This window comes from Aegilops tauschii, chromosome 6 (assembly GCF_002575655.3).
Source record: "Aegilops tauschii subsp. strangulata cultivar AL8/78 chromosome 6, Aet v6.0, whole genome shotgun sequence".
NCBI classification, from domain to species: domain Eukaryota; kingdom Viridiplantae; phylum Streptophyta; class Magnoliopsida; order Poales; family Poaceae; genus Aegilops; species Aegilops tauschii.
In genome coordinates, this window is record NC_053040.3 from 432,260,904 (window position 1) to 432,332,992 (window position 72,089).

At 43.8% G+C, this 72,089-nt stretch overlaps 3 protein-coding genes across 22 annotated transcripts; 1 reads left to right on the forward strand and 2 right to left on the reverse strand.

Annotated features, from left to right (window-relative positions):
* Window positions 1–38,597: 38,597 nt before the first annotated feature.
* LOC109740295 (uncharacterized) lies at window positions 38,598–46,216 on the reverse strand. 3 transcript variants are annotated; one of them, XM_020299331.3, is made up of 16 exons: window positions 45,782–46,178; window positions 45,302–45,481; window positions 43,773–43,940; window positions 42,901–42,983; window positions 42,632–42,793; window positions 42,407–42,546; window positions 42,040–42,309; window positions 41,720–41,859; window positions 40,527–40,591; window positions 40,356–40,424; window positions 40,092–40,265; window positions 39,874–40,004; window positions 39,504–39,782; window positions 39,158–39,300; window positions 38,994–39,047; window positions 38,598–38,913 (listed from the first exon to the last, which is right to left on the reverse strand). In XM_020299331.3, the coding sequence occupies exons 3-16, from the start codon at window positions 43,928–43,930 to the stop codon at window positions 38,829–38,831; spliced, it is 1,953 nt and encodes a 650-aa protein (XP_020154920.1). In that variant the 5' UTR covers window positions 43,931–43,940; window positions 45,302–45,481; window positions 45,782–46,178; the 3' UTR covers window positions 38,598–38,828. The 3 variants fall into 3 exon arrangements, with proteins under 3 accessions (XP_020154920.1, XP_020154919.1, XP_020154922.1); XM_020299330.3 differs by lacking the exon at window positions 45,302–45,481 and having other exon boundaries at window positions 45,782–46,216; XM_020299333.3 differs by lacking the exon at window positions 45,302–45,481 and having other exon boundaries at window positions 43,807–43,940; window positions 45,782–46,213.
* A 17,383-nt stretch (window positions 46,217–63,599) lies between these two features.
* Window positions 63,600–68,010, reverse strand: LOC109740293 (uncharacterized). 14 transcript variants are annotated; one of them, XR_012188084.1, is made up of 8 exons: window positions 67,552–67,946; window positions 67,039–67,147; window positions 66,752–66,863; window positions 66,552–66,632; window positions 65,768–65,835; window positions 65,175–65,224; window positions 64,383–64,635; window positions 63,600–64,147 (listed from the first exon to the last, which is right to left on the reverse strand). XR_012188084.1 is itself a non-coding variant. In XM_073502370.1 (7 exons), the coding sequence occupies exons 4-7, from the start codon at window positions 66,616–66,618 to the stop codon at window positions 64,509–64,511; spliced, it is 312 nt and encodes a 103-aa protein (XP_073358471.1). In that variant the 5' UTR covers window positions 66,619–66,632; window positions 66,752–66,863; window positions 67,064–67,147; window positions 67,552–68,010; the 3' UTR covers window positions 63,600–64,508. The 14 variants fall into 14 exon arrangements, 5 of the variants coding, with proteins under 5 accessions (XP_073358471.1, XP_073358469.1, XP_073358470.1 ...); XR_012188082.1 differs by having other exon boundaries at window positions 66,752–66,868; window positions 67,552–67,939; XR_002227284.4 differs by having other exon boundaries at window positions 63,600–63,902; window positions 66,752–66,868; window positions 67,003–67,147; window positions 67,552–67,939.
* A 21-nt stretch (window positions 68,011–68,031) lies between these two features.
* Window positions 68,032–70,881, forward strand: LOC109740301 (uncharacterized). 5 transcript variants are annotated; one of them, XM_020299339.4, is made up of 4 exons: window positions 68,032–69,364; window positions 70,033–70,248; window positions 70,321–70,394; window positions 70,474–70,881. In XM_020299339.4, the coding sequence occupies exons 1-4, from the start codon at window positions 69,313–69,315 to the stop codon at window positions 70,591–70,593; spliced, it is 462 nt and encodes a 153-aa protein (XP_020154928.1). In that variant the 5' UTR covers window positions 68,032–69,312; the 3' UTR covers window positions 70,594–70,881. The 5 variants fall into 5 exon arrangements, 2 of the variants coding, with proteins under 2 accessions (XP_020154928.1, XP_020154926.1); XR_012188079.1 differs by having other exon boundaries at window positions 68,123–69,364; window positions 69,596–70,248; XR_012188080.1 differs by having other exon boundaries at window positions 68,159–69,120.
* The last annotated feature ends 1,208 nt before the right edge of the window (window positions 70,882–72,089 follow it).

Below are 72,089 nucleotides of genomic sequence, written 5' to 3' on the forward strand. Positions count from 1 at the left end.
GAATACCAACAACTTTGGCAAACACATTGCCAACTGATGTCTACTACGCAACCTTCTTCTTGTAGACGTTGTTGGGCCTCCAAGTGCAGAGGTTTGTAGGACAGTAGCAAATTTCCCTCAAGTGGATGACCTAAGGTTTATCAATCCGTGGGAGGCGTAGGATGAAGGTGGTCTCTCTCAAACAACCCTGCAACCAAATAACAAAGAGTCTCTTGTGTCCCCAACACACCCAATACAATGGTAAATTGTATAGGTGCACTAGTTCGGCGAAGAGATGGTGATACAAGTGCAATATGGATGGTAGATATAGGTTTTTGTAATCTGAAAATATAAAAACATTAAGGTAACTAATGATAAAAGTGAGCACAAACGGTATTGCAATGATAGGAAACAAGGCCTAGGGTTCATACTTTCACTAGTGCAAGTTCTCTCAACAATAATAACATAATTGGATCATAAACTATCCCTCAACATGCAACAAAGAGTCACTCCAAAGTCACTAATAGCGGGGAACAAACGAAGAGATTATGGTAGGGTACGAAACCACCTCAAAGTTATTCTTTCCGATCAATCCATTGGGCTATTCCTATAAGTGTCACAAACAACCCTAGAGTTCGTAGTAAAATAACACCTTAAGACACACATCAACCAAAACCCTAATGTCACCTAGATACTCCAATGTCACCTCAAGTATCCGTGGGTATGATTATACGATATGCATCACACAATCTCAGATTCATCTATTCAACCAACACATAGAACCTCAAAGAGTGCCCCAAAGTTTCTATCGGAGAGTCAAGACGAAAACGTGTGCCAACCCCTATGCATAGGTTCATGGGCGGAACCCGCAAGTTGATCACCAAAACATACATCAAGTGAATCAATAGAATAACCCATTGTCACCACGGTTATCCCACGCAAGACATACATCAAGTGTTCTCAAATCATTAAAGACTCAATCCGATAAGATAACTTCAAAGGGAAAACTCAATCCATTACAAGAGAGTAGAGGGGGAGAAACATCATAAGATCCAACTATAATAGCAAAGCTCGCGATACATCAAGATCGTATCACCTCAAGAACACGAGAGAGAGATCAAACACATAGCTACTGGTACATACCCTCAGCCCCGAGGGTGAACTACTCCCTCCTCGTCATGGAGAGCGCCGGGATGATGAAGATGGCCACCGGTGAGGGTTCCCCCCTCCGGCAGGGTGCCGGAACAGGGCCCCGATTGGTTTTTGGTGGCTACAGAGGCTTGCGGCGGCGGAACTCCCGATCTATTCTGTTCCCCGAAGGTTTTAGGGTATATCGGTATATATAGGAGGAAGAAATACGCCAGGGGAGCCACGAGGGGCCCACGAGGGTGGAGGGCGCGCCCAGGGGGTGGGCGCGCCCCCCTGCCTCGTGCCTTCCTCGTTGATCGCCTGACGTGCACTCCAAGTCTCCCGTATTGCTTTCTTTCCAAAAATAACTTTTCCGAAGGTTTCATTCCGTTTGGACTCCGTTTGATATTCCTTTTCTGCGAAACACTGAAACAAGGGAAAAAACAGAAACTGGCACTGGGCTTTGGGTCAATAGGTTAGTCCCAAAAGTAATATAAAAGTGCATAGTAAAGCCCATAAAACATCCAAGATGGATAATATAATATCATGAATACTTCATAAATTATAGATACGTTGGAGACGTATCAGCATCCCCATGCTTAATTCCTGCTCATCCTCGAGTAGGTAAATGATAAAAGAAATAATTTATGAAGTGTGAATGCTAGCAGGTGCATAAGTTTAATCAATGATAATTTCAATCACCTTTTCTAGCATCATTATATGTCATAACAGTAGTTCAACTCATAGAACTTTGCATGATCAAGTAACAAGCTATTCACATGTTAAAGTATAGATCATAAACTTTCTTGAAAACTAACAAACCGTGTTATTAGTCATCAAACAATTACAATTCATCTTATTTTCAGGAAGAGTCTATGTCAGAGCTTTGATTTACCAAATCCCACATACTCAACTATCATATAGTCTTCCATGATTGCTACCACTCAAAGCATATTTTTAGAACAAATATCATCCATTGAACATAGAGAAAGATAGGGGCTTAATGTTTCGCCTCCCAACTCATTTATCATATAGATAATTGTCAACAATAATAATTCATGATCAAATATATTTGAATGGCCATATATGCTCAGATCTTTCCATCACATGATGCTTGCCAACTAAAGAGTAGGTTGGAATGAGAAGGAATACTACTGACTCTTGCATAAAAGTAAAAGATAGGCCCTTCGCAGAGGGATGCAGGGATTTGCAGAGGTGCCAGAGCTCTGAGCAAAAACAGAGATGAAAATAATTTTGAGAGGTATGCTTTCATTGTCAACATAACGACCAAGAGTTCCCAATATCTTCCATACTACATACATTATAGGCGGTTCCCAAACAGAAAGGTAAAGATTTTTACTCCCCTCCACCAACAATCATCAATCCATGGCTTGCCCGAAACAACGGGTGCCTCCAACTAACATCAATCCTGGGGGAGTTTTGTTTGCAATTATTTTTTATTTGATTTCGATCTTTTGATCATGGGACTGGGCATCCCAGTTACCAGCCATTTTCTCGTAAATGATGAGCGGAGTCCACTCATCGTGAGAATAACCCACCTAGCATGGAAGATACTGCTAGCCCCTAGTCGCTACATGAGCGATTCGGGCATACAAAACAGATTATTATTTGAAGGTTTAGAGTTTGGCACATGCAAATTTACTTGGAACGGCAGGTAAATACCGCATATAGGTAGATATGGTGGACACTCATGGAAGAAACTTGGTTCAAGGAATTTGGATGCACAAGCAGTATTCCCGCTTAGTACAGATATTTTGGCTAGCAAAGGATTCTAAATAGCAAGCACCACATGTTAGAGGATCCATAACAATATAACTTCTATACAAATATACCTAAGCATAACTCATTATGTTGTCTTCCTTGTCCAACTTCAACTAATTTGCTCAGGTTTGAAAATAATTAATGGGGCTCACAATCATAGAAGATGTCCAAGATAGTATATTTATATGTGAAATCTCTCTTCCTTCAATATTCTTTCATGAATTGTTCAAGTGACCAATACAATGTTTGCTAACCTTCAAAAAATTTACCACCTCTACTTCTTATATGTGAAGGCATTACTCCCCATGGGAAAGGCATATGAAACATATATAATTTCAGATTTATAACATTCAAATCATTCAACCATTTACTCATAGGATATAAGTGAAGCACACGAGTGAATGACAAACTACTCCAAAAAGATATGAGTGAAGATCAATGAGTAGTTAAATAATTATGTAGCTTTGTGAAGACTCTCTCTCATTTAAGAATTTCAGATCTTGGTATTCATTCAAACAGCAAGAAAAACAAAATAAAACGACATTTGAAGGATATCACTCATCATGTGAAGAAGCATAAACTTAGGCTCAACCGATACTAACCGATAATTGTTGAAGAAGAAAGGTGGGATGCCTACCGGGGCATCCCCAAGCTTAGATGCTTGAGACTTCTTGAAATATTATCTTGGGGTGCCTTGGGCATCCCCAAGCTTGAGCTTTTGTGTCTCCTTAATTCCTTTCATATCACGGTTTCCTAAATCTCAAAAGCTTCATCCACACAAAACTCAACAAAGACTCGTGAGATAAGTTAGTATAAACCAATGCAAAAACCTTATCATACTATACTGTAGTAAATCACTAAAAATATTATTCAAAATTTCATACTAAATGCCTCTGCATATTTAATACTCCTATCATCAAATAGAATCATTAAACAAGCAAACATATGCAAACAATGCAAACATAACAGCAATCTGCCAAAACAGTACAGTCTGTAAAGAATGCAAGATTCATCATACATACCTAAATCCAAAAATTATGAAAGAAAATTCCCACTGTATTAAATTTATCAGAGCTTATTATTCAAAAGGTTTCAACATTGTATCACATTCTTAATTTTCTAGAGAATTTTTGCAACAGCGGTAAACTTTCTGTTTTGAAACAGCAACATGTATACTTGCAAAATAAGCATGGTAAAGGCTATCCTTGACAATTTTATTGAAAATAAAGATGCAAAACATTATTCTAGATAACAGCAAGCAAATACTAACAAAATAAAATGACGCTCCAAGCAAAACACATATCATGTGGTGAATAAAAATATTGCTCCAAGTAAAGTTACCGATGAACGAAGACGAAAGAGGGGATGCCATCCGGGGCATCCCCAAGCTTAGGCTCTTGGTTGTCCTTGAATATTACCTTGGGGTGCCTTGGGCATCCCCAAGCTTAGGATCTTGCCACTCCTTATTCCATAGTCCATCGAATCTTTACCCAAAACTTGAAAACTTCACAACACAAAACTTAACAGAAAATCTCGTGAGCTCCGTTAGCGAAAGAAAACAAAACACCACTTCATGGTACTGTAATGAACTCATTCTTTATTTATATTGTTATTAAACCTACTGTATTCCAACTTCTCCATGGTTTATAAACTATTTTACTAGCCATAGATTCATCAAAATAAGCAAACAACACACGAAAAACAGAATCTGTCAAAAACAGAACAGTCTGTAGTAATCTGTAACTAACGCAAACTTCTGGAACTCAAACAATTCTAATATAAATTGGTGGACCTGAGGAATTTGTCTAGTAATCATCTTCAAAAAGAATCAACTAAATATCACTCTCCAGTAAAAAGTTTTAGCTAATCTCGTGAGCGCTAAGGTTTCTGTTTTTTACAGCATGATCATAAAGACTTCACCCAAGTCTTCCCAAAGGTCCTACTTGGCACAAACACTAATTAAAACACAAAACCACATCTAAACAGAAGCTAGATGGATTATTTATTCCTAAACAGAACCAAAAAGCAAGAAACTAAAATAAAATTGCCTCCCAACAAGCGCTAACGTTTAACGCCCCTAGCTAGGCATGATGATTTCAATGATGCTCACATAAAAGATAAGAATTGAAACATAAAGAGAGCATCATGAAGAATATGACTAGCACATTTAAGTCTAACCCACTTCCTATGCATAAGGATTTTGTGAGCAAAAAACTTATGGGAACAATAATCAACTAGCATAGGAAGGCAAAACAAGCATAACTTCAAAACTTTAAGCACATAGAGAGGAAACTTGATATTATTGCAATTCCTACAAGCATAAATTCCTCCCTCATAACAATTTTCAGTAGCATCATGAATGAATTCAACAATATAACCAGCACCTAAAGCATTATTTTCATGATCTACTTGCATAGAAATTTTACTACTCTCCACATAAGCAAATTTCTTCTCATGAATAGTAGTGGGAGCAAACTCAACAAAATAACTATCATGTGAGGCATAATCCAATTGAAAATTAAAATCATGATGACAAGTTTCATGGTTATCTTTATTCTTCATAGCATACGTGTCATCACAATAATCATCATAGATAGGAGGCATGCTTTCATCATAATATATTTTCTCATCAAAACTTGGGGGAAAAAAAATATCATCTTCATCAAACATAGCATCCCCAAGCTTGTGGCTTTGCATATCATTAGCATCATGGATATTCATAGAATTCATACTAACAACATTGCAATCATGCTCATCATACAAAGATTTAGTGCCAAACATTTTAATGCATTCTTCTTCTAGCAATTGAGCACAATTATCGGAATCCTTATTCTCATGAAAAATACTAAAAAGATGAAGCATATGAGGCACCCTCAATTCCATTTTTTTGTAGTTTTCTTTTATAGACTAAACTAGTGCTAAAACAAGAAACAAAAAGATTCGATTGCAAGATCTAAAGATATACCTTCAAGCACTCACCTCCCCGGCAACGGCGCCAGAAACTGCTTGATGTCTACTACGCAACCTTCTTCTTGTAGACGTTGTTGGGCCTCCAAGTGCAGAGGTTTGTAGGACAGTAGCAAATTTCCCTCAAGTGGATGACCTAAGGTTTATCAATCCGTGGGAGGCGTAGGATGAAGGTGGTCTCTCTCAAACAACCCTGCAACCAAATAACAAAGAGTCTCTTGTGTCCCCAACACACCCAATACAATGGTAAATTGTATAGGTGCACTAGTTCGGCGAAGAGATGGTGATACAAGTGCAATATGGATGGTAGATATAGGTTTTTGTAATCTGAAAATATAAAAACATTAAGGTAACTAATGATAAAAGTGAGCACAAACGGTATTGCAATGATAGGAAACAAGGCCTAGGGTTCATACTTTCACTAGTGCAAGTTCTCTCAACAATAATAACATAATTGGATCATAAACTATCCCTCAACATGCAACAAAGAGTCACTCCAAAGTCACTAATAGCGGGGAACAAACGAAGAGATTATGGTAGGGTACGAAACCACCTCAAAGTTATTCTTTCCGATCAATCCATTGGGCTATTCCTATAAGTGTCACAAACAACCCTAGAGTTCGTAGTAAAATAACACCTTAAGACACACATCAACCAAAACCCTAATGTCACCTAGATACTCCAATGTCACCTCAAGTATCCGTGGGTATGATTATACGATATGCATCACACAATCTCAGATTCATCTATTCAACCAACACATAGAACCTCAAAGAGTGCCCCAAAGTTTCTATCGGAGAGTCAAGACGAAAACGTGTGCCAACCCCTATGCATAGGTTCATGGGCGGAACCCGCAAGTTGATCACCAAAACATACATCAAGTGAATCAATAGAATAACCCATTGTCACCACGGTTATCCCACGCAAGACATACATCAAGTGTTCTCAAATCATTAAAGACTCAATCCGATAAGATAACTTCAAAGGGAAAACTCAATCCATTACAAGAGAGTAGAGGGGGAGAAACATCATAAGATCCAACTATAATAGCAAAGCTCGCGATACATCAAGATCGTATCACCTCAAGAACACGAGAGAGAGATCAAACACATAGCTACTGGTACATACCCTCAGCCCCGAGGGTGAACTACTCCCTCCTCGTCATGGAGAGCGCCGGGATGATGAAGATGGCCACCGGTGAGGGTCCCCCCCTCCGGCAGGGTGCCGGAACAGGGTCCCGATTGGTTTTTGGTGGCTACAGAGGCTTGCGGCGGTGGAACTCCCGATCTATTCTGTTCCCCCGAAGGTTTTATGGTATATTGGTATATATAGGAGGAAGAAATACGTCAAGGGAGGCACGAGGGGCCCACGAGGGTGGAGGGCGCGCCCAGGGGGATGGGCGCGCCCCCCTGCCTCGTGCCTTCCTCGTTGATCCCCTGACGTGCACTCCAAGTCTCCCGTATTGCTTTCTTTCCAAAAATAACTTTCCGAAGGTTTCATTCCGTTTGGACTCCGTTTGATATTCCTTTTCTGCGAAACACTGAAACAAGGGAAAAACAGAAACTGGCACTGGGCTCTGGGTCAATAGGTTAGTCCCAAAAGTAATATAAAAGTGCATAGTAAAGCCCATAAAACATCCAAGATGGATAATATAATAGCATGAATACTTCATAAATTATAGATACGTTGGAGACATATCACCAACCTTATCCTTCCCAAGAGAATAGATATCATCAATAATAATTGGGTTGGATAAGTTACCACTAGTGCATGAAGAAACGAGGTGACCTTTCTCACGACATAGGTAGCAACGTCTACTCTTCACTTTCTTCTCACTTGATTTCTCAACTTGAGAAGCATTAGCTTGAGTTTTCTTGGGAAGAGGCCTTTATTCAACTTGAGGTTGAGCATGAGAGTGAACTTGTGGCCACTTCCCTTGTTGCTTGTCACTAATGGGCTTCTTCTTCAATGGGCAAGATCTAACATGATGCCCTTCTACTTTGCTCTTGAAGCAAACAATCTTGGCCGAATTCTTGACTTGTTCTTGGCCCTTCTTTTTGTTCATCTTGGACTTCTTCTTCTTATTGGAGTTGAATCCAAGTCCACCTTTGTCATTGGGGGATTTTTGCACGCTCAAGATGTTGTTGAGTGTAAATTTCCCTTCATGACACTTTTCCAAGTCTTTCTTCAAAGAAGTGACTTGGGCCTTGAGCTCTTTGATTTCCTCTACATGGTTAGTCTCAACACAAGTACTAGAGGAAGTATAAGCTTCATCGTTAGAGCAACAAGGCAAGGAAAGCAATTCATCACAAGATGTACCAACATTGTGAGTAGATGAATTACAAGGACTAGCACATGGCAATATAGCATTTTGACTAGAAGTAGTGCTAGTATCCACATGAGGCTCACTAGATGTTACCTTAGCAATCATGGCCTCATGAGCTATCTTTAGCACATTACGGGATACTAGAATATCATCATGAGAGCTTGAGAGCTTTTCATGGCTTTCTTCCAATTTCTCATAATTGCTAGATAGCAACTCAAGTTGAGCCCGAAGCTCAACATTCTCCTTAAAAATGGATGCTTCACAAGTAATAGAATTAGTAGCACAAGCATTATCAATAATAGCAAGAGGAGAAGGCAACTTTACAAGCTCTTTTGAATATGAAGCTTTAAGTTGTGCATGAGACTCGGTGAGTTTGATGAGCTCACCCTTGATGACCCTTGAGCCATTTTCGAGGTGCTCAAAATCCTCAAGGAGTCTAGCATGAGCAACTTCAAGCTTAGCATTTTTAGTTTCAAAAACATTCGCCTCCTCAAGAGCTCTATCATGAGATTCCTTCACTCTAGATAATTCTAGAGCAAAAGTCTCCTCAAGAGATTCCTTGGTGGTTTGTTCAAGTTCAAGAGCTTGAGAGAGGTCCACAATCTCATTAGCGTAATCACTCTCATGACCTTCCATTTTATCAATGGTGACCTCATGCTCCTCAAGACGAGATTCCAACTCATCAATATATTTCTTGCCCTCAATAGCAATAGACATGATTTTCATGAAGTTGGAACGAGCAATTTTATTCTTAAGAAGAGCTTTAAAAATCATTTCCCCCTTAATTTTTAAGGAGGCAACATCATCATTCTCTTCATCATAATCGACATCATCATCACAAGATATATTGGTATTCAAGGTGGGAGATACCTTTGAAGCCTTGGCCATAAGGCAAAAAGCACTAGATGATGATGTAGGATCCCTTGAAGCAACGTTCAAGACCACATCTTGCTCCATGGACTGTTGGGTTTCCTCTAGATTGTTAGCACAACAACTCGAGGAGATACATGCATTTTTATCATGGCAACAAGATATAGCAAGCATATCATCATGAGATTTAGTCAAGCAATTTCTACATGATATGCAAGGACTATCAACACAAACATGTGAAACATTTGGAGTGCTCGAAGTGCTAAAGTCCAAAGATGAAGCATTGCAATAAGAAAGTGATGAAGGATTATCAACAATAAGCCCACTATCATCATTGCAATGAACACCACTAGTCACATGCTAGGCTCGTCAAGTCAACCTAAGTGTTACGCATGTGTAAATCTGGCTTACACCCGTTGTATGTGAATGTTAGAATCTATCACACCCGATCATCACGTGGTGCTTCGAAACAACGAACCTTTGCAATGGTGCACAGTTAGGGGGAACACATTTCTTGAAATTTTTAGTGAGGGATCATCTTATTTATGCTGTCATCATTCTAAGCAAATAAGATGTACACATGATAAACATCACATGCAAATCATAAAGTGACATGATATGGCCAATATCATCTTGCACCTTTGATCTCCATCTTTGAGGCGCGACATGATCACCATTGTCACCGGCATGACACCATGATCTCCATCATCGTGTCTTCATGAAGTTGTCTCGCCAACTATTACTTCTACTACTATGGCTAACGGTTAGCAATAAAGTAAAGTAATTACATGGCGTTTATATTGACTCGCAGGTCATAAATAAATTAAGACAACTCCTATGGCTCCTGCCGGTTGTCATACTCATCGACATGCAAGTCGTGATTCCTATTACAAGAACATGATCAATCTCATACATCACATATATAATTCATCACATCCTTTTGGCCATATCACATCACATAGCATACCCTGCAAAACAAGTTAGACGTCCTCTAATTGTTGTTGCATGTTTTACGTGGCTGTTATGGGTTCTAGCAAGAACATTTCTTACCTACGCAAAAGCCACACCGGTGATATGCCAATTGCTATTTACCCTTCATAAGGACCCTCTTCATCGAATCCGATCCGACTAAAGTGGGAGAGACAGACACCCGCTAGCCACCTTATGCAACAAGTGCATGTCAGTCGGTGGAACCTGTCTCACGTAAGCGTACGTGAAGGTCGGTCCGGGCCGCTTCATCCCACAATGCCGCCGAATCAAGATAAGACTAGTTACGGTAAGCAAATTGAACAAATCATCGCCCACAACTACTTGTGTTCTACTCGTGCATAGAATCTACGCATAGACCTAGCTCATGATGCCACTGTTGGGGAACGTAGTAATAATTCAAAAATTTCCTACGTATCACCAAGATCAATCTAGGAGATGCTAGCAACGAGAGAGAGGGAGTGCATCTTCATACCCTTGAAGATCGCTAAGCGGAAGCGTTACAAGAACGCGGTTGATGGAGTCATACTCGCGGTGATTCAAATCGCGGAAGATCCGATCCAAGCGCCGAACGGACGGCGCCTCCGCGTTCAACACACGTACAGCCCGGGTACGTCTCCTCCTTCTTGATCCAGCAAGGGGAGAGGAGAAGTTGAGGGAGAGCACCGGCAGCACGACGGCGTGGTAGTGGAGCTTGCGGTTCTCCGACAGGGCTTCGCCAAGCACTACGGAGGTGGAGGTGTTGGTGAGGGGGAGGGTTGCGCCAGGGGAAGGCTAGCGGCTGCCCTCTCTCTCCCTCACTATATATAGGGGGAAGGGGGGAGGAGGAGGCACCCTAGGGTTTCCCTAGGGGAGGGGCGGCGGCCACAGGGGAAACCCTACATGGGTTTGGGCGCCCCCACCCCTAGGAAACTTGCCCCCCAAGCCGGGAGGGGCGGCTGCCCTAGGGGAGGCGCCCCCACCTCTCCAGGTTACATGAGATGGGGTGGGAGGAGTGCACAACCCCTTAGTGGGCTGATGTGCCCCCTCCCCTTGGCCCATAAGGCCCCCCAACGCTTGTCGGGGCCTCCGAAACCCCTTTCGGACACGCTGGTCGTCACCCAGTACCCCCGGAACAATTCCGGACTCCAATACCCTTCATCCAATATATCGATCTTCACCTCCAGACCATTCCGGAGTTCCTCGTCACGCCTGGGATCTCATTCGGGACTTCGAACAACCTTCGGTAACCACATACTATTCCCATTACAACTCTAGCGTCACCGAACCTTAAGTGTGTAGACCCTATGGGTTCGGGAACCATGCAGACATGACCGAGACACCTCTCCGGCCAATAACCAATAGAGGGATCTGGATACCCATATTGGCTCCCACATGTTCCACGATGATCTCATCGGATGAACCACGATGTCGCGGATTCAATCAATCCCGTATACAATTCCCTTTGTCTATCGGTATGTTACTTGCCCAAGATTCGATCGTCGGTATCCCTATACCTTGTTCAATCTCATTACCGGCAAGTCTCTTTACTCGTTCCGTAACACATGATCCCGTGACTAACTCCTTAGTCACATTGAGCTCATTATGATGATGCGTTACGGAGTGGGCCCAGAGATACCTCTCCATCACACGGAGTGACAAATCCCAGTCTCGATTCGTGCCAACCCAACAGACACTTTCGGAGATACCTGTAGTGCACCTTTATAGTCACCCAGTTACGTTGTGACGTTTGATACACCCAAAGCATTCCTACGGTATCCGGGAGTTGCCCAATCTCATGGTCTAAGGAAACGATACTTGACATTAGAAAAGCTCTAGCGAACGAACTACACGATCTTGTGCTATGCTTAGGATTGGGTCTTGTCCATCATATCATTCTCCTAATGATGTGATCCCGTTATCAACGACATCTATTGTCCATGGTCAGGAAACCACAACCATCTATTGATCAACGAGCTAGTCAACTAGAGGCTCACTAGGGACATATTGTGGTCTATGTATTCACACATGTATTACGGTTTCCGGTTAATACAATTATAGCATGAATAATAGACAATTATCATGAACAACAAAATATAATAATAACCAGTTTATTATTGCCTCCGGGGCATATTTCCAACACCACCAACCCAGGTCATAGTGCACACAATGTTCGGGACATCAGAATACCTGACTCAACCGCATTGGAAATCGCGAACAGTCCCCATGGGTAACGATATTTCCATCAACTATATATACATATGTAAATTCTGGAGAAACATATAACCAGAAGTCTACAATTGTCGACATACATTTCTCAACTAGATTGCAAAAACCTTTAAAATGATTCAAAGCCAAAGATCATGGCCATGGCAAAGTGTGAACAACACTTGGATTGAACTCAAGCAAAGGGTATAATCTAGGTAGAAATAATCTTGCTCAATTAAGGGAAGGTATTCACACAAGCAATACCTACACCAGTTTTCTTCCAGAAACGGAATGAGAACCACGAGGTGGTGATACATAGAGCAAGTATTGTAGCAGAAGGGTTCATGCAGATACCCAGCTATTCTCCAGATGTGGAATCTCTTTCCGGTAACTTATATAATTGGCAGTACAAAATCATCTATCCATGCAGTTGATAGATGTAGTGATTACATATCCATGTGGATCACTAGATTCAGGCACAGATGGTTCCCAATGGAATCTTAATTTTGAATCGAAATGCAAACGCAACATACATTGTGTAAAAATCAGTAAGTCATCATACGGCTTATTGCTGTCGGTACATCTTGGTACAACCGACGTAGTGAGTTCCTTACATACAAGGATTACTCCTACAACGATGATTAACTATCATGTTTGTCATACACAGGGATTACTCATGCAATGACGAAGCACATGATCATCTTAATGACCGATTTTGAGATGAAGGATTGGGTAAACCTCGAGCACCTTCACTCATACATTATGGTGAAGTAACCAGAGGGGGCCACCCAGAGGCCACAAGCCCTGGGGCGCCCCCCCTAGGGCGCGCTCCATGGCTTGTGGGCCCCTGGAGCTCCTCTGACCCTAACTCCAACTCTATATATTCACTTTCAGGGAGAAAAAAATAGAGGAGAAGGATTCATCGCGTTTTACGATACGGAGCCGCCGTCACTCCCTGATCTTCATCGGGAGGGCTGACTTGGAGTCCATTTGGGGCTCTGGAGAGTGGAATCCGTCGTTGTCGTTATCATCAACCTTCCTCCATCACCAATTTCATGATGCTCACCACCGTGCGTGAGTAATTCCATCTAGGCTTGATGGACGGTGATGGGTTGGATGAGATTTATCATGTAATCGAGTTAGTTTTGCCAGGGTTTGATCCCTAGTATCCACTATGTTCTGAGATTGATGTTGCTATGACTTTGCTATGCTTAATGCTTGTCACCAGGGCCCGAGTGCCATGAATTCAGATCTGAACCCTTTATGTTTCCATGAATATATATATGTGTTCTTGATCCGATCTTGCAAGTTGTAGACACCTACTATGTGTTATGATCCGCATACCCCAAGGTGACAATAATTGGGATTCTTTCCGGTGATTGTCGTACTTTGAGGAGTTCATGTATTCACTAAGTGCTAATGCTTTGTTCCGGTTCTCTATTAAAAGGAGGCCTTAATATCCCTTAGTTTCCATTAGGACCCCGCTGCTGATACGTCTCCATCGTATCTATAATTTTTTATTGTTACATGCCAATATTATACAACTTTCACATATTTTTGGCAACTTTTTATATGATTTATCGGACTAACCTATTGATCTAGTGCCAGTTACTGTTTGTTGCATGTTTTTGCTTCGCAGATAATCCATATCAAAAGAAGTCCAAACGCGATAAAAAATTACGGTGAATTATTTGAATATATGTGATTTTTGGGGGGTGGAATCAACGCAAACGGGGGCCCACAGGCCCCAAGATACACCAGGGTGGACCCCATGCCCCAAGCGCGCCGAGGTGTCTTATGCCCACCTCGTATGTCGGTTGGGTCTCTAGTTCGGGCGCAAGGAAGCTTATATCGGGAAAAAATCGTGTTAAATTTTAAGCGCAATCGGAGTTATGGATCACCCGAAATATAAGAAACGGTTTTTGTCCAGATCTGGGGAACGCGAAACAGAAGAGAACAGAGAGGGAGATCCAATCTCGGAGGGGCTCCCGCCCCTCCGCCGCCATGGAGGCCATGGACCAGAGGGGGAACCCTCCTCCCATCTAGGGGGGAGGCCAAGGAAGAAGAAGAAGAAGAAGAAGAAGGGAGGCTCTCTCCCCCTCTCTCCCGGTGGCTCCGGAGTGCCGCCGGGGCTAGGATCGTGATGGCGATCTACATCAACAATCTTGCTACTATCAACACCAACTTTCTCCCCCTCTATGCAGTGGTGTAACCTCTCTTCTCCCCGCTGTAATCTCTACTTAAACATGGTGCTCAACTCCATATATTATTTCCCAATGACCTATGGTTATCCTATGATGTTTGAGTAGATCCGTTTTGTCTTGTGGGTTAATCGTGATCTTGGTTGGTATTATTGTATATTTTATTTATGGTGTTGTCCTACGGTGCCCTCCGTCTCACGCAAACATGAGGGGTCCCCATTGTAGGGTGTTGCAATATGTTCATGATTTGCTTATGGTGGGTTGCGAGAGTGACAGAAGCTTAAACCCGAGTAGGTGGGTTGTTGTGTATGGGAGTAAAGAGGACTTGATACTTAATGCTATGGTTGGGTTTCACGACCTTAATGATCTTTAGTAGTTGCGGATGCTTGCTAGGGGTCCAATCATAAGTGCATATGATCCAAGTAGAGAAAGTATGTTAGCTCATGCCTCTCCCTCATATAAAATTACAAGAATGATTATCTGTACTTGTTATCGATTGCCTAGGGACAAATGACTTTCTTGTTGACAAAAGCTATCCAATTTTATTATCTTGCAATTTATTCAAAGTTTTATTCTTGCAAAGTACTCGTAGTTTTATTCCTACAAAATAGTTTCATACTTGTTCTAGGTAAAGCAAACGTCAAGTGTGCGTAGAGTTGTATCGGTGGTTGATAGAACTTGAGGGAATATTTGTTCTACCTTTAGCTCCTTGTTGGGTTCGATGCTCTTATTTATCGAAGAAGGCTACAAACGATCCCCTATACTTGTGGGTTATCCAGACCTTTTTGTGGCGCCGTCGCCGGGGAGCAATAGCGTGGGGTGAATATTCTCGTGTGTGCTTGTTTGCTTTATCACTAAGTAGTTTTGATTTCCGGTCCTAAGTTTTTCTCTATCTTTAGTGATGGATATGGAACACGGAATACCAAAAAAATTAGTGGTACTTGCTACTCATGGAGATGGGGAACCTCCTAAAACCCTCGATGCTCGTTATGTGAAAAATATTATGCACTACTTTGATAATCCTGAGAAAACCCCATTCAACTTGATAATGGGAGTAACGTTGGATCAACGTGAATACTTTAGGGATTATTGCTTGACACAAAAGGGGAAATTATTATGGGATCAAATTGATATGTTGCATTGGTATGCTTGGAATTTATGCCAGAGATATGATTATACTTGTTGCTCTAGGGTGAATGCTCCACACCTTCCCTTTTCATGCAAATTTAATGATAATGAAACCTTAGCTTCTTATGCTAATGGTAGATATGATTACTATGATGTGGAAAGAATAGAAGAATTTGTTGCTTTTAAGGGTGCTTATGAAATTGAATCTTTGTTTGAAAAGTATGAATCTTTTGATGATGATGTTTATAGGCCTGAAAATCTTGCTATACTCAAATATTGCTATGATAATTATAAATACAATTTCAGTATTGATGCATTTATTGAGAAATTCTTCGCTGTCCAAGAAGAGACTAATATTTTGCAGGAGTCTATGGAAGAAGGAATTGATGAAACTGTGAGCTCATTGGATGAAAAAGATGAGGAGGAGAGCGAAGAACAAAAGGAGGAAGAGCGGATTAGCTACCCGTGGCACCTTTTAATGAGAGTAACCCTCCAACTCATACATTGTTTAATGTCCCTTCGTTCTTACCGAAGGATGAATGCTATGATAATTGCTATGATCCCGTTGATTCATTTGAAATATCCCTTTTTATGAACTTGATGCTTGCTATGCTTGTGGCCATGATGCCAATATGAATTATGCTTATGGAGATGAACTTGCTATTGTTCCTTATGTTAAGAATGAAATTGTTGCTATTGCACCCACACATGATAGTCCTATTATCTTTTTGAATTCTCCAAACTACACTATTTCGGAGAATTTTGCACTTATTAAAGATTACATTGATGGGTTGCCTTTTACCGTTGCACCTGATGATTTTGATGAATATAATATGCATGTGCTTGCTTCTCCTACTTGCAATTATTATGAGAGAGGAACTATATCTCCACCTCTCTATGTTTCCAACACGATAAAATTGCAAGAAACTGCTTATGCTATGTATTGGTCTTTACTTGATGTGCATGAATTGTTCTTTTATGACATGCCGATTCATAGGAAGAGAGTTAGACTTCGTCATTGCATGATATATGTTGCCTTGTTCTCACTGCTAAATGCCAAATTATTGTTAATTAAAATTGGCTTTGATATACCTTGGGATCTGGGTGGATCCATTACTTGAGCACTTTATGCCTAGCTTAATGGCTTTAAAGAAAGCGCTGCCAGGGAGTCAACCCGAAAGTTTTAGAGAGTCATTTTATTTCTGTTGAGTGCTTTTATAAAGTTTTAAAACAAAAAATAATATAGAGGGCGAGGGAGTCCTGGATTAGGGGGTCCTCGAATGGCCGGGCTATGTAACATGGGTCGGATTGATGGGTCGTGAAGATATAAGGTGGAAGGCCTTCCCCCGTGTTCGGATGGGACTCTCCTTTGCGTGGATGGCAAGATTGGCGTCCAGACGTGTAGTTTCCTTCCTCTGTAAACCGACTTTGTACAACCGTAGCCCCCTCCGGTGTCTATAAAAAGTGGAGGGTTTAGTCCGTAGAGCCTATCACAAATCATACAGGCTAGACATCTAGGGTTTAGCCATTACGATCTCGAGGTAGATCAACTCTTGTAACCCCTATACTCATCAAAGTCAATCAAGCAAGAAGTAGGGTATTACCTCCATTAAGAGGGCCCGGACCAGGGTAAACATCGTGTCCCCCGTCTCCTGTTACCTTTGATCCTCAGACGCACAGTTCGGGACCCCCTACCCGAGATCGGCCGGTTTTGACACCGACATTGGTGGTTTCATTGAGAGCTCCTCTGTGACGTCAATAGAAGGATCGATGGCTCGCCTTGTTGTCAATGAAAAAATCACCTCTGGAAGGGCCCTAGCTCCTGGGCAGATCCTCCAGCTCGGCAGTTTTACCATGGGCGCCCGCTCGGCCGTTAAGCCAAAAGCGGTCCCCCAAATCGCCGAAAATCGTCTCCGCATCGGCCTCGAACACTCTGATAAGATGGATCCGGCAGATGTCTCGTCTTTGAATGAACTGCTAGATCGCATCGCAGCCCTGGGGGTCAAAACAGACTATGATCTGATCGGGCTTAAACCCGATCAGAGGGAAATCAGGTCCCCGCCGATCACTCATCTGGTAGCGGTTGTGGAGGAACAAGCCGAAGATACCTCTCCCCCTATGCTGGGAACAAGCTATGTTCGGATCTCCGAACCCTGCGAGCCGGGAACCCGTCTTCAGAAAGAGACCCTCTGTCCTCCGAACATAGAACCAGGCGTTGAACCTGAAAACCCCCGGGACACTCCGGATCCTGGGCAGTGACCTCAAAAATTCTTCAAACTCCGGATCCCACAGTGGGTCAGGGTTCGGATTCAAGCCCGCCCACCCACCACAAACAATACTCCCCAAGCAATTCCGGTCCTCCGGACATATGCGACTTAATGTATGTGCGGCAACAACCTCAGGAAATAGTCCATCACTTTTGGGCCAGATTCCTCCTTGTTAAAAACAAGATCAAAGATTGCTGCGACAACGATGCGGTTTCAGTATTTTGCCGCAACTGTACGAACGAGGGGATCCTCAATGCCCTCAACCGACGCCGCATACTACACTTTGCAGATTTGGCACACATAGTACAGAAGTATTGCACAATGGAAAGCGCCTGGAAAGCCCAGACAGCCCGGTGGGAACCGCCTGCCTTTAAGCCACCCATCGGACGGGCAAAAAGGATGCACCCTCACAGGGCACCTGATCATCATCCCACGGACAAAAAAATCAAGCCCTTAATGGGACATAGAACTGTCCTTGATGAATGGCTCGACAAGCCCTGTCAGATACACACGACGCCGAATTCTGAACCAACACACAGCCTTCGGGCATGTTGGATACTCCGGCAGGTGGCTAAGAGCGGTGAGGCTATCCTCACCAATACGACCTCAGAGAAATACTCTTCGGAAGACGACAACCTCAATGTCTTTACGGTCTTCGAGACCTTTCCTTCAAATAATCAGCATAAAATGGTGCTCCGCGACCTCGCTAAAGTCAACCAAGTAGCCGCAGTAAATCCTTGGAACGATACGGTGATAACTTTCACGGCCAACGATGAACCACGGGCTCGATCAGTCCGCTCACCAGCCGCTTTGGTCTTAAACCCAATTGTGGACGGCTTTCGGCTCAATAAAGTGCTCATGGACGGCGGCGGCGGACTGAACCTCATCTACGAGGACACGCTCGACAAAACGCAAATGGACAAGAGCCGCATCGAGCAGAGCAGTACAACCTTTCGAGGCATTATCCCCAGTCGAGAAGCGCGATGTTCGGGGAAAATTAAACTTGATGTGGTATTCGGCATGCCGCAGAACTACATGTCCGAAGAGTTAATCTTCCATGTGGCACCTTTCAACAACGGATATCACGCCCTGTTGGGGCGAGACGCATTCACACGCTTTCAAGCCATACCCCATTACAGGTACATGAAGCTCAAAATGCCCAGGCCCAATGGAGTTATCACCATCACCAGTGATTCGGACATAGCACTCTGCGCCGAAAACAGAACCGCATCCCTGGCCCTCGAGGCATTATCTGAGGCCCTTGCGGCCGAGGAGCTCACTGCTCTGCGTTCCACAGTGGACAAAGACGACGTAATCCTCGATAAGAGGCCTAAGTCCACTTCTTTCAAGCCAGCAGACGAAATAGTCAAATTTCAAGTTCACCCGACGGATCCTAATAAAATAGCAGTCATTGGAGCACAGCTGGATCCGTGTAGCGACCAGACCTCAAATGGCCTGTGTTGCTGTGCACCAGTATCGAAAAGAACAGTTGCAGTAAATGACTTAACCAAAAACTTACCTATTACTGCATCAGGCTGAGCTTCAACCTCCTCCATGCTCACGTGGTTCACATGTCCTTTGTTGAACGGGTTCAGCTTCTTCTCAGAGCTTCCATTGCCATTTCCATTTTGGGCTTCAGGACAATCAGTTGCATAGGCACTTGAAACAAGTAATGTGACTTAGATCCCTCTTGGTTGGGGTAGATGGGTTGGTACGGTTCTGTCCATTGCTTCCTCCATTCCCATTACCATTCTTGGAGCCATTATGGTTGTGCGAACTACCTCCTCCATGGGTATGCTGAAACTGTCCTCCCGGTTTTGGGGCAAATCGTGGCTTCTGCTGGGCTCCAGAATTGTACTTCCCTTGTCCATACTTCCTCTTGTGGTTTTCAATCTGCTGTTGCTTCCCTTCAATCATGAGAGCTCTATCTACCAGCTCCTGGTAGTTGTTGAAAGTTGCTACCATCAACTGCATACTCAGTTCATCATTCAGCCCTTCCAAAAATTTCTCCTGCTTGGCAGCATCTGTAGCAACGTCATCTGGTGCATAACGTGCTAACTTACTGAAATCCTCCACATACTGGCCTACGGTGCGTCCTCCTTGGCGTAGGTTACGAAACTCACGCTTCTTCATAGCCATAGCTCCTGCTGAAACATGAGCTGTACGGAAAGCTTGCTGAAACTGGTCCCATGTGACAGTGTCAAAAGGGTGCGTGGCTGTATAATTCTCCCACCATGATGCTGCGGGTCCATCAAGTTGATGTGCGGCAAAACGCACTCTTTCCGCATCTGTGCATCCTGCAGTGGTCAACTCCCTTCCAACTTTGCGGAGCCAATCATCTGCAACAATCGGCTCGGTGCTACTAGAAAACACCGGCGGGTTTAGCCTTAAGAAACGAGCTAAGTGATCAACAGGTGGTGGTGGCGGTGGGTTGTTGTTGTTGTTGTTGCCTTGGTTCTGCACTAACACTTGCATCAGGGCATTCTGTTGCTGAATCAACTGGGTGATCTCTGGCGGGAAAACAAATCCGGTGTCGCGTCTCGGAGGCATCTGATAGGTTTAGAAAAGATGAGAGTTAAGAATAGAATGAGGTCTAGAGGGAAAACACTACCCATATGCTCATGAGACAAATCAATCAATATCACTCAATCAATTGAAACAAGGCAAAACAATCGATCTAACGAGCGTTACAAAGTGCTTGAACTATACTATTAAATGGGGGAAAACTACTACTGATATGGTGGTCTACTAGAAATTCTGATCCGTTGAAGACTCCATGATGTCTGCTCCAGCTTCATCAACCCAGTCGTCTTCACTTGGTTCCGAGTCGGTGTCGTCGATGATGATGTAGTTATCCGGACAAGTGCATTCGTCGACTTCTGCTTTTGGCACTGGATTTCCCATGAATACTCCAATCTTGTTCTCCAGGTCGTCATTCTTCCCTACTAGTGCGATGATTTCCTCCAAATAATCTTCGCGTGTAGCTTTGAGTTCTTCTTGGAGCTCCTTGATCTTGGTTAATGCCTTCTTCAGTTCTTCCTTGTCCGTGCACATCTGGTTCTCCTGGCGACGAATGTGTTGGTTCTGCTCCTGGATGAAAGCTGCGATTGATCCATCCTTCTTGGTTCTAATCATCTCCCATTGCGCGTCTCGGCGTCCACAAATTTGGTAAATTGTATCCTTAAGCTCCTGGTGATAGACTTCTCCAATGCGTCCCATGGCGATGTGTGCGGCCATGCTCTTCCCTAAACTCCAGGTTGGTGCTTCAAAAACCAATCTTATGGCACTAAACATCCTTCCTGGAATGATAACTTGAATCTTCCAGCTCTCCTCTTCGGGTAATGTGGCGTTGTAGGTTCCGGTGATGCTTGGTATTCCTATGTTCAAATACTTAGTGACTTCTTTCAAGTGTCGACCAAAAGGCGTGTCTTCATCTGGTTGCATGAACTTGCTCCTTGCATCCGCCATTCCTAAAAGAGTAGAAAGTGGAGAGGGGTCAGAAATGAGAAGAGAGAAGCTTTCTAGGGCTTAAGCTTAGTGGTCGTGTCCTACAGTCAGCGTGTGCTCTGATACCAACTTTGTAGCGACCAGACCTCAAATGGCCTGTGCTGTTGTGCACCAGTGTCATCCCTGGATCAGTAATGCTGACACGCACAGTACAAATAGAGGATTTATAACAGAGTAGCAATCACACACTTATTACATCGAATATCTCCAAAGAGATTAAGTATGATAAACATGGCTTAAGGCCATCTAAAAACGATAACAGCGGAAGACTTGGAAGATAAGTGAGTCCATCAACTCCAGCGGCATCACTGAGTATAAGACCACGACCTAAGGCACCTTACTCGTCGTCTGAAAAGTCTGCAACATGAAACGTTGCAGCCCGAAAACGGGTCAGCACATAGAATATGCTGGCAAAGTAACACATAGAGAGTAATGAACAATAATAATGCTATACTACATGCATATTTGGCTGGTGGAAAGCTCTATGGTTAAAGTTTATGCGAAAAGCCAATTTTTCCCTACTACAAAGGAATAAATTTTATTTAACTATCATGGTGGTTGTTAAACATTGAGAAGGTGCCTCCAAATCAATCCCAATTAAGTGTCATCATTAACCCAACAAAATTAATTAAAAGTAACATGGTGATGAGATTCAAATGATAATCTAGGTACTAGATACTCAAGTTGTCCATAACCGGGGACACGGCTAACCATGATTAGTTTGTACACTCTGCAGAGGTTTGCGCACTTTTCCCCACAAGACTCGATCGCCTCCGCTTGATTCTCGCACTACATGATGTTTGAGAAACGGATGACCGAGACACAGCCTTTCAGAAACAATCACTCTTTACTCTGGATGGACCGGTACACCTACTTTCCCCTACATCTGCTAGCCCACCTCTTCAAGAGATCTTGTAACCTACTCAACTATGCTAGAGCCCATAATAGCTTGTGGCTGCACACGGAAGTTTCTAGCATGAATAATCTTATGATCCCTTTGAGCCTGGGTGGCGGACCTTATACAAGCAGACAACATTGGGTTCTCCAGGTGCCTCAATCCACCCAGATGTGAGTTTTAGTTGCCACCTTAAGTTGAACCATTAATAAACATCTCACATCTGTCATGAATATCTCTCAAACCCAGATCCACGTCTACGAGCATAGCATGGCAATAATAAAAGCAACGTAGAAGTAACTCCCAAGGGTTTGAATAGAAAACAGGTAATAGGTACTACCTCAACTACTACCCAATACCCACAATTTAATTAGATCCTAATCATGCAAGTGTTTGAGGAATAGATCTAATGCAATAAAACTGGGTATGAAAAGTATGATCAAAGTGTTACTTGCCTTGCTGATGATCCGCAAAACCTAGCGATTCGAAGTAACAAGCGGCACACTCCGGGTACTCTATCACAAACAAACAAGCATACAATCAGCACTCATCTAATGCACAGGTAAAACTCGAATGAAAGATCCAACCAGAAAGTTCAACTTAAGAACTCCGGTTTGCAAAAAGAATCAACTCGAAAGAAGCAACGAAAGTCAAACTGCGAAAGAAAGAAGCTTTGTTTACTAATCTGGATCTAGGTCAAATTTTACTGTCGCAAAACTTGTTTGAGTAGGTTAAACGGAAAGAGAATTTCGAGATGAAACTCTAGGCGCTTGAATCGCCTGATTCCGATAAACGAGCGAGAAGTTAAACAGAAACGAAGATTCGATCAGAAATCGAATCTGAGATAATCGCAGAAAAAAATCCGACGAAAAAGAAAAACGGACGAACAGTTAAAGAACGGACGTTCGTTAATAGAGAAAAACCGACGAACGCGTTCATTAAAACGAACGGTTTGGTGAACGCTCGCAAAATAATAAAACCAAAAAAAACCGATCTAGGGTTTTTTTTAAACGAAGGGTTTTTTAAAACAAAAACCGGCGTTGAACGGGGCAGGCAGTACCTCGTCGGGGCGGGGGTTCCGGCGGGGCTCCGGCGCTCGGGGCGAGGGGCGGCGAGGGGGTGCGGGGTGCGGGGCTCGGGGGGTGCAAGGGGGCGGCTCCGGCGGCGGCCAACGGCGGCGGCGGCGGCAAGGCGGGCGGCGGCGGCGGGCAAGGCGGGCGGCGGCGAGATGAGAGAGAAGGGGGGGTTGAGGGGTATATAAAGAGGGGGGGAGCTCGGCTTGGAGGAGGGGCAAGCTCCGGCGGGGTCGGATTCCCGTGTCCTCCATGGACACGGCGGCGGCGCTCTCCCGTGCGGAGGAAGGAGAGGGCGACGGGGTGGGCCGGCGGCCTGGGCTCGGCCCAGCGGGCGCGCGCGTTTTTTTTTTGATGTTCCGTGGAAAATAATACGTAGAAAAATAAATAAAAGTCAGAAAAATATAAAATAAATTTTCCCCGTCTAGTTGGAAAATCTAGAATAGGGTGAACATTTTTTTAACACAAAATAAATATTTTGAAAACATGCAATATTTTTAATGCAATAAAAATTGCAAATAAAATCCAAATAAATCCAATAAATGATTTTAACATTTTACCTCCAGTATTTCAATTGTTTTGGAGAAGTCATATTTTCTCCTCTCATATATTTTTAGAATGAAATATTTTTCCGGAGAGAAAATAATTAAAACCAAAATCCTCGTCTTATTATTTGATGAAAATCAAATATGAAAATTCGAGAAAATCCCCAACTCTCTCCGAGGGTCCTTGAGTTGCTTAGGATTTATCGAGGATTTGTCAAAATGCAATAAAACATGATATGCAAAGATGATCTATGTATAACATACCAAATTGAAAATTTGGGATGTTACAATCCGACGGTCAACGTCGCTCTAAGAGCATTCCTGCGTGAGAATTGGGATATCTTTGCCTGGCATCCTTCGGATATGCCAAGAATCCCACGCAGACTGGCCGAACACATCCTCAACATAATAAAGGGGTTCAAGCCAGTCAAACAAACGCTGCGATAATTTTCCGAACCCAAGCGACAAGCTATGGGGGAGGAGCTAGCCAAACTACTTGAGGTTGAGTTCATCAGAGAGATCAAACACCCGGACTGGCTAGCAAAGCTGGTCATGGTGCCAAAGAAGGACAAATCCTGGCGCCTTTGTGTCGATTTCAAAGACCTCAACAAGGCCTGCCCTAAGGACCCCTTCCCACTGCCCCGCATTGACCAAATCATTGATGCGTTTGCAGGACACGATTCACTGTGCTTCCTCGACGCATACTCCGGATACCATCAAATTAAGATGAAGGAATCCGATCAGGTGGCAACGGCATTCATTACTCCGTATGGGCCTTTCTGCTTCAACACTATGTCTTTCATACTCAAAAACGTCGGCGCCACTTACCAACGCATGATTCAAACATGCCTGGAAAAATAAATCGGCAAGACGGTGGAGGCATATGTAGATCATGTAGCCATCAAAACCAAACATGTCGAATCATTGGTGGATGACTTACGCCTTACATTCGACAACCTCCGAACATATGACATATGGCTCAATCCGGGAAAATGCGTTTTCGGCGTTCCAGCCGGAAAGCTGCTCGGGTTCATTGTTTCCAATAGAGGAATCGAAGCAAATCTGGCCAAAATCTGAGCCCTGTCACAATTGGCAATATCAACAGACCTAAAGCAGGTCCAAAAACTAGCTGGATGCATGGCAGCCTTGAGCCGCTTTATCTCCAGATTGGGAGAGAAGGCACTGCCGCTCTATCGCCTACTCCGACATACCGACCACTTTGAGTGGATGGACGTGGCAACAGCCGGGTTGGAAGAAATAAAAACTTTGTTAGCAAACAACCCAATCCTTACCGCACCAAACATCTGCGGACCTATGCTGATGTACATATCTGCAACTCACGAGGTGGTGAGCGCTGTGCTCGTCGTCGAATGAGAGGAAGAGGGACACAAATTCCCGCTCCAAAAACCAGTATACTATGTATCGGCGGTCCTCACACAATGCAAATCCCGATATCCGCACTATCAAAAGAAAGCGTATGCGGTCTTCATAGCATCTCGGAAGCTACGACACAACTTTCAAGAGTGCTCGATCACGGTGGCCTCCGAGGTACCACTCAATGACATCATAAAAATCGAGACACCACTGGCCGCATTGCCAAATGGGCTATCGAGTTCTTACCATTTGAAATAACATACAAGCCACGCCGAGCTATTAAATCTCAGGTGTTGGCCGACTTTGTCACCGAATGGACAGAAGTCGAACTCCCTAAAGAGTACATCACATACTCCAACTGGGTGATGTACTTCGATGGCTCCAAAATGTTAGCCGGATTAGGGACTGGTGTCATCCTAACATCCCCTACTGGGGACACAGTCCGATATGTATTGCAAATCATGTACATGGACTCCAACAACGCAGCCGAATATGAGGCACTACTGCATGGTCTCCAGCTGGCTGTTTCTATGGGCATACAACGCCTCGAGGTGCGCGGGGACTCGAACCTCGCAATATCCCAAATAAATGGAGAATTCAATGCAAAAGATCCAAAGATGGCGGCCTACCGTAACGTCGTACTCAAAATATCAGCTCGGTTTGAGGGGCTCGAATTCCATCACATAGCTCGGGACAGTAATCAGGCAGCGGACATCCTTGCTCGTATGGGTGCTAAGCGCGACCCGTCCCACTCAACACTTTTGTTGAAAGGCTTTTCAAGACATCCATCGTATGGCAGGACGAGAGCGGCAATACTAGTCCGGCGCCATTCATACCCTCAGATGCCGAACACAATTCTAATAACATCGTGGGCTCGGAAACTGAAGTGACACCTTCTGCCCATGTAATTATGGTTGTCATTGCCCCATGGTCCGAACCCTTCCTGGCCTACCTTAATAGGCGGGAGCTCCCTGATGATCAGAACGAGGCCCGTCGTATAGTTCGATGTTCGAAAGCCTACAAAGTTCATGAAGGGGATCTCTACAAGAAAAGTACTACCAGAGTCCTTCAAAGATGTATCTCCGAAGAGGAGGGACGACAGCTCTTGGCCGAAATACATGCTGGTCTTGGCGGCCATCACGCCGCAGCTCGAGCCCTTGTAAGTAAGGCCTTCCGTATAGGTTTCTTTTGGCCCATGGCCCGAGCAGATGCACAGGACCTTGTACAGTGCTGTGTGGGATGCCAGCTTTTTGCCAATCAAAGCCATATGCCGCCCACTGCCCTATGAACAATCCCTATTACTTGGCCTTTCACGGTCTGGGGGCTGCACATGGTCGGACAACTTAAAGGGGGAAGCCATAAGAAGAAATACCTGCTGGTTATGGTAGATAAATTCACTAAGCGGATAGAGGCCAAACCAGTAAAAACGGTTGAAGACGGACCTGTGATAAACTTTATATCCGGTGTCCTACACCGTTATGGTGTCCCACACAGCATTATTACTGACAACGGCTCTAACTTTACGGCCGACGAGGTGAAAACTTGGTGTGCTAATCTGGGCATTAAGCTCGATTACGCCTCTGTATATCACCCTCAAACAAACGGTCAGGTCGGGCTAACGGCCTGATAATGAGCAGTATCAAACCTAGACTCGTGCGATCCCTACGGGAATCAGATAAGCACTGGGTTGAGGAACTCGATTCCGTACTCTGGGGGCTGCGAACCACGCCCAATCGCATGACCGGATACACACCCTTCTTTATGGTGTACGGCGCAGAGGCTGTCCTGACCTGTGACATTATTCATGACTCACCTCGAGTGCGCATGTATGAAGAGAGAGAAGCCGAGCTCGATCGGCAGGACTATCTAGACGGCCTGGAAGAGGAGCGCGATGTCGCAAGAGCCCGTTCCGCATTTTACCAACAACAGGCTCGAAGATACCAAAGCAGAGAAGTGCGGGCGAAGACATATAATGTCGGCGAACTCGTTCTACGCCTACCAGAGAAGAAAAAGGACAAGCTCAAGCCCAAATAGGAGGGTCCCTTCATTATAGATGAAGTTTTCACTGGAGGAGCCTATCGCCTTCGCAATGCATCGGATAATCGCTTAGAGTCGAACCCATGGAACGCTGCTCGGCTTTGAAGATTCTACGCCTAAGTCCGGACATATACATCGGTTCGTTCCTTTTTCTCCTTTTCAATTTTTTCTTTTTCTCATTTTTATACGATTTCTAGCGTGTGTTCGGGTAAGCCGCACACTTGAGGGGTATACATCATTAAATGTACACACCCCACCATAACTGGGGGCTTCTCTCAATAGAAGCTTATTATTATTTTGAGCATAGAGCTCACCATATATATGTGTCATTTGCTCATATATGTCCTTTCTTCGCCATTATATGCACCTCTATGACTTAAGTTTTTGCCAAGCTGGGTTGCCTGGCTCCTGTGCTTATGCCCTACGTTCCCGCTTGTTCGGCTAGGGCATAAAGGGAGCACCTCTGTGATTGTTTCAACCGGGTCATCCGGACATGTACCTCAGACGGGTAAAGCCGAAAGCTAGCGTTCTTAAGAGAATAATTGGTCGGCAGACAAACGACAAACTGCCTTCGTTGCGATATATAAACTCTCAAAATATAAGCCTTCCATTGATTTTTACCATCACAGCATAGGCATGCATAAACAACGCATGCTGACCTAGGGAGAGGAACCCTTAACAGAACTATTCTCTCTGGAAGATGTTTCTTACGTTAAAAAGTAATATAACATAACTCCCCGAATATAGTTTGTCTGTTCAAGCACTATGACTGGATTGCCTGGTTTCCGAACATACTTGGTGTTTACCACAGGTATAGTGTTCGGAAACACTCCAACCCTTGGGTTTCGGAGGGTGAAACTTGGGTCGCGCATGGCCTCTTTCCGCCGCCAATGATTCATCACGCTCTCCACTTCGGAATTGGTGGCGGATACATTATCTGAATCCTCTTGGAGATGACAATATGGCGTTGTGCCCGTAGCAACCCTAGTCCTTGTGGCAGGGTCCGGGGCGGGATTGGTCGATGCATGGCCGGCGAGGTCCCCGGATATAGTCCGGGGTATGCTCTTCCTAAAATATGGCACAGCGGGAAACGTCACAATCCGGTCTATCCGCCGAGTGCATGTTAAAAATTGTACCTCTTTGGTGAAGGTGGGGGCCCGGTAGTATCACCGTTTGCCTTTCTTTTCAAAGACTCGCCCTGCGTGGGCGTCGCCTTCTTAGCGGACGCCTCTGATATAGCTCGGCGAGACGAGTGCCGCCCCTTCGGAGCATGAGACAGTGCGGTGGGTGAGGCGCAATGGGAAAACTCTTTTGGAGGACACGTCTCCTGCGTACTTACATGGGAGGAGGGGAGAAGGCCGGGGTAATCGGCTATAACGGCCACTTCCGTGCCGTCGTAGCTCGCCTGATAAAAGACCCCCTCCTTAAGTTCTATAAATATATCCGAATCTTCTTCATATCCGGGATCTAGGTCTTGAACATGGTCATCTGGCTGCGGAGCGGGGCTGTAGAGCCCCTCAACGACCTTTCTCCACTCCTATTAAAAATAGCCGGATTAAATTCGACTAGCATAACTCAGGAAAGAGATTGAGTGAGGCCAATAATCAAAGAAAAACTCACCCAGTCGATGGGGTTATACATGGAAAAACCTCCCCGGCATTTCAAACGAGTGAAGTCTTCCTTCTCGCCTTTGTAAAGGTCAGCTAAGATGGTGGCCAGGGCGGCAAAATTGTCTGGACCCTTACGTAGACAACGGGATGCATCGTCCTCCCCATTGTAATTCCACATGGGAAAACTCTAGATTGGAGCGGTTGAACGCATAGCGTTATTGAAATCGCCATTACCTCGATTATAGACAGCCCGGAGTTGGCAAGTACTCTGATCTGGCTTACTAGCCTCTTAACCTCCGCACTGTCTTCTTCATCGAGGCTTCGGGGACGCCAGCTGGTGCACTTCTTTAAAGGAGCACTAGAGAATTCGGGAAGACCATGCCGGATTGGGTCCGGAAGAACGACGTCGTCAATATAAAACCATTCCGAGGGCCACTCTTCGGATGCCTTCTTCGGAGTGCCGGATAGGTATCCTGTCCCGGCTATGCGCCATACTTCAGCGCCGCCCACCTTGAATATAGATCCCTTCTGGGAGCGAGGGACGAGGCAGAAAAATTTCTGACATAGCTTGAAATGAGCCTCACAGCCTAGAAACAGCTCGCAAAGAGCAATGAAGCCCGCAATATGCAGGATGGAGCCTGGCGTCAGATTGTGCAGTTGGAGGCCGTAATACTCCAGGAAACCTTTGAGGAAAGGGTGGATAGGAAATCCTACGCCTCTCGAAAGGAAGGAAACGAAGCACACCCGCTCCTCTTTAGAAGGATTGGGGAAATTCTCCGCCAGGGCTTCGCCATTGAGGGAAGTTAATCCAGCCCGAACGGACACTAGATCCGCGGGAGGAAGATATCCCTGCATCTGAAGTTTATTCAGATGGGCGTGGGATACCGAGCAGCTTTCCCAGTCGCCTTTTTGAGGGCCGTGGGGGTGTGAGGAAGAGCTAGGAGCGCTGGACATGTTTGGGCGATTTCCTAACGCGAGTTCTAAGGATTTCCGTGTGGTGTGGAATGGCATCTGAGATCTGATCTCCTTAAATAGACATCTTCCTGCGTGGTCAAGGGGTTATTTGTAAAAAACACCTAGACTGTTCGCATTCGTTTGACACGTGGAAGCCGAGGCGACGGCAGCAAAGAATCAATAGAATATGGTATTTAATGTGGAGCCAAACTATCGTCAATCCGAAGTATAGTGGAGAACCCGCCTTGCAAAGCCGAAGACATAAAGCCGGATACTACGTCGTCATTGAAGGCAAGTTCGGGGGCTACTGAGGGAGTCCTGGATTAGGGGGTCCTCAGATGGCCGGGCTATGTAACATGGTCCGGATTGATGAGCCGTGAAGATATAAGGTGCAAGGCCTTCCCCCGTGTCCGGATGGGACTCTCCTTTGCGTGGATGACAAGATTGGCGTCCAGACGTGTAGTTTCCTTCCTCTGTAAACCGACTTTGTACAACCCTAGCCCCCTCCGGTGTCTATATAAACTGGAGGGTTTAGTCCGTAGAGGCTATCACAAATCATACATGCTAAACATCTAGGGTTTAGCCATTACGATCTCGAGGTAGATAAACTCTTGTAACCCCTATACTCATCAAAGTCAATCAAGCAGGAAGTAGGGTATTACCTCCATTAAGAGGGCCCGAACCTGGGTAAACATCGTGTCCCCCGTCTCCTGTTACCTTCGATCCTCAGACGCATAGTTCAGGACCCCCTACCCGAGATTGGCCGGTTTTGACACCGACAGAGGGAAACTTAAAACTTCACAAAAAGAAAAGTGAAAGTGAGAGGGACGAGCATTATGAAGGTGGGAGCTAGCCTTGAACTTTGTTCATGCCCATGGAAACTTTGTGAATCTTAATTACAGAAACTTTTCAACAAAAATAATTATCCCCTTGTTTAAATCCTTTGTATTGTAAAATTATTGTGCCAAGATTTGCCTTTAGGATGAGTAGATTGCTTGTTGGTACGTGTCGTGCAAAAACAGAAACTTTTGTAGTGCGTGATTTTACATTTTTTACTGGAACGTCGAAAGTTTCTGAAACTTTTTGCACAGTCTTTCTATACAAGTTTTTTATTTTGTCCTAATTGTTTAGAATTTTTGGAGTACCAGAAGTATGGTAGATGTTCAGATTGCTAGAGACTGTCCTGTTTAAGACAGATTTTGTTTTTCATGCATTGTTTTTTTTTGACAGAAAGACTCTAAGGGAACCCCCTACAGTATAATTGGTGCAACAACCCCAAATTGCAAGCACCATGCCTTGAACCTGGGTGGGTGGGAAGGCATCAGCCCCTTCCCACCACTAGGCTATGCCTTAGTCTGCTTTTCATGCATTGTTTTGCTTGTTTTGATGAAACTATCGATTCTATCGGTGGTATAAGCCATGGAAAAGTTACAATACAATAGCTACAATGCAAAAACAAAATATGAATTGGTTTGCAATAGTACTTAGATTAGTGATTTGCTTTATTATACTAACGGATCTTACTGAGCTTTCTGTTGAGTTTTGTGTGGATGAAGTGATCAAAGATCGAGGAGGTCTCGATATGAGGAGAAGGAGGAGAGGCAAGAGCTCAAGCTTGGGGATGCCCAAGGCACCCCAAGTAAATATTCAAGGAGACTCAAGCGTCTAAGCTTGGGGATGCCCCGGAAGGCATCCCATCTTTCTTCAACAAGTATCGGTATGTCTTCATCTTCGTTTTGTTCATGTGATATGTGAAAATCTTGGAGCATCTTTTGCATTTAGTTTTCATTTTTATTTTATGCACCATGCTGGTATGAGATAGTCCATGGTTGATTTATAGAATGCTCATTGCACTTCACTTATATCTTTTGAGTATGGCTTTATAGAATGCTTCATGTGCTTCACTTATATCATTTGAAGTTTGGATTGCCTGTTTATCTTCACATAGAAAACCGTTATTTGAAAAATGCTCTTTTGCTTCACTTATATTTATTAGAGCATGGTCTTGTGTAGAAAGAATTAAACTCTCTTGCTTCACTTATATCTATTTAGAGAGTCGACAGGAATTGGTCATTTGCATGGTTAGTCATGAAATCCTACATAAAACTTGTGGATCTCTGAATATGATATGTTTGATTCCTTGCAATAGTTTTGCGATATAGAGGTGGAATATGTGGGAGGTACTAGTAAATGGTTGTGGTTAGTAAGAATATTGGTGTTAAGGTTTGTGAGTCCCGAAGCATGCACGTATAGTCTCTCGTTATGCTATGAAGTTGGAGCATGATTTATTATTGATTGTCTTCCTTATGAGTGGCGGTCGGGGACGAGCGATGGTCTTTTCCTACCAATATATCCCCCTAGGGGCATGCGTAGTAGTACTTTGCTTCGAGGGCTAATAAACTTTTGCAATAAGTACATGAGTTCTTTATGACTAATGTGAGTCCATGGATTATACGCACTCTTACCTTTCTGCAATTTGCTAGCCTCTACGGTACCGTGCATTGCCCTTTCTCACCTCGAGAGTCGGTGCAAACTTCACAGGTGCATCCAAACTCTGTGATATAATACGCTCTATCACACATAAGCCTTATTATATCTTCCTCAAAACAGCCATGCAACTTCCACCGCCTCCATTTTGATGACTTGAGCATTCATTGCCATATTGCTTTGCATGATCATATAGTTGACATAGTAGTTGTGGCTCAGCCACCGTTCATCATTTTTATACATGTTACACTAGATCATTGCACATCCTGGTATACTGCCAGAGGCATTCATATAGAGTCATATTTTGTTATAGGTATCGAGCTGTAATTTTTATTGCTTTTGAGTTATAAGTAAATAGAAGTGTGATGGTCATCATTATTCATTTTTAGAGCATTGCCCCAGTGAGGAAAGGATGATGGAGACTATGATTCCCCCACAAGTCAGGACGAGACTCCGGACAATGAGAGAAAAAAAGGAAAAGAAGAAAAAGGAAAAAAAAGAAAGAAAAGGAAAAAAACAAGAGAAGGGGCATGCTAGTTCCACACTTGTGCTTCAAAGTAGCACCATGTTTTTCATATGGAGAGTCTCCTATGTTGTCACTTTCATATACTAGTGAGAATTTTTTATTATAGGATTAGATGCACACCCACTTAGTTTCATATTGAGCTTTCATACACTTATAGCTCTTAGTGTTTCTGTTGCATGGCAATCCCTACTCCTCGCATTGATATCAATTGATGGGCATCTCCATAGCCCGTTGGTTAGCCGCGTCGATGTGAGACTTTCTTACTTTTTTGTCTTCTCTATATTTACCCCTGTCATCATACTCTAGTCCACCCGTAGTGCTATATCCATGGCTCGCGCTCATGTATTGCGTAAGGGTTGAAAAAGCTGAAGCGCGTTAAAAAGTATGAACCAATTGCTCGGCTTGTCATCGGGGTTATGCATGATAAATACTTTGTGTTAAAAATACAAAGCATGACAATACTATATGATTTTGTAGGGATAGCTTTCTTTAGCATTGATATTTTAAAAGACATGATTGTTTGTTGGGATGCCTGAGTATTGATGTCTTTATGTCAGATTATAGACTATTGCTTTGAATCACTCATGTCTTAATATTCATGCCATGACTAGACATATGATCAAGTTTATGTTAGGTAGCATTCCACATCAAAAATTATCTTTTTTATCATTTACCTACTCAAGGACGAGCAGGAATTAAGCTTGGGGATGTTGATACGTCTCCGTCGTATCTATAATTTTTTATTGTTCCATGCCAATATTATACAACTTTCACATATTTTTTGCAACTTTGTATATGATTTATTGGACAAACCTATTGATCCAGTGCCCAGTGTCGGTTCCTGTTTGTTGCGTGTTTTTTGTTTCGCAGAAAATCCATATCAAACGAAGTCCAAACGCGATAAAAATTTACGAAGAATATTTTGGAATATATGTGATTTTTGGAAGGTGGAATCAACGCAAACGGGGGCCCACAGGCCCCAAGATACACCAGGGTGCGCCCCAGGCACGCCCAGGTGTCTTATGCTCACCTCGTATGACGGTTAGGTCTCAACTTCGGGCGCAAGGAAGCTTATATCCGGAAAAAAAACCGTGTTAAAATTTTAGCGCAATCGGAGTTACGGATCTCCCGGAATATAAGAAACTGTTTTTGGCCAGATCTGGGGAACGTGAAACAGAAGAGAACAGAGAGGGAGATCCAATCTCGGAGGGGCTCCTGCACCTCCGCCGCCATGGAGTCCATGGACCAAAGGGGGAACCCTCCTCCCATCTAGGGGGTGCGCCAAGGAAGAAGAAGAAGGAGGGGGGCTCTCTCCCCCTCTCTCCCGATGGCTCCGGAGTGCCGCCGGGGCTAGGATCGTGACGGCGATCTACATCAACAATCTTGCTACCGTCAACACCAACTTTCTCCCCCTCTATGTAGTGGTGTAACCTCTCTTCTCCCCGCTGTAATCTCTACTTAAACTTGGTGCTCAACTCCATATATTATTTCTCAATGATCTATGGTTATCCTATGATGTTTGAGTAGATCCGTTTTGTCCTGTGGGTTAATCGTGATCTTGGTTGGTATGATTGTATATTTTATTTATGGTGTTGTCCTACGGTGCCCTCCGTCTCGCGCAAACGTGAGGGGCCCCCTGTAGGGTGTTGCAATACGTTCATGATTTGCTTATGGTGGGTTGCGAGAGTGACAGAAGCTTAAACCCGAGTAGGTGGGTTGTTGCGTATGGGAGTAAAGAGGACTTGGTACTTAATGCTATGGTTGGGTTTCACGACCTTAATGATCTTTAGTAGTTGCGGATGCTTGCTAGGGGTCCAATCATAAGTGCATATGATCCAAGTAGAGAAAGTATGTTAGCTCATGCCTCTCCCTCATATAAAATTACAAGAATGATTACCGGTACTTGTTATCGATTGCCTAGGGACAAATGATTTTCTTGTTGATAAAAGCTATCCACTTTTATTATCTTGCAATTTATTCGTAGTTTTATTCTCGCAAAGTACTCGTAGTTTTATTCCTACAAAATAGTTTCCTACTTGTTCTAGGTAAAGCAAACGTCAAGTGTGAGTAGAGTTGTATCGGTGGTCGATAGAACTTGAGGGAATATTTGTTCTACCTTTAGCTCCTCGTTGGGTTCGACACTCTCATTTATCGAAAAGGCTACAAACGATCCCCTATACTTGTGGGTTATCAGCTGCCACGGGAGGGTAGGACAAAAGATGGCATGCAAGTTCTTTTCCATAAGCACGTATGACTATATACAGAATACATGCCTACATTGCATTGATGAATTGGAGCTAGTTCTGTGTCACCCTAGGTTATAACTGCTACATGATGAATATCATCCGACATATATCATCACCGATCCATTGCCTACGAGTTTCTTTCATATTGATCTTTGCTTTGTTACTTTCGTTACTGCTGCTGTTACAATCATTACAAAACTGCTACTATTGCCACTGTTACCGTTACTATTATATCGCTTTGCTACTAAATACTTTGTTGTAGATATTAAGTCTTTCCAGGTGTGGTTGAATTGATAACTCAGCTGCTAATACTCGTGAATATCCTTTGGCTCCCCTTGTGTCCAATCAATAAATTTGGGTTGAATACTCTACCCTCAAAAACTATTGTGATCCCCTATACTTGTGGATCATCAAGAGGTATTCACATAAGCAATACCTACGCCAGTCTTCTTCTAGAAATGGAATGAGAACCACGAGGTGGTGAGACATAGAGCAAGTATTGTAGCACAAGGGTTCACACAGATACCCAACTATTCTCCAGAGGTGGAATCTCTTTCCGATAACTTATATAATTGACAGTACAAAATCATCTATCTATGCAGTTGATAGATGTAGTGATTACATATCCATGTGGATCACTAGATTCAGGCATAGATGGTTCCCAATGGAATCTCACTTTTGAATCGAAATGCAAAACGCAACATACATTGTGTAAAAATCAGTAAGTCACCATACGGCTTATTGCTGTCGGTACATCTTGGTACAACCAACGTAGTGAGTTCCTTATATACAAGGATTACTCCTACAATGATGATTAACTATGCATGTTTGTCATAAACAGGGATTACTCCTGCAATGACGAAGCACATGATCATCTTAATGACCGATTTTGAGATGAAGGATTGGGTAAAACCTCGAGTACCTTCACTCATACATTATGGTACACTATGTTGTCTTTATCCAAAATATATTAGAGAAATTCATGGTGGACAAATCTTATGCATCCATAACTCGCATGGCTCCATTCTCTAGACGTAGAGAAACATCAATTAAAACCATGAGTTGATGGTAATGCGATATTGGAACATAAAGTTCCATATCCTAGTGTCGTTGAACCCACCACACAATACTGGTTGGGGCTCAAAAATATCTTACGGTATCTCCAAGGCATCAAATATCTTGTCCTAGTTTTTCAGTTTCAAAGAAATCTGGGCACCAATATCACTGGATAAATCGATCAGATCCCTAGTATATGGGATCGTAGACATGATGTGTGTTCCTATTAGGTGCGGTAGCCATCCCATGAAAGTTTTCGGAACATACCTAATGGCTACATCCACCAACTATTATCTCAAAGATTATGTTGCTTGTGTTGCCCGGATGCAAACATGTTACGTAATAAGCAATATCATGATATTGTCCATCTTGCTATTCAAATCTTGTGACAACCTCATTGATTTGCTCATGAGGTCTCTACTAACTTCAACATTCCAAAAATGTTTATTGGATTGGTATTTGACGGCTCCAAGATATGCAAGAATCAGGGCGAGTATCTTCCTGAATTACTCATGTTCAAAGCATCATATTATACTTTTTTCCCTTTATGAATTTACTTTTACAGGTTCTCATCAAGGTTTTTAATGAGGTAATATCAACACAAGATCATTCCCCACCGGGGTTTTTAGGAAAGTATACACAACATATTTATTGTCCTCTAAACTCTATGGATTTCCCCATATTGAGTTAAAGAGACAATTATCATGATATGTCATATCATTTTCCCCTTATATTTTTCCCACTGGGTTTTAAAAGTGTTTTCAATGACATATCAGATCACACTCTTTTTCCTTATGAGCTTTCTCTCAAAAATTTCTCACAAAAGGTTTTACGAGGCGACATATGCAATACTTCCTATTTTTCCCCAATGGGGCTTTTAAAGGAAAGTATACAAAGCATATTTATTGTTCTCTGAATTCACCAATGAGTTTTCTCTTTTCTCAAGGTTTTCTCATATGGGTTATCAAGGAGACAATAATTATTATATGTTGCACTTTTTCTCCGGAGGCACCTGCTGTCCCGACCAACCATGCACGCGATCGCCGGGATGGGATCGCCGAAAGCAGCACAGAGAGAGGAACAATAGATGATGGCTCGGGTTGTGCGAGAGGGAGTGAGTGAACTGAGTTAGCTTTCACTCCACTAGCCAACGCCGAGTCCGCGAACAGCCCACGGTCTAACGTCTTGGACGGTGGCTCTACTGTAGCAACTCATCAATTAATCCGATATTAATTAACCATTTTTTACCGATAAAAATAAGCTTCGGCTCGGCTCATTCCTCAACGCGCGGCGCGCGCGCCGTGACTAGGCGAGGCGTGGCGTAGTGTGGCGAGGCGGGCAACGAAGAAGGAGAAGCGCGTGTGTACAACTTTTCTTTCCAGACTCCCAATAACATGTGGTAGAACAACCTTCACAAAAAGGTCTCATTCTCTTCCACTTTACTGTATAGTAGTACTCCTTCTGTAAACTAATATAAGAGTGTTTAGATTAGTATTTAGTATTCTAGACACTCTTATATTAGTTTACGGAGGTAGTACTAAGCTTCCCACCGCTTGGGGCGCGACGTTGTGGAAGAGGAAGTAGGCCCAGGCCTTCTTGCCCCCGAGGTCGCCCTTCCGCGGCGTGGAGCCGTAGCCCTCGGTCCTGCCATCGCCCGGGTCCATGGCGTACCGTTGCTTCTCCTCCTGCGACAGCGCGAAGAACCCGCGCCCCAGCTCGGCCACAGCCCCGGCCGGCACGCCGTGGCCCGCCACCTGGAAGATGCCCCATTCCCTCGCCGCCTCCACCATGCGGCGCCTGGCGAGGACATGTCGACCACGGGGATCTCCGGCGGCGTGGCCCGCGGAACATGGTGGTGCGCGGTTGTTCGTGCTCCGACCGCACGAACTCGGGCGGGAGCGCGCCCAGTGAGCACGCCAGCGTCTGCACGCTCTGCGCCCCCGCCATTCCCGTCTGCCCTCCCCCAAATCGAACCGGGCGAGCATTTATACACCTCTCCTCTCGCGCCGGTTTGCGTCAGCCCACGAGCACGCGCATGGATGGGATGGGACGATCACGAACAACGGATCAGGGGCGTGCGGTTGAGGGAGCAACGGTGCAGCCGTATCGCAACCACTTTTGCATGGCCAGTGTCCAGTTGACAGCCTCGTCGCCGTCGGGCACGTGGTGGTGGAACGCGCGGAACACAACAGTCTCCGTAAGATATTCGCGGGGTCGCAGTTCCGTCCGTCCATGTCGATGTGATGAACTTGTCACTATCGATATCAAAGTTCCAGCTCCTCGAGTTCGATCGGTCGAGGTGGAGAAGAGCTACCGCGGGGTAGAGAAAAAGATAAGGTAGGGCGGTTGTTGGGCCGGTGAGACACACCGACAGACGCCTGGAGCCAGCATGAGCAACCGATGGAGCGCTCGGCACGAGCAACCTATGATATCTCGCGTTGCTTATTCGCATGAGCAGCTGAAGGTGGGTAATGACCACATGCGTGATAATAACAACTAAAAGTCGATGTCAAACAAAGTCAAGGTGACAACAGTCCAGATTAGTGTCTGCAGCTTCAACTTCTGCAGAGCCGTTCTAATGCTTAATATAAAGTTTTATGCAGAACCATTAGAACACCCTAATAATGTGATAAATCTACAAAGTACCACGATAAAATACTTGCTAGGCAGTGGAACTGGCGCAGCGGTAGATAGGATTACTGGAGTTGCCTTCCATAAAAATGTAGAGGACGACGATCTTCAAATAGGGGATGGTACCAATATGGCTTAGGCACCCGCCACCTGTCGTCCATATTCTTTTCAGTGCAAATTCATGTTAAACAAATGCTAAATGAATTTGCAGTGCGAAACAGCACAAATACCTGTTTTTCTTAACTGTTGCGGCACCCATTATGTCAGTGGCATGGTCCATTCCTCTTTGTCATAGAAAGAAAGAAAATATTAATGTAAGCACACCGAATGGATATATATCTCTAGACAACAAGAACTGAGACAGATATAAACGCGACAACAGGGAAAGATGTACTTATGAGATGGGAGATCAGTCCCGCTTAAAACTTCCACAATGATTGCCCTCGGCAGGTAAGGAGTTACATCAGTTTCACCATAGAAGTTCATGCCAGCAAACAATCCATTAACAATATTAACAAGTGGCCCTCCAATCCCAACCTAGTACAAGAAATAAAATGGAGAAGTTGTAATGGCTTGGATAGATTACCATAACTTGGTAAATGTGTATCAGTAGATTACTGATTACAGGGAAAACACGCATATCGGTTACCATTTAAAAGGGATTGTGGGGGGGGGGGGGGGGGGGGGGGGGGGGGGGCGGGGGGGGCGGGGGGGGGGGGGGGGCGGATTCACCGGTGTACCTTCGTGATTTTACAAGTAGAAAGCTTAAGGTCTTCGCAAGGAAGTTTGTCGCCTGCGAGCTTCTTGACCGCTTTACCAATTGTCCCCATCAATAATCCATCCTGAGCCCCACGCCCTATAGCTACTACTCTTGGAGGCCTTTTCGCCGTGCGGAAAATATACTCTGGCCGAATACCATATAGAGGCTTCTGAAGACTGATGACAGCAATGTTATAATCTGAATGGTACAGTTCCAGTGTCCCATCAACGACCTGTTTCGGTGGGAGAAGTACCTTAATCTGCAATGGTAGGTAAAGTCAACTCAATTAGCCATCATCTCACTCAGGACAAGAAAAGCAATTAGCCATCAACTCAATTAGGAGCAGCAACCTTCAGTTTCTCATCAATCTCATTTTCATCAACCCGACTTCTAACCAAACTGGCCGAAGTCAGAATAACAGGCGTACCAGTTTTATGCCACTTTATAAGTAGGCCTGTACATGAAAAAGATCTCACATCTCCTACACACAACAACTTTGGCCATTGGTCAGTGGAAACAAATACTAGAATAAATAGAATAACTTATCAACATATAACTGTAGAATCACCGTCGTATGAAGAAAGTGAGACAACACGCCGGCAAATATTTGTAACAACTTTTTTTCGAAGTTTATCCCAGACCTGCTCCTCAGAGCTACGATCATAGAAATTGCTATCACAGTCCTCATAACCATATAATTGACCAAAATCCTCTTCAAATGTATTAAGCAATCTCCCATTAACTGGTTATAGAAACGAGAACAGAAGTTGTGTCACAGCTAGAAAAAGGTTAAAGAAGATAGAAATCAGAACCATAGAAAGCAACGACTTACCTTCGAGCACAAGTGGTGGTGGCTGAGGATATCCGCATGATTTTAAATAGTTAACATGTGCCATAAACCCTGATGCAATAAAATGACCAATATGAGTACTCAAGCTGATATGTAAAATAAAATCAACCTCCACATACGAGTACTCAGGAATTTTGGAACGATCATTCACACCTGATGGGACTATGCTGTTTACACCATCAGGCAAGGTATATTCACGGAAGTTGGTAGAGTTTGGCCTGCAATATAGAAAAATGTCTAGTTGTCACGATAAATAAATATATACACAGAAGTGCTAGTCCAACAGGAAAACAACATAAACCAACACGGGAGACAGGTCATAGAGAAGGAAAGAAGGTATAAAAGAAGACATGGAAATCAAGCTTATCAATACTAAACAGAAGTCATTAGAGGATAGAGCAGATAAAAGTAGGTTTGATGATCTTCAACACATCCATTTGAATCCCCTGCGATCCTATCCTTGCGGATAGGTTAATTGATCGATCTGATATTTTTTATTTGCTGTTGCTGCGGCAGATCATGGCGCTAGTGTTGACACGAGGGTGGAGGACGAGCAAAGAGATGCGGTTACCCAACATGGCCTTTCATGTAATGACTCGACCATCCTTTTTCAAGAGATACATACTAATAGGCACTTCTTTATTACCGAAGAATAATCTCTTCCTCCCCACTCTTATAATCTCGAACAAGTTAAATATACTATCTTATTCAATTCCTTATATGGTCTTTAAATAGGTGGATTTGTTCTATTTATTGTGCATTACAACATCTGCTAGCTTATTGACCATCCATTTTCAAAGTGAGATACATACCAGCACATCCTTTTTCCTAGATAAAGGATTTGCACATCCTTACATACACCGTAAACCGGAAAACATCAACTGTAACCTGCTATAAATAGACCAACAACCATAGAGACATGTACACCCAGCCAACCAGATATATAATATCCCTACAAGCCAAGCCATAGACCATACACATGAAACCAAGGAGAACACATCAATATGTAAAGCAAAGACAGGGGCAATAACAATTATAGTTACATGATAACTAATAACAGGCTCATGCTAGACTGCGGCGTACAGGCACACTTCCATTCCGCTAGTTAGCAACATGAGATGATGCAAGTGCCACCAGCGAGAGCTAGAACAAACCAACTTGTTATTATTGCAGAGAATACTGTTGTGTGAGAACTCTTAATGCTTCAATGCTTGTATCACAAAGATGGTTCGCCTTACAAGAGAGGAACTAGAACAGGAGGTGTGTTTTGAACAAAACAACTATAGATACACAAATTGAGGACGATAAACTCATAATCATAAGTACTAGAAGCACAGGGGACATACATTAACTTCTCCAAATATTCCAAGCGTGCAAGAAGCGCCACACGGTGTAGGAAATAGGTAGTCTCCTCGTCGACATCAACCTTAATGCTCAATCCCACAACATCCCCAGCTTCATTAATAACTGGCCCTCCAAGTCCAGCCTAGAACCAATAATAATAAAGCGGTAAGGATCATCACAAAGGAAAAATGACAACAAAAAAAATTACTTTGGTGCCTAAAGTTAGAATGGCAAAATTAAAGGGCTAGGGATTACAATGCAATAATTTTGTTATGCATTTTTTTCATCATCCCAAAAAATTAGGAAAGAATCAACAGCTTACCTCTGTGACAGGACAAGGGAAAGGGATCAGATCATGCTTGATCAGATGATCTGCACCTAGCAGCTGTGTTGGGGCATTAGAAGTGGCCATCAAAATACCCGAGCTGAAGGCTCGCCCATAAGCTACTAGATCATTCTGCCAACCAATATGGGAATGCAGATCTACAGGAGGTACATTTGCGAACCAAAAGGACGTGACAATAGCAATATGACTATCATATAGTCCCAAGAACCCATCGAAACTTTCTTTGTCATGAAGGCGCACATTAATCTATAGTGAAAAGAGTAAACCATCAGCCAACAGAACGATTACATTTACCTTGAAAAACAAAGCCAAAACTGAGAACACTGTGATTAGCAGCACCAACCCTCAAATTATCAGCTCTGTTTCTGTTTTTCTCAAATTCTGTAACCAAACGTTTTGAAGTCACAAATCTTGATACTACTGGATACGCCCTTCCCTTACGCCCTAAAGCTACGCCCGAACATGCAAATAACATCTTATCTCCTGTATAAAATTGTCATTTAGATCATGAACTAGTAATGGTTAGATACAAATTAGAAAATCCAAAAGCAGAAAGAAGCATAATTACCATCATATAAAGCAAGTGAGACAACACTGGAAGTCAACAACGAATCATCAGAAGCCGCATAACCAAATGGCTTCTCTACAAAACTCCGATTTGAAACAGGTGTATCAGGACATCCAAATCGTTCCAGATAATCTTCATTGAGCTTGTCCCAGGTCTTGTTGACTAATTAAAGAACATGGTAATTAAACCACGAGCACGAGTTCACTATAATGGGAAAGCAATATATGCAAGAGAAGGAAGAACCAACAAACATGAAAACACTGACTCACGTTGCACCATTCGCTCTATCATGCGTCTTTGGCGAGGAGTAACTGTTGACATCAAATAGTCCCTCCTGCTCTTCTCTGTCGGCCTGAAGCAAAAAATCATTGGCCAGAAATGCTTAGTGGAGAATCATGTTCCTAGTAGATAAGAGGCCCAAAAAGTGAAATTAAAAAGTCCAATTAAAAAATAGGCCCTCTGCATGGAAAAGAACTTCTAGAAAGAGGGTTTTTTATCACATCATTAATATTTTTTTGCCCCTTAAATGAATTTCTTATTGGTAAGAGGTAAATCAGAACTCATAAGTACTAATCTAACTTTTTAATAAAACGCCTCATCTTTTCGACTTTATTTCTCATCTTATTGTAAATGACTTGTCCATCATATGAGAAATAAAGTTTTAAGTTGTCAAAAAGAACTGTATTATAATTTATAAATTTTCAAGTATTGCTAATATTAATTATCAGTATTGAAGACAAAATTGGGGGCCTATCCCCGGGCATCAGTTGGAAAGCAAAACAGAAAAGTCCTACATTTCTGTTATTTTATCGAATTTCTCAAAATCCAAGTGTTCCATGGGGAAATGAAAAAGAGGTGGAATTATTGGCAGCCAGTTCCTAGCACTACTGGTTATCATGGAGAGATACTGGGTAAGTCAAAGAGAAGTAGATGACATCTTAAAAGAAGAGGAAGAAGAAAATCTTTTGACTCAGAGATCAATCAAATACTCGACTCAAGCTGCTCCATGCGCAACTACCACTAAATAGTACTCCCTCCGTTCCTAAATATAAGACGTTCTGGTGAACCTGGTGAACCACCAGAACGTCTTATATTTAGGAACGGAGGGAGTAGCAAATTAAATCAGGAAATAGATGCTTACAGCCAAAATATCTGCATTTTTTTAGAAATAATACTTGAAACCAATGAGTTGCGACTAGCTTCTTGGTCCCTCTTCGTCTTCTTTCGCTCTATAATGCGTTCTTCACAAGTGTCACCATGACTGGCTTCATGGCCCCTCTTCCTCCTCTCTCTCTGCATCTTTGCAGCCCTGAAGCAAAGAATAAATGGACAGAAATGCTTAGTGGAGCATCATATTCCTATCAAGATATTGGAGGCCCAAAGCAAAATTTAAAAGTAGGCGCTATGCATAGAAAAATAAATACTTCTAGAAACAAGTTCTTTTATCACGTCATTAACATAGTTTCTTGTCCCTTCTAAGAATTAGATCTTTGCTAAAGGGAACATACGAGAACTCATAAGTACGAATTTAACTTTTTCGACAAAATGCCTCATCCTTCTAATGCTATTGCAGCCAATGCATGCATTCAGTCTTCCTTGTGAACACAGATTGGATTCCAACAAATGCCATAGTCACTGCACACAGGAATAGCCGACTTGCATTGGAAAGAGAAAAAATGTACAAAGGAGGGAGGGGGCCTTGTTTGAGGAAATATCCAGAGAGGGAGGTGAGAGAGTTATTGGGTTAACTAATACCTAAGTTAAATTCTCCCTTTTGTTTATAACTCCCTCCGTCCGGAATTACTTGTCGCTCAAATGGATGTATATGTGCTAGACACATCCATTTGAGCGACAAGTAATTCCGCGCAGAGGAAGTACAAAATTGTATCATAAAATTTTGATTGCTAATAACAAACACCAAATTGAGAATCAATAAAAAAATCAGTGTCTATGGGAACATAAGAGGTCGAATTACTTACAGCCACTTAACAGTAGGAAAGGGTCAACGAGAGCAGATGAGATCAGAAAAGAAGAAGAAATCAAACTTTTCTAAAAGCATACCAAAACATTTTGAGTAAATGCCCATCCTTGATATAAAAACTTCAAATATCTTGGGATGGCAATGTTCTCCAAAATATAATTTTCTAGTGCTATTTGCAGCCAATGCATCCTGTCTTTCTTGTAAACACAGAATGGATTTCAACAAGTCCCCTGTGATGCAATAATCACTACTCAGAGGAATAGCCAAACTGCATGGTTGCATAAGGGACACAAAAATCTAATCGTTTCAGATTACTAATACTAACTAGTAGTACTATCGAACATTAAACTGGGAATCTAACCCTTGGTCCTTCAGACTGAGCTAATGAAAACAATCCTTTATCACAAAAAAAAATGGAATCGGTAAATCGCACTGCTGTCTTATGGAGAAACAAAAAAGAAAAGAGGCCACTACTTCTCAAAATCTCGACGGGGGCAGCCACTACTGATTGTGATGGAGAGATGGTGGGAAACGAAAGGGTCAAGGAGAAGTAGATGTACTCTCAAAAGAAGAGGAAGAAGATTAATCTTCCTTCCGAGTCAGAGATCAGTCAAATACTCGCCTCGAACTGCTCCATCCACAGCTACCACTAAATAGTAGTACTAGCAAATGAGGAAATAGATGCTTACAGGCGCGTATAATTGGTTCCGCGCGCCTATGCACAACGGGGACGGGATGCGCCGGCCAGGGATGGATCTGTGAAGAGGTGCCGGCGGCTATCGAGATGAAGCAGCCGAGTTTTTTTTTTTTTTGAAATTCATCCTGGTCTTTATTTATTCAAAGCCGGCAGGGATCTCTGCCGCTACGACCTGCAGAATACAGTCGGGAGGTTCAATTAACCAAACCTTACAAAAATGACTCAAAATACTCTCCTTTGCTAACAAATGTGCTGCACTATTTGCAGTCCTCCTAACCCAAGTAATTTTCCATCTTTCTCTACTATCCAGCATTTGCTTTACTTCCCCTATGATTGGTCCCAGCGTAGATAGGTCCCGCTCCTTTCTCTGTAACTTGCTAACTATCTCCTTACAGTCCAGAGGCGGACCACGAAAAAAATTTAAGGTGGGGCGAAGTCTCACTAAGATTTTTCAGGAAAATTGAGAAATCACCTCCTCCCCTTTCCTTTGGATTTCCTACTGCCTTCTCTTCCTTTCCATCTTCAGGCAATCTGGCCGTGACTGCGCCGGCCGGACTCAGAAGTGGCCGGACGGCCGGATGGCCGGACTGCTATTGCTGCTGCTAGGCGCCTAGGCCCTGGCTGGAGACGCCGCTTGCTGCCGCGGTGCCGCCGCCCTCTAGCGCCCCCGACTGCGCCGCCGTTGCCTGCCCTGCCACTGGCTGCCCCGCCGTCACTCGCCGTTGCCTGCCCCGCCCACTCCTGGAGACCTGGCCAGCCGCCGCCGCCGCTGGCAGCGCTAGCTTAGGGATTAGGGTTGGCGTCGTGGGGAGAGAACAGAGTGGTCGAGTGTGTTGCGTCTCTGCTCGCTCGCGTGGACGCTCGAACCTGCTGGCTGCCTCGCGTGGACGCTCGAACCTGGCTGGGTGTTGGCCCATCTTGCCGCTCGCCAGAAGTGTCGCTCGCTGCGTCGGGCCGTCGGCCCATCACGTATTAGCAACGACGAGGCAGCCTATTCTGCTAGCGACTGATGCATACTAGTTATAAATTTTTTTTTCTCAAAATTAAGGTATGGCAGGCGCCATACCCTGCCCACCGGGGAGGTCCGCCAGTGTTACAGTCCATCTCAATATGCAGACTGTTGGCATTAATCTCATGTGCTAACTGAACCGCATGTTTGCAGGCTAGAAGCTCGGCTGTAGCAGGGTCCCTGCACATTGGGAGGAAATGGCATGCACTGCCCGGAAGGGCCCCTTCATGATTTCTGAAAACTACTTTCCCGCTCCTCCATTCTCACCTGTCTTTGATATAGCTCCATCCACATTGACTTTAACCCAACCTTCCTCCGGCGGTCTCCACTTTTCAACAGGCACGGGCTTCTGAATTTTGCTATTGCTTCCATGAATGGCCAGGTAAGCAGCCGAGTTGGAGGCGAAGGATCTGACGAATTAGGGTTGAGGGGAATCACGGACTTGCGGCTTCTGTTTCCTTGTCTTTTTCTTTTCTTATTATATGATGATGAACCAACCACGGTCCACGGTCCACGGGGTATTATTGAAGGACAACCTCGGCCCGGTACCGCCACCGGCCCAGGTCCGGTCGCGGCGACGGCAGCTGCAAGGTGTTGGGGAACGTAGCAGAAATTCAAAATTTTCTACGCATCACCAAGATCAATCTATGGAGTACTCTAGCAACGAGGGGAAGGGGAGTGGATCTACATACCCTTGTAGATCGCGATGCGGAAGCGTTGCAAGAACGCGGATGAAGGAGTCGTACTCGTAGCGATTCAGATCGCGGTTGATTCCGATCTAAGCACCGAAGAACGGTGCCTCCGCGTTCAACACACGTGCAGCCCGGTGACGTCTCCCACGCCTTGATCCAGCAAGGAGAGAGGGAGAGGTTGGGGAAGACTCCATCCAACAGCAGCACGACGGCGTGGTGGTGGTGGAGGAGCGTGGCAATCTCGCAGGGCTTCGCCAAGCACCGCGGGAGAGGAGGAGGAGGGAGAGGGATAGGGCTGCGCCGAAAGAGAGACGTTCTCGTGTGTCTTGGGCAGCCCAAACCTCAACTATATATAGGGGGGAGGGGGCTGCGCCCCCCTCTAGGGTTCCCACCCCAAGAGGAGGCGGCCAGCCCTAGATCCCATCAAGGGGGGCGGCCAAGGGGAGGAGAGGGGGGGCGCCCCACTAGATGGGCCCTAAGGCCCATCTGGACCTAGGGTTTGCCCCCTCCCACTCTCCCATGCGCCTTGGGCCTTGGTGGGGGGCGCACCAGCCCACTTGGGGCTGGTCCCCTCCCACACTTGGCCCACGCAGCCTTCTGGGGCTGGTGGCCCCACTTGGTGGACCCCCGGGACCCTCCCGGTGGTCCCGGTACATTACCGATATCACCCGAAACTTTTCCGGTGACCAAAACAGGACTTCCCATATATAAATATTTACCTCCGGACCATTCCGGAACTCCTCGTGACGTCCGGGATCTCATCCGGGACTCCGAACAACATTCGGTAACCACGTACAAACTTTCCCTATAACCCTAGCGTCATCGAACCTTAAGTGTGTAGACCCTACGGGTTCGGGAACCATGCAGACATGACCGAGACGTTCTCCGGTCAATAACCAACAGCAGGATCTGGATACCCATGTTGGCTCCCACATGTTCCACGATGATCTCATCGGATGAACCACGATGTCGGGGATTCAATCAATCCCGTATGCAATTCCCTTTGTCTATCGGTATGTTACTTGCCCGAGATTCGATCGTCGGTATCCCGATACCTTGTTCAATCTCGTTATCGGCAAGTCTCTTTACTCGTTCCGTAACTCACATCATCCCGTGATCAACTCCTTGGTCACATTGTGCACATTATGATGATGTCCTACCGAGTGGGCCCAGAGATACCTCTCCGTTTACACGAAGTGACAAATCCCAGTCTCGATTCGTGCCAACCCAACAGACACTTTCGGAGATACCTGTAGTGCACCTTTATAGCCACCCAGTTACGTTGTGACGTTTGGTACACCCAAAGCATTCCTACGGTATCCGGGAGTTGCGCAATCTCATGGTCTAAGGAACTGATACTTGACATTAGAAAAGCTCTGAGCAAACGAACTACACGATCTTGTGCTAGGCTTAGGATTGGGTCTCGTCCATCACATCATTCTCCTAATGATGTGATCCCGTTATCAACGACATCCAATGTCCATGGTCAGGAAACCGTAACCATCTATTGATCAACGAGCTAGTCAGCTAGAGGCTTACTAGGGACATGGTGTTGTCTATGTATCCACACATGTATCTGAGTTTCCTATCAATACAATTCTAGCATGGATAATAAACGATTATCACGAACAAGGAAATATAATAATAACCTATTTATTATTGCCTCTAGGGCATATTTCCAACAGTCTCCCACTTGCACTAGAGTCAATAATCTAGTTCACATCACCATGTGATTAACACTCACAGGTCGCATCACCATGTGACCAACATCTAAAGAGTTTACTAGAGTCAACAATCTAGTTCACATCATTATGTGATTAACACTCAGTGAGTTCTGGTTTGATCATGTTATGCTTGTGAGAGAGGTTATTAGTCAACGGGTTTGAACCTTTCAGATCCGTGTGTGCTTTACGAATATCTATGTCATCTTGTGGATGCTACCACACGCTACTTGGAGCCGTTTCAAGTATCTACTCTACTATACGAATCCGATTTACTACTCAGAGTCATCCGGATTAGTGTCAAAGTTCGCATCGACGTAACCCTTTACGACGAACTCCTTTTCACCTCCATAATCGAGAAAATTCCTTAGTCCACTAGATACTAAGGATAAGTTCGACCGCTGTCATGTGATCCATTCCCGAATCACTATTGTACCCCTTGACCAACTCATGGCAAGGCACACTTTATGTGCGGTACACAGCATAGCATACTGTAGAGCCTACGTCTAAAGCATAGGGGACGACCTTCGTCCTTTCTCTCTCTTCTGTCGTGGTCAGGTCTTGAGTCTTACTCAATACTCACACCTTGTAACACAGCCAAGAACTCCTTCTTTGCTGATCTATTTTGAACTCTTTCAAAATCATGTCAAGGTGTGCGTTCTTTGAAAGTATCATCGGCCGTCTTGATCTATCTCTATAGATCTTGATGCCCAATATGTAAGCAGCTTTTATCCAGGTCTTCCTTTGAAAAACTCCTTTCAAACAACCCTTTATGCTTTCCAGAAATTTTACATCATTTCGGATCAACAATATGTCATTCACATATACTTATCAGAAATGTTGTAGCGCTCCCACTCACTTTATTGTAAATACAAGTTTCTAACAAACTTTGTATAAACCCAAAAACTTTGATCACTCCATCAAAGCGTATATTCTGACTCCGAGATGCTTGCTCCAATCCATGGAAGGATCGCTGGAGCTAGCATACCTTTTAGCATCCTTAGGATCGACAAAACCTTTCTGATTGTATCACATACAACCTTTCCTTACGAAAACTGGTAAGGAAACTTGTTTTGACATCCATCTGCCAGATTTCATAAATGCAGCTAATGCTAACATGATTCGGACGGACTTAAGCATCACTACGGATGAGAAAATCTCATCGTAGTCAACTCCTTGAACTTGTGAAAATACTCTTTGCCACAAGTCGAGCTTCATAGACGGCAACCTTACCGTCCACGTTCGTCTTCTTCTTAAAGATCCATTTATCTCGGATTTCATGGCTTCTAACCATTTGTTGGAATATGGGCCCACCATCGCTTCTCCATAGCTCATAGGTTCATCGTTGTCCAACAACATGACTTCCAAGACAGGATCACGTACTACTCTGAAGTATTACGCATCCTCGTCGTCCTACGAGGTTTGGTAGTGACTTGATCCGAAGTTTCATGATCACCATCATAAGCTTCCACTTCAATTGGTGTAGGTGCCACAGGAACAACTTCCTGTGCCCTGCTACACACTAGTTGAAGTGACGGTTCAATAACCTTATCAAGTCTCCATCATCCTCCCACTCAATTCTTTCGAGAGAAACTTTTCCTTGAGAAAGGACCCGTTTCTAGAAGTAATTACTTTTGCTTCCAGATCTGAAATAGGAGGTACACCCAACTGTTTTGGGTATTCTATGAAGATGCATATATCCGCTTTGGGTTCGAGCTTATCAGCCTGAAACTTTTTCACATAAGCATCGCAGCCCCAAACTTTTAAGAAACGACAACTTAGGTTTCTCTAAACGGTGTCGTCTCAACGGAATTGCGTGGTGCCCCTTTTAAAGTGAATGCGGTTGTCTCTAATGCCTAACCCATAAACGATAGTGGTAATTTGATAAGAGACATCATGGTATGCACCATATCCAATAGGGTGCAGCTATGATGTCCGGACACACCATCACACTATGGTGCTCCAGGCGGTATTAATTGTGAAACACTTTCCACAATGTCTTAATTGTGTGCCAAACTCGTAACTCAGATACTTATCTCTATGATCATATCACACACATTTTATCCTCTTGTCACGACGATCTTCAACTTCACTCTGAAATTACTTGAACCTTTCAATAATTCAGACTTGTGTTTCATCAAGTAAATACACTCAACATCTACTCAAATCATCTGTGAAGTAAGAACATAACGATATCCACTGCATGCCTCAGCACTCATTGGACTGTAACATCGAATGTATTACTTCCAACAAGTTGCTCTCTTGTTCCATCTTACTGAAAACGAGGCTTTTCAGTCATCTTGCCCATGTGGTATGATTTGCATGTCTCAAGTGATTCAAAATCAAGTGAGTCCAAACGATCCATCTGCATGGAGTTTCTTCATGCATATATACCAATAGACATGGTTCGCATGTCTCAATCTTTTCAAAAACGAGTGAGTCCAAAGATCCATCTACATGGAGCTTCTTCATGCGTTCTATACCAATATGACTCAAATGGCAGTGCCACAAGTATGTGGAACTATCATTACTATTTTATATCTTTTGGCACGAACATGTGTATCACTACGATCGAGATTCATTTTAGGTGCAAGACCATTGAAGGTATTATTCAAATAAACAGAGTAACCATTATTCTCCTTAAATAAATAACCGTATTGCGATAAACATAATCCAATCATGCTTAACGCAAACACCAAATCTCGATGGTAGAGGGAGCATGCGATGCTTGATCACATCAACCTTGGAAACACTTCCAACACATATCGTCATCTCACCTTTAGCTAGTCTCCGTTTATTCCGCAGCTTTTATTTCGAGTTACTAACACTTAGCAACCGAACCGGTATCTAATACCCTGGTGCTGCTAGGAGTACTAGTAAAGTACACATTCATATAACGTATATCCAATATACTTCTGTCGACCTTGCCCGCCTTCTCATCTACCAAGTATCTAGGGTAGTACTGCTTCAGTGACCGTTCCCCTCATTACAGAAGCACTTAGTCTCGGGTTTGGGTTCAACCTTGGGATTCTTCACTAGAGCAAATGATTTGTTGTTTCATGAAGCATCCCTTTTGCCCTTGCCCTTCTAGAAACTAGTGGTTTTACTAACCATCAACAATTGATGCTCCTTCTTGATTTCTACTTTCGCGGTGTCAAACATCGCGAATAGCTCAAGGATCATCATAACTATCCCTGATATGTTATAGTTCATCACGAAGCTCTACTAGCTTGGTGGCAGTGATTATGGAGAACCATCACTATCTCATCTGGAAGATTAACTCCCACTCGATTCAAGAGATTGTAGTACTCAGACAATCTGAGCACATGCTCAACGATTGAGCTTTTCTCCCTTAGTTTGCAGGCTTAAGAAACTTGTCAGAGGTCTCATACCTCTTGACGTGGGCACTAGTCTGAAATCCCAATTTCAGTCTTCGGAACATCTCATATGTTCTGCGACGTTTCAAAACCGTCTTTGGTGCCACAATTCTAAACCGTTAGCAATACACACTGAACTATCACGTAGTCATCAAAACGTGTATGTCAGATGTTTCGTAACATCTACAGACGACGCTGAGGTTCAGCACACCGAGCGGTGCATTTAGGACATAAGCCTTCTGTGCAGCAATGAGGACAATCCTCAGTTTACGGACCCAGTCCGCATAATTGCTACTATTAACTTTCAACTAAATTCCCTCTAGTCATCTAAGTGATACATGATCTGAGTCAAACTAGGCCGTGTCCGATCATCACGTGAGACGGACTAGTCATCATCGGTGAACATCTCCATGTTGATCGTATCTACTATACGACTCATGTTCGACCTTTCGGTCTCTTGTGTTCCGAGGCCATGTCTGTACATGCTAGGCTCGTCAAGTCAACCTAAGTGTTTCGCATGTGTTCCGAGGCCATGTCTGTACATGCTAGGCTCGTCAACACCCGTTGTATTCGAACGTTAGAATCTATCACACCCGATCATCACGTGGTGCTTCGAAACAACGAACCTTCGCAACGGTGCACAGTTAGGGGGAACACGTCTCTTGAAATTTTAGTGAGGGATCATCTTATTTAAGCTACCGTCGTTCTAAGCAAATAAGATGCATAACATGATAAACATCACATGCAATCAAATAGTGACATGATATGGCCAATATCATTTTGCTCCTTTGATCTCCATCTTCGGGGCACCATGATCATCTTTGTCACCGGCATGACACCATGATCTCCATCATTGTGTCTTCATGAAGTTGTCACGCCAACGATTACTTCTACTTCTATGGCTAACGCGCTTAGCAATAAAGTAAAGTAATTTACATGGCGTTATTCAATGACACGCAGGTCATACAAAAAATAAAGACAACTCCTATGGCTCATGCCGGTTGTCATACTCATCGACATGCAAGTCGTGATTCCTATTACAAGAATATGATCAATCTAGCAAGAACGTTTCTTACCTACGTAAAACCACAACGTGATATGCCAATTTCTATTTACCCTTCATAAGGACCCTTTTCATCGAATCCGTTCCGACTAAAGTGGGAGAGACAGACACCCGCTAGCCACCTTATGCAACTAGTGCATGTCAGTCGGTGGAACCTGTCTCACGTAAGCGTGCGTGTAAGGTCGGTCCGGGCCGCTTCATCCCACAATGCCGCCGAAACAAGATAAGACTAGTAGCGGCAAGAAGAATTGGCAACATCTACGCCCACAACTGCTTTGTGTTCTACTCGTGCATAGAAACTACGCATAGACCTAGCTCATGATGCCACTGTTGGGGAACGTAGCAGAAATTCAAAATTTTCTACGCATCACCAAGATCAATCTATGGAGTACTCTAGCAACAAGGGGAAGGGGAGTGGATCTACATACCCTTGTAGATCGCGATGCGGAAGCGTTGCAAGAACGCGGATGAAGGAGTCATACTCGTAGCGATTCAGATCGCGGTTGATTCCGATCTAAGCACCGAAGAACGGTGCCTCCGCGTTCAACACACGTGCAGCCCGGTGACGTCTCCCACGCCTTGATCCAGCAAGGAGAGAGGGAAAGGTTGGGGAAGACTCCATCCAACAGCAGCACGACGGCGTGGTGGTGGTGGAGGAGCGTGGCAATCCTGCAGGGCTTCGCCAAGCACCGCGGGAGAGGAGGAGGAGGGAGAGGGATAGGGCTGCGCCGAAAGAGAGATGTTCTCGTGTGTCTTGGGCAGCCCAAACCTCAACTATATATAGGGGGGGAGGGGGCTGCGCCCCCTAGGGTTCCCACCCCAAGAGGAGGCGTCCAGCCCTAGATCCCATCAAGGGGGGCGGCCAAGGGGAGGAGAGGGGGGGCGCCCCACTAGATGGGGCCTAAGGCCCATCTGGACCTAGGGTTTGCCCCCTCCCACTCTCCCATGCGCCTTGGGCCTTGGTGGGGGGGCGCACCAGCCCACTTGGGGCTGGTCCCCTCCCACACTTGGCCCACGCAGCCTTCTGGGGCTGGTGGCCCCACTTGGTGGACCCCCGGGACCCTCCCGGTGGTCCCGGTACATTACCAATATCACCCGAAACTTTTCCGGTGACCAAAACAGGACTTCCCATATATAAATATTTACCTCCGGACCATTCCGGAACTCCTCGTGACGTCCGGGATCTCATCCGGGACTCCGAACAACATTCGGTAACCACGTACAAACTTTCCCTATAACCCTAGCGTCATCGAACCTTAAGTGTGTAGACCCTACGGGTTCGGGAACCATGCAGACATGACCGAGACGTTCTCCGGTCAATAACCAACAGCAGGATCTGGATACCCATGTTGGCTCCCACATGTTCCACGATGATCTCATCGGATGAACCACGATGTCGGGGATTCAATCAATCCCGTATGCAATTCCCTTTGTCTATCGGTATGTTACTTGCCCGAGATTCGATCGTCGGTATCCCGATACCTTGTTCAATCTCGTTATCGGCAAGTCTCTTTACTCGTTCCGTAACTCACATCATCCCGTGATCAACTCCTTGGTCACATTGTGCACATTATGATGATGTCCTACCGAGTGGGCCCAGAGATACCTCTCCGTTTACACGAAGTGACAAATCCCAGTCTCGATTCGTGCCAACCCAACAGACACTTTCGGAGATACCTGTAGTGCACCTTTATAGCCACCCAGTTACGTTGTGACGTTTGGTACACCCAAAGCATTCCTACGGTATCCGGGAGTTGCGCAATCTCATGGTCTAAGGAACTGATACTTGACATTAGAAAAGCTCTGAGCAAACGAACTACACGATCTTGTGCTAGGCTTAGGATTGGGTCTCGTCCATCACATCATTCTCCTAATGATGTGATCCCGTTATCAACGACATCCAATGTCCATGGTCAGGAAACCGTAACCATCTATTGATCAACGAGCTAGTCAGCTAGAGGCTTACTAGGGACATGGTGTTGTCTATGTATCCACACATGTATCTGAGTTTCCTATCAATACAATTCTAGCATGGATAATAAACGATTATCACGAACAAGGAAATATAATAATAACCTATTTATTATTGCCTCTAGGGCATATTTCCAACAGTCTCCCACTTGCACTAGAGTCAATAATCTAGTTCACATCACCATGTGATTAACACTCACAGGTCGCATCACCATGTGACCAACATCTAAAGAGTTTACTAGAGTCAACAATCTAGTTCACATCATTATGTGATTAACACTCAGTGAGTTCTGGTTTGATCATGTTATGCTTGTGAGAGAGGTTATTAGTCAACGGGTTTGAACCTTTCAGATCCGTGTGTGCTTTACGAATATCTATGTCATCTTGTGGATGCTACCACACGCTACTTGGAGCCGTTTCAAGTATCTACTCTACTATACGAATCCGATTTACTACTCAGAGTCATCCGGATTAGTGTCAAAGTTCGCATCGACGTAACCCTTTACGACGAACTCCTTTTCACCTCCATAATCGAGAAAATTCCTTAGTCCACTAGATACTAAGGATAAGTTCGACCGCTGTCATGTGATCCATTCCCGAATCACTATTGTACCCCTTGACCAACTCATGGCAAGGCACACTTTATGTGCGGTACACAGCATAGCATACTGTAGAGCCTACGTCTAAAGCATAGGGGACGACCTTCGTCCTTTCTCTCTCTTCTGTCGTGGTCAGGTCTTGAGTCTTACTCAATACTCACACCTTGTAACACAGCCAAGAACTCCTTCTTTGCTGATCTATTTTGAACTCTTTCAAAATCATGTCAAGGTGTGCGTTCTTTGAAAGTATCATCGGCCGTCTTGATCTATCTCTATAGATCTTGATGCCCAATATGTAAGCAGCTTTTATCCAGGTCTTCCTTTGAAAAACTCCTTTCAAACAACCCTTTATGCTTTCCAGAAATTTTACATCATTTCGGATCAACAATATGTCATTCACATATACTTATCAGAAATGTTGTAGCGCTCCCACTCACTTTATTGTAAATACAAGTTTCTAACAAACTTTGTATAAACCCAAAAACTTTGATCACTCCATCAAAGCGTATATTCTGACTCCGAGATGCTTGCTCCAATCCATGGAAGGATCGCTGGAGCTAGCATACCTTTTAGCATCCTTAGGATCGACAAAACCTTTCTGATTGTATCACATACAACCTTTCCTTACGAAAACTGGTAAGGAAACTTGTTGGCGGATGATCTATATGCCCTAGCTATAAGGGAAGCTCTCTCGTTGGCGGATGATCTATATGCACGAGATATAGGTTGCCTCGGATTGCAAGATGGTTGTCGACGAGTTGCATCATGGCAAGCTAGCTACTTATGGAGCTGTCCTTCGGGAGATATCGGAACACTCTTCTAGTTTTTTATCATGCAATATAGGTCATGAATTTAGGAGCTCAAACTATGAAGCTCACAATCTAGCGAAACATTCTCTCTCCCTCGCGGTTGGCCGCCATGTGTGGTTAGGCCAGCCGGGAGATCTTCATTTCGTCCCTGTAAACATTATGACGGGTTAATAAAGTTTGGCGAGATTGTCTCAAAAAAAAACTGCGAGGCACGAGAGCAACTAGTTAACGAGCGCTCCTTCGGTAGCATCGCAACGATCAGCGTCACTTGACGCTCCTTTCGGATTTTTTTTTCGCACGCGTTTTCGACTTTTTAAACGGTTTTTTTCCAGGTTTTTCGACGTTTTGGTTTTTCCCCGGTCTTCCTTAGCTTTTCGACGAAAAAAATTTTGCGTGAAAAAACGTGTTTTTCCCCTTTTGCGAGAGTCACGGTTTTTCTTCCACGAGAGGCATGGTTGTGCTTTAGCGAGAGTCACGGCCGTGCCTTTCGGAAACGGAAAAAAAACACATTTTTTTTTTGTGGGAGTCACGGTTTTGCTTCCGCGAGAAGCATGGTTGTGCTTTCACGAGAGTCACGGCCGTGCATCTCGGAAAGGAAAAAATACGCGTTTTCTATTTTATTTTTCTTTCGCGAGAGTCATGATTTTGCTTCCACGAGAGGCACGGTTGTGCTTTCGCGAGAGTCACGGCCGTGCCTCTCGAAAAGGGGGGAAATATGTGTTCTATTTTTTTTCTTTCGCGAGAGTCACGGTTTTGCTTCCGCGAGAGACACGGTTGTGCTTTCGCGAGAGTCACGGCCGTGCCTCTCGGAAAAGAAAAGAAAAACACGTTTTTTTTTCCTTTTCCTTCCACGAGAGTCACGGTTTTGCTTTCACGAGAGGCACGGTTGTGATTTCGCGAGAGGCTTGGGCGTGCCTCTTTCGGAAAGGGCAAAAACCCGTGCTCCCGGTTCGGTTTTTTCGTCCGTTTTTTTTTGTGAAAAAAAGTCCGTCAAAACCTATCAACATGGGATCTAGTCTTGAAGATCTCGACGCGAGAAATCCAACGGTGAAAACGGTTCGAGATTTGGACGCACGGTTTAAGAGATAAAATGTTTTGAATAAAAGGATCTACGAAAAAAGGGAAAACTCTCAGGTTGCGACAAGTGGCGTGTTGCATGTGCGCCACTTGTCACGACCTGGGAAGGTGGAGTGTTCTTTGCAACGAGTACTCCTTAATTAGTGATTTTGGCAAAGCACGGCTCGCATGCAGCAGTAAAAACTGAGCCGGCCCTGCAACCAGGTGCACAGACGTGGACACGTCATGATAACATCATGTGCATTTCTTCTTTTTTGCTTCACATTTTAATTTTATTTTCTCCTTTTTAAAATTTTATTTATATTTCGAAATATTCTAAATATAGATATGACAAAAACACTTTCAATAAAAATTTGAATTTTCTAATATTGCACTCAAAAAATGATAAACGTGTATACGAAAAATGTTTTTGATATATATGAAAAATAAATAAACTTGAATGTAAAACGTACATTTTTACAAAAATGTTACTTGTGTATAAAAAATGCAAAGCATATGTATGAAAAAAATTGTAACCACTAAAAAAATGGGAAACATTTAAAAAAAAAATGTAGTTGACATTTACAAATAATGTTTATACAAATGTAAACAAATATTTGTTTAATTCAGAAAAAAGTTGTTACATACATTAGAAAAATGTATGTCAAAAAAATCTTTCAAAAATGTGTACGTGTCATTTTCAAATAATGTTTGTACAATGTAAAAAATGTTTTCATTCTTCAAAAAAATCATTTGATAAATGTTTTTAACATGTATTTGAAAAAATATTTAACACATATTTGAAAAATATATTCAAAACATGGTTTTTTGTAAAATGATAAGCATGTACTTGGAAAATGTTAAGCATCTATAAAAAATGTTTTACATGTATACAATAAATGTACAACAACTATAAAAAAGTAGACATGTGTTAAAAAACAAAAAGGAAAGCACATATAAACTAAAAAAACTGGAAAAACGAAGGAAGAAACAAAGATAAGAAAAATAATAGAAAACCATATAAAATAAAGAAAACCCAAAACATAACAAAGAAAAAAAGAAAGCCGAAGAAACCAGTAAAAAAAACAAATCGAAACTAGAGATGAAAACAACAACAAAAATGAAAATGAAAACAAACAGACAAAACTGATCAAACACAGCAATCGGATGCGGGTGAGCGAAGACATCGAGCGACCCTAATGGGTTGGCCCATAGTCATCCACCCGTAGGCGATTCCTATTAGTAATCACTACACGCGAGACATAGCCCTTGCGCCCAGATCCGGTCTCAATGCCTCCTTTTCCCACGCGTGCCCTTAGAGCGAGACCTCCTCCCAATATATAACGCTTGTTAGCTGCCGAGCGGCGAGCGCATAGGCGCTTGCACACATTGGCTATGATGTAAACTGGGGCCTGATCTTTCGATGAGAGAGAGATAACTACGATTTTGGGTGGGACGTGACCCGCACGATCCGGCTACCGACCAACCGTACAGGGAGATGTACACGACTGATATCCACGACAATCATTGAACCAACTCCACGGCGTTATCGACCGAGCCAAAGACGTGATCGATCTATCCACGAAGAATTTTTCCTACGAGCAAAACGAAGAACATGCAAGAAAATAATAGGCAAGCAATCTCAAAATTGTGAATATGCTAGATGGAATAAATCTCATAAGATGAAATTTGGGGTTCCGATAGGATGTCTTGACGGTCATCCCAGCCGCTACGAGCGAAGAAAAATAAAAGCTAAACTTCTCTAAACAAAACCTCATTCTAACCCTAGTCTATTATATATCTATTACCTACTAATAAAGGGGCTATTGCTTCTTACCACCGTAATTTCGTCCGTTTTTGGTCCGTCCACCTTGTTCATATTATATTTTCTCTACCCGAGGTGGTACTAATCTATGTAGCTGCCCATAACATCAAAAACATCACGCTTGTATTGACTTGGGCATGCAGGCGTTCCTACCGACTTGGGCCAGAGGCTGGGCCGTTGGCCCAGCTTTCAGGTTACGCGAAAAGGAAAAAAAACAAGCGCTTGCACACATGGGCTATGATGTGAACCGGGGCCCGATCTTTCGATGAGAGAGAGATAACTACGATTTTGGGTGGGACGTGACCCGCACGATCCGGCTACCGACCAACCGTATAGGGAGAACCATACACGACTGATATCCATGACAATCGCTGAACAAACTCCACGGCGTTATCGACCGAGCCAAAGACGTGATCGACCTATCCACGAAGGATTTTTCTTACGAGCAAAACAAAGAACATGCAAGAAAATAATAGGCAAGCAATCTCAAAATTGTGAATATGCTAGATGGAATAAATCTCATAAGATGAAATTTGGGGTTCCGATAGGATGTCTTACGGTCACCCTAGCAGCTACGAGCGAAGACAAATAAAAGCTAAACTTCTCTAAACAAAACCTCATTCTAACCCTAGTCTATTATCTATCTATCTATCTATTACCTACTAATAAAGGGGCTATTGCTTCTTACCACCGTAATTTCGTCCGTTTTTGGTCCGTCCACCTTGTCCATATTATATTTTCTCTACCCGAGGTGATACTAATCTATGTAGCTTCCTATAACATCAAAAACATCACGTTCGTACTGACTTGGGCCTACAGGCGTTCCTACCGACTTGGAACAGAGGCTGGGCCGTTGGCCCAGCTTTCGGGTTACGCGAAAAGGAAAAAAAAACAAGCGTGCGTGTGGACGCCAGCCAACTGAACTAGGCCTACCTACACTTACTGGTAGCGGTTAGTATTCTTATCAAATACTCCCTCCGTCCCAAAATTCTTGTCTTAGATTTGTCTAGATACAGATGTATCTAATACTAAAACGTGACTTGATACATCCGTATTTAGCCAAATCTAAGACAAGAATTTTAGGACGGAGGGAGTAGTACCACCTCGCCCTTTGAAAAGGCACAACCATCAACTTATATACGTGTTCAAATTACCTATCATCAATCACCTTAATAAGCCGGCTTGGAAATTGGTGATCGGAGGGTGAGGAGTTGGTGCGCAGAAAGGAAGGAAGGATTCTCGGAAAAAAGGAATGGAAGGATTGTGTACGGAAGAAATATTGGAAGGAAGTAAGGATTCTTGAGAAAAAAAGGAAAGGAATTGTGGGCAATCGAATGGGGCAAAAAGGAATCAGTACTATTATGGGATAATTAAGGAACGGGATTCCTAATGCATGTTTGAGAAATATGGCGGGTAATTAAGAGAGATTTTCTTAAGACACGCTTGCATGCATGCGTGCTGATAAAAGGATTTCCATGAAATATGGTGGGCAACTAAACGGGGGAAATTAAGAGAGCAATACAGGCTGCATGCGCTCTGCAAAATAAAGGTGAGTCAAATATTGGATAATTAAGAAAGGGATTCAATGCATGCATACGCATTGCAAATTGTGGATGGGGTGCCCTTATCACGATGTTAATTTCCTAAATAAACGGGATTCAGACTATATGGCAGGAAAGAGGAATCCTAAGAGATACACCTTGCTGCATAATTAATATTTGAAACATACTTTTTTTTTGCGAGGAATATTTGAAACATACTCTCGATCTCTGTGAGTCCTATATTGGATAATTAAGAAAGGGATTCTATGCATGCATACGCGATCGTTTGTCCGCTGCTTTGCCTAGACACACTGCGTTAATATTTGGCAACGGCGGAGGTATTGGTACACTGCATTATTTTTATTCTCCAACAAACAATATGTGCCGTATTGTTGGTATAAGAATCAGTCAGCCGCCGCAATCACCGGGATTGCCTGCCCTCGAGCGAGGCCACACTCCCAACCGCCAATGGCGCTGATTTCGACAGGTCTCCTGCCATATAAAGCTGGTCATAATGAAGAGTAACTTAGACTAGTAACATGTATATGTTACTAGTTTATGTTACTACCTTCATAGTGGGTAGTGTCATATGTGTGATAACATAGGTGAGTTCATTTATTACTTTGTAGACACATTTTGCATTGAGAAGCGTTATGTGATGATAACATATTATGTTACTCTATTTGCCTCTTTCCTCATTAACTACTTGCCACCTCACCATTTTTTGCTTATGTGGCATCTATGTTACTATTTATGTTACTCCCACTATGACTAGCCTAAGCGCGCAAGGGATCTGAGGTGCGTCCCTTCAACACAACCATCGTCTCCGAACAAATCAGAGAAGAATACAAGATTTCTCTTCCCTCTTCTTATTGTCGCTTTCGTCTTCCCCAAAGACATGGCCGGCTTCTGTCATCGATGTGAGTACATGATTACATATATGTGATCTTCTATATTGCCATTGAACTAATGTGTGTGCAACACATGTTCTCTGCTGTAGAATTTGGAGTTTGATACCAGCCTTTACTGCTATCCAATTTACTTATTACTTTCCATTAGATTCCATCTTTCTCACTACACGATGGTCTAGATTCAGAAAGCAATTACAAAATATATTGTCAAATATCTCCCATCCAAGACAAGCTGATAAAAACATATACTTTTTAAGAGAGGCTGCTAATTCAAATCTTGATTTTTGCCGAAATGTAGAATTTTGGCCATACTATTTAAAATAGGTTATTGCATTACGCCATCTCCTGTGCGTGCTGACCAGAACAATTATATAGGGAATTTCATAGAGAACGAGGTAAACAACGTAAAATAAAAGTGTCCTCTGATGGCAAATCAATACTGCAAAGTGAAGTTTACTTTCATTTGTAGCTGCGGAAAAGTTTTGCAATTCTTTTGAGAAAAAAGATTAACACTTGCCTGGATTATGTAATACACGTTATGATTATCTTGCCCACAATGACATGCATGTGTAGCCAGGTTTATATGGTTGACATGCTTACGTATTTTTTATTGTGTGACTACTGTCACATCTCGGTTCTCAATTCTTCTATTTGATATATGTGTAGGGTCTAGCCCGTTGACAGAAGCATTTTCTATCATGGTTCCATCTCCCACAGGTATAGACGTGCATCCTTGTTCCTGGAGACCAACTCATACATTGTTCTTCAGTTATGTCTCCTACATATATAGATCTACATGCTTGTCCATGTCTTTGTTCTTGCTTGTGAAATTGTACATTGCAACGAAAAATTGTCCAAAGCATCGTTGCCTAAACAACTTTGTTTTTTGGCCAGCAATTTTTTAATTCCTTTTCCTATTTCACCATGCTATTATTCTTGCATTTTAGTATACACTCTTTTCTTACTTTACCCATACTTTCGCATTTCATTGCCAGTGGTATGCTCAGTCAATATATATTTACTAGTGGACCCTTGCGCCAAATGGCGCAGAGGCACGCTAAAACAATGTCCGCGATGAAAAAAATATCCATGGTTTAATCTCCTCTAATAGAAAACACGGTTGAATGTTGTGTATAATGACATGAATATACACAGCTTAACTTAATACTATAGAGTCTAATTTAAAACAAAAAATACATGCCTTGGTATGAAAAATTAAGGTAGAATTGTCTTTCAAAATCTATACAGTGAGTTTTTTTAAAAGGTTTGTCTTTCTTGTTAAAAATAGGTTTTAGCAACCACTTAGGCGTAGAGTCCCATTTTAAACTATGATCGCTTTGAAAATTGTTGTGTACAATGATATATGTATATATACACACACACACACACACATTTTTATCTGGTAGTTTAATAGATCCTTATGTATGAAAAGAAACACGTATTTGTGGCATGTGATAAAACAGGTAAAAGAAAGTACATGCCATGTTGCCTAAAAACATATGCATGTCTTTTCTTTACTCCTTTATTAATTAGCTAAAAATATATGTGCATGTCTAATAGCATGTAAAAAGTATTTAAGGTCTCCTGGGCTGGCCCGCTCGGTGTCCGGCCCAGGAAGAGTTTTCTTGGGCTGGCCCGCTTGGTGTAGAATATGAAGCGGCAAATAAAATGTCCCTTTAGGTAAGTTTTCAGGGCCAAGCAAGTAAAATGTCCTCATTGCAAGAAATCAATGATAATAAGCAAATAAGCAATGTCCAAAATTAACTACAGAAAATATGATAATCAAACTATATTGAACTATACAGTTGAATCTCACATGGTATATTATGTGAATATGGAGATCACATCAGACTACTTTATGTAGCAAAGCAAGTCCCAAATTTCTTTGTGATCTCATTCCAGTCAAGAACATTTCTTCCTTCTCCCAGTCAGAAAAAAACTAAGGAAATATCATGCTCAACCACCAGAAGGCCTCAACTTTCTGGGTAAAACTGGGTACTCCTTTCCATTTGGAATGTACTGGCAATATGACATGAATACACAAAAATGAGTTATGTAAGGCACAAAGGCAATTGTACTTTGTTCAGCCTAAAGACACAAGTTGCTGTAAACCCCCTTTTTTTTGTAATAGAAGAGAGGGGTGGCCCAAAGGCCCAACCGAAGGAGCACCAAAAAATAAGCAAGACATATATTATTTGGGCCGGCGTGGGACCATTGAAGAAGAAGTCCAAAGGGGCACCATAAGCAACATCAAGAATCTTGTTCTGTAAGCAAGAAGCATTGCAGGGGAGCTGATTACACCATTTGTGGGAGATGGACATATACCTTTAGGTAATTTCACTCAATCCTAACTTAAACCGGGAGTTATTTTCATATCAATCCCTTCTTTTATAGGTATGTATTTTAGAACACGGAGAAACAAGTTCTACAGTACACAAAATAAACAAATAAACAGATTAAAGAATCAGAGATGATATGTTGTTTGAAATGAAAACACACCTGTCAAAGCTTTATTGGTAAGTTGAATTTACAGAATGTGCGCACAAAATCAACCAGCTGGTCGTCTCTTCTGACACATAAAACAGATACAATATCTACTACCATGCCCTTCTTCAGGTAGGAGCTTCATTTGAAAAAGGGAATCCTACGGAACAAAAACTGGGTCGTTGACCTTGACGATTTTCCCTTTGTCCTTTGCTGAAACAATATATTTGTAGACCAAATTTTGCCTAAAGTACGCCTACAAAACGAGCTAAAAATGGGAGCAGTCAGCTGAATGTTAACACGGTACTGAATTCTGGTGGTGTAATGTTTATATACAATACAATGTGCAAGTTCATATTTATCAGTTTTATGAAACCTATCCCCATCACCCATCCACTGCTCAATTACCTGCATGTACAGAGGTACTTTTTGATTTCATAACTAAGCCAACTCACATATCAATTCTTAACACACACTCAATTCGTGTGCTACATAACTAAGACAACTCAGGAATTTAGCATTTTACTAATTTTGCAAGCAACCGTGATGGCATGGTACCGGCAGTTCTCAGAGTAATCTAAACTCCTACAAAGAAATGTAGACAAACTGAGTGCTTCAGTAGATGAATCGTTCAATATGAGGGGTTCAGAATTGCTATACAAACGTGTGCCAGTTGCCTACTTTACTAAACATGTAAAATCTGGCAGTCAATCTCTCATATTATGCCGGTTTAAGCACTCTATAAATAACCTCAAATTTTATTATGCAACTGTATATTTATACTGTCCACGATTTCAAAAGAGTTACCTATATGGAGTCATCGGCTTTCCCTGTCTAGAGGAGTGCTGAGAGCAAGCCTGCAAAATAAGGCACAAACAAAGCATAATATTTTGAACCAATGATGAATATCTTACAAAGTTATTAGACATTTACAATAACTGTAGCACCAAATGGTTCAATGCCCTAATAAAACTACTTTCTGTATGGTTGTGCTACAATAGTTTTGCCATCAAATAGTTTTGTCACCTGCAAATTGGATTATTACAGCTATATAAGAAAAGGCAGCAGTATTACAAATGACCTAATAGTATATCACATCACATGCCAATAATCTTCTTAAGAAAATTACCAGTTTACTTCATCTCCAACCATATTTCTTACAATTGTTCAATTACTGTATTAGTACATGAAATATGTGAATCTATCTACACACAGAAAAACAAAACTGTGATTGGTAAACATAAATCTACAAATAATATTCAGATACAGATTTTATAACAATGGCAAACAAACCTGCTCTATATTCCCTTAAATATGGTGCATAACAAATGAACGACAAACAGAGTAGAAAATATATTTTAATGGTGCCATATTACCAAAAACTCAATCTTGTCCATTACCTTGAGAAACATGAGATCTGAAAATAATATACTGCAAGAAAATGAGCACTCTGACGATGTCCATGGATCTGCAAGCACCATTGAGTAGTCAACACAAACAAATCAAAAATAAATAGAAGGAGCAGGAACCCTGCAAAAACATAGTAAAACATGCTTGACCATTCTGACGATGTCCAATAGAATAGACCTCTAATTTTTCACCAATGCACGAATGCGGCTCCACCAGAATTAAGGGAAAATGTAGAATAAAAAGTAAGGCAATAGTTTCAGTCTGTTAAAATGGTTGCAGCACTACACCAACCATCACAGATAACCGGCAAAAACTTCTCAATTCGACGAACAGAAAGTAATATATTTCACGCACACATCACACAATTAAGTTTCTGTTACCAAGATTGAGTATTTTGAGATAATGTTCATATACACCAATGATGCGTTTCATGTGACTGGAATATTTTACCATCACTATCTATCATATAATACTCCCTCCGTCCCAAAATACGTTGTACTAAAGTTGAGACACCTATTTTGAGATGGAGGGAGTACTTCATAAACCATCAATCCTACAAAAGCTATGGCTCAATCCCACACTGATTATTTCTCCTGAAACTATCCAGGATTGCACCGTGCCATGATCCCATGTTCCATAGAGGTCACATCAAAGAGAGTTTATAAAAACAACCACAATTCATTATGTTCTAATCATCAAATCATCCATCTGCAGGAGTTGTAAAAAAATACCCCATGACACCTAAATGCAGGAGATGATGATTCATCATCTTACCAAGCTCGTGCAAGCTCTCCAACTGCCCGATTGTGGGGGCTAACTTGTCGGAATCCTCCTTCGCCATGTCATCCTTCTCATCTGCATCCCACAACACACGGACGCAAAAAAACTCAGAACTGCACGACACCAATCTGCATATGGAACCCCCCCCCCCCCCCCCCCCCCCGCCCAAAAAAAACCAAACAGGGATGGCATACCATTGAATAGGCTCTTTATGGTCTCGGAGCATCCGCCAACCCCTATTGCCACTTCAGAGTCTTCCCTGCAAGAATTGCTTCAAGAAAAAGGCCAGCAGGCTTCATCGCCAACCTACACTACCATCAAAGGACAGCCAATTATCATATATTCGCTTCATAGTGCAGATAAGTTTATTACAGTCTACCAAGCAATGGCATATACAGTTTGATGTCAATGTGAATAAAAAAATTGCACTTCTATAGAGACCAACCATATTTATTTGAGATGCAAGAGCTATGAACCATACGCTGTACTTTTATCGGTAAGCTCGCCATCTGCCTCTTCATCACTCGAACTTCCAGAAGTAAAGAATCCATCATCACTCGCATCCAAGGTATTATCATCGCTAGTTGTCTCTGTTGAGTGATGCAAAACAAAATTTAGTGCTTTAGACAGTATATGTATAGCCAACAGGTGGTACATATTTGAATGTAAAGATGAAGATGCAATACAATAACAATATAGGACAAGCTAATCAAGAGGAACATGCACCCTTCTGCGTCCTTTCCATTTGCTGCGCCGGTGATGGGGTTCTCCTTGTTCTGTTTACGCCATCTTTTCCTTTTCTCCACAATATCTTCTCACCCCTCAGATATGGGGAGAGGTGAAGAACAAGAAAGAGAGGATCTGAAGGTAGTAGGAGAAACCAACAACGAGGCCAACTTCATGGGTCGTGTGCTTTGCGCACACCTCAGGGGAGGAGCAGCAGTGAGGAGGAGAAGAGGGCTGGGAAAGGGGGGAAGAGAGGAGGAGGGCTCACCGGATGACGAGCAGACATCGGCGAGGTGTGCAGGCAGCGGGGGGAGAGGAGAAGCCAGCGCTGCGCCGTCCTCTGCTTAGGAGCATCTTTGTCTCTCCAGACACCGCGCGCTCCCCGGCCACCCCATTGCGCCCCTGTTCGGCATGATCCTTGCTCGTGCCCTCGACCTCCTCATCCATACACAGGCGCCGCAGGGACGCACGCGGGAGGGGAGCCGAGCCATGGAGAAGAAAGGGTGTGGCGGCTGGGGGATTTTCTTTCTGGATCCAGCAGCTGCGGGGATTGAGCGGGGATGGAGACGAGGCGGCTGACGCGAGCCTCGGGAGTCGGGACGAGAGGGGATTGGACGAGCCATCGAGGCCCCTCGGCAGCTGTCCCCACAACGCACGACGCGCGCAGCGCATGGGGAACGACCCGCCAAAAGCAGTTGACACGAAAAACTCTAAGGGAAATGCCGGCGCAACACTCAGGCCGGTCTCCATCTCCACGTCACGCAGCACGTCCTCCCACGCGCCAAAATAGGCTCACGCACCGCTGTTTCTCCTTTCCTTATCCTCTCGCGAGCCTTCCTGTCCATTCATTTTTCACCTCCTCTTCTTTTCCCCATGGATCTCAAATCAGTTCTCACCCGTCATCGCGCAAGGCAGGGGGAGGACATGGCCTGCACCTTCTCCATGCTCATGGCTTTGACGGGGGGCGGCGCTGCTAACCACTGCATGGCGGCGGCCTTGGGGCGGCGTGGCGGAGCGGGTGCTGGAGACGGGGGCGTCCATTGGTGCTGGAGACGGCGTCCAGCGATGCTGCAACCAGCCGAGCATGGCGCTGCCCACCACGGGCACGGTGACCACGCTGACGGGTGCTGCAAACCACGGTGGCAAAACGATGGAACCGTGGCGGAGGATGCTGGAACCGGCTGAGCCCGATGCTGCGACGAGGCGGCGATTTTTGGTGTGGTGAAGTTTTTGGTGGAACCAGGCATCAGCGGTGCTACAACCAGCCACAAAAATTGCTGGAACCGGCATCCACCGGTGCTGGAACCGGACGCGCCTTCCCACCGCGAACGGTTTTTTGCTGGAACTTGCTACTTCTTTTGCTACATCTACTTTCCTTTTGGATTTTGCTTCCTGTTATTTTTGCTGGAACCGGACACTCCTCGCACTGCCGACGTGCTTTTTGGCTGGAACCAGCTTTTCTTTTTGCTGAAACTTGCTACATCGACTTCTTCATTTGGTGGGGATGGGTGGTGTTTTTGCTACAACCGGCAACTACAAAAGTTACATCTACAACCGGCAACTACAAAAGTTACATCCGGCGAGCGGTTTTTGTACGACCAGCAATGAGGATGAGTACTTCCTTTTTGCTAGCTCATTGTCAGCATGCTGCGACCGGCGACCGGCGCCACCGGAGCTGCGGTCGTCGCCACAGGGAGCTGCAGCCACGGGCGCACGCTGCTGCATGCATGTAGCGAGAAACGCAAGAGGTGGCTACGATGGCGACCTGCAGGGACGAGGACGACCGGCGGCGAGGGCAGCGACTAGCGAGATGTGCCAGGCAGTGCTTCAAGGCCGGGTGCGTCGCTAGTCCATGGCTACCTGATGGAAGCTTGTTTTTTCCAAAGAAAAAAATACATTGACAGAGAAAGGAGAGAGAATCGTGTGGCTACCCGATGTTTGATCGGACGGTGCTGGTGCGACCGGCCCAAATTTCGGCGGGCGCACCGGCGCGTGTGACTCGCCAAACTCTAACCCACACTGCGGGGACATGAGCGCAGCCGACGAGCGGGACCAGGGGAACACCGGCCCACCCGTCATAGGTACTCCCTCCGGTCCTTTTTACTCCACGTATTAGATTTGTCTGAAGTTAAACTTTGCTAACTTTGACCAAATTTATAATAGAAACTATTAACATATATAATACCTTATGAAAATATATTCGAAGATGGATCTATTGATATTGGTGTTGGTTGTTATTAGAATGTTAATATTTTTTTAATAAATTTGGTCAAACTTTGAAGAGTTTGACTTCAGATAAAGCTAATATGCAGAGTAAAAATGACCGAAGGAAGTACGACACAAGCGTGGGCGTGAAAACCAGGTGCATGTGCGTCCGCCAACCCTTCAGCAGCGTTGCGCAGTCCTCGCACGACGCACGCCACAGTCAGCGCGCAACGACCCATGCGACGCGCCAGGGGCGGTCTACCCGAGAATTTCTAACCCAGCCAATGGAAGAACTGGGCGAGCCCACCAGTCATCATAGCCCACGCTCGATCACTGGGTCAAAATAGAAAGTAAAAAACGTGCGGCCAACAAGGCGCGTTGACCCGACCAAGCGAGATCAAACGGCCATGACAATGTGAAATCGGTGGATCGCTCGGGAGGGCGGGTCGTCCCGGAACCTTATATGTTAGAATATAATATAATTAATTATCAAAAGCACACTAACTGATTTCTTCTTTCATATTTTATAATCTGTTAATTGTAGATATTGCTGGTGTAGTCATGTACGTGGGCCCAGTTGACTATGATACATATTCCCCTCTATGCATGAGGGAAGTAGCACTGATCGATGCTGCCATGCGAATTATCTTCCTACACATTTTTGAAGAACTAGTTGAACGCCATTGGAATGAACTTCTTCCTGCTGAAGCAAATGTTGGCTTAATCATGGCAACCTCGATGAAGGTTCATCAACTATCCAGTAAGTTTTTCCCTTGAGAAGTGTTGTACCATTTTAGTGTCATGTTATTACTAACTTGAGAATTGATAACAGAAACTCTTAGCACGGGGCAACAACTTTATGCATACATTACTCCTCAACTTGCCACAAATTTCACTTTCTTAAAGGCCAGTATCTGTTATATTTCTTAATTTTACAAAATTCTCCAACAACTAGACTAACTGTTCGCTTATCATTTTTCTGTAGGTGTGCATGATCAAGTTCGTGATGACTTGTCTTTCCGTGATGCTATCAAGAATGAAGTTCTTCTTAGGAAGGATGCCCGCAAACAAGACGATGTGGATAACTCACTTGTCCCCAAGATAACCGCGACTGAAGTAGACTTTTGCTCTGGTCAATCTTCCCCCGTGAAGCAAAATTTCAAATATATAAGGGGTGATGAGCGTCCACCAATCAACGTCAACAAGAAGGATCAATTGGACTAGGCATAAAGGTCTCAAATAAATAAGAAGTGTGAAACTAAAGAATTTCAAGCCCTTGGATTCCTAGCCTTTTCTTTCGGTTGTTGAATTTTGAGTTTTGCTTAATGACTTGTTTGATGATGGAATATTGTGTAAACCTTCATTTTGATTACTGATTTCCTTTTTTTTTGCACATGGCTACACGTGCAACACGTGCACGTTTACTAGTTAAGAAAGGGATTCAATGCATACGCATTGCAAGTTGTGGATGAGGTGCCCTTTACATAATCACCATGTTAATTTCCTAAATAAACGGGATTCAGGCTATGTGGCAGCAAAGAGGAATCCTAAGAGATACACCTTGCTGCATAATTAATATTTGAAACATACTCTTTTTTTGCGAGGAATATTTGAAACATACTCTCGATCTCTTTCTCCACGACACCTATGTGCTCTCCTTTCATTTTCAGCTTCGCTTGCTCAAGAATTGCCACAAGTGCAAATCCCGCTTTTTATGGGTCCAAAAATTCTTTCGCAAAACAATTCATCTTTTCTGGTTATAGGTTATCCCGTCTGAGCAGGCAACATACACAACGAAACATCACATTTCAATGGAAGGCTGCATTGATTAATGCGAAGAAGCTCACCGCCTGGGTATACATGATGGTCCACTAAAGGCAGGAAGTAGAACAGTGGGGCTCAAGAGATGTTGATAACAAACATGGACGAGGCGACGAGAACGGGCGGAAATAGGTCAAGGGGCGAGATAGGTAACAATGTCCCCCCTTGCAACGCACGGGCATTTGTGCTAATAATTCCTAACTATTTATTGGAGCCGTCCGCCGCCTCGATATCCCGTGCAAAAGCTGACCGACGTGACCCGTGTGGAGGCCCACCTCCTTGACTCCCTCGTGGACTTGCGTTGGCCAAAAGAAAGGAAAACTCTCTGTATCCACCGGCTGATAATGACAAACGTAAGCCTCTACCGCTGCTTGCCACGTGCCATCTGGGACCACCCACCGCTTTGCTCTAGCCGGTCTTATCTCTTCGCGTCCTTTGTCCTCCTCACGTCTTGGCTGCTCGTCTTTTTTCCCTCCTCATCTCTGCTCATCCCAATCGAAGGAGAAAAAGCTCCCATGGCACGCCGGTCATCCCGCCCCGCTGCAGCGAACCAGGGGGAGCGACGGAGCCCACCACCTGCTACATCCCCGCCGCAAACGGTGGGTGCTGAAGCCACGAGCGCCACCACGGCGGTGCTGCAACCCAGCGGAGGCGACACAACACGCGGGAGGAGGCGCCTGCTTGTCGTTGCTGCCGGCGATGCGATACCGCGCTCGACCACGACCACCGGTGCTGTGGCGCGGCGCTCGCCCACGCCCGTCGTGCTACGATGCACCTCGT

Coding starts and splice junctions, on each gene's coding strand:
- LOC109740295 (XM_020299330.3), bottom strand. CDS start 43,930: ATGCAGAGAGAGAGGAGGAAGAGGGGCCATGAAGCCAGTCATGGTGAC. Junction 42,547..42,631: donor CTCACTTGCTTTATATGATG/GTAATTATGCTT, acceptor AATTTTATACAG/GAGATAAGATGTTATTTGCA. Junction 40,592..41,719: donor GAATATTTGGAGAAGTTAAT/GTATGTCCCCTG, acceptor TCTATATTGCAG/GCCAAACTCTACCAACTTCC.
- LOC109740293 (XM_073502370.1), bottom strand. CDS start 66,618: ATGGCGAAGGAGGATTCCGACAAGTTAGCCCCCACAATCGGGCAGTTG. Junction 65,225..65,767: donor CAGATCTCATGTTTCTCAAG/GTAATGGACAAG, acceptor CTTATTTTGCAG/GCTTGCTCTCAGCACTCCTC. Junction 64,636..65,174: donor AAGCCGATGACTCCATATAG/GTAACTCTTTTG, acceptor TCCCATTTTTAG/CTCGTTTTGTAGGCGTACTT.
- LOC109740301 (XM_020299337.4), top strand. CDS start 69,313: ATGAGCGCAGCCGACGAGCGGGACCAGGGGAACACCGGCCCACCCGTC. Junction 69,365..70,032: donor CACCGGCCCACCCGTCATAG/GTACTCCCTCCG, acceptor TGTTAATTGTAG/ATATTGCTGGTGTAGTCATG. Junction 70,249..70,473: donor GAAGGTTCATCAACTATCCA/GTAAGTTTTTCC, acceptor ATTTTTCTGTAG/GTGTGCATGATCAAGTTCGT.